The sequence below is a fragment of the Aquarana catesbeiana genome, linkage group LG06 (assembly GCF_042186555.1).
Source record: "Aquarana catesbeiana isolate 2022-GZ linkage group LG06, ASM4218655v1, whole genome shotgun sequence".
Lineage (NCBI taxonomy): Eukaryota > Metazoa > Chordata > Amphibia > Anura > Ranidae > Aquarana > Aquarana catesbeiana.
Genome location: NC_133329.1, coordinates 57,928,327 through 58,000,415, shown reverse-complemented (window position 1 = coordinate 58,000,415; position 72,089 = coordinate 57,928,327). Strand labels below are relative to the sequence as shown.

The 72,089-nt window shown below is 45.5% G+C and overlaps 1 protein-coding gene across 2 annotated transcripts; it reads left to right on the top strand.

Moving 5' to 3' along the window:
- Positions 1-46,368: 46,368 nt before the first annotated feature.
- LOC141148473 (E3 ubiquitin/ISG15 ligase TRIM25-like) lies at positions 46,369-71,632 on the top strand. Of its 2 annotated transcripts, XM_073635974.1 has the most exons (7): positions 52,289-52,470; positions 54,826-55,095; positions 57,466-57,591; positions 63,226-63,364; positions 65,714-65,770; positions 66,896-66,952; positions 69,967-71,632. In XM_073635974.1, the coding sequence occupies exons 1-7, from the start codon at positions 52,426-52,428 to the stop codon at positions 70,227-70,229; spliced, it is 957 nt and encodes a 318-aa protein (XP_073492075.1). In that variant the 5' UTR covers positions 52,289-52,425; the 3' UTR covers positions 70,230-71,632. The 2 variants fall into 2 exon arrangements, with proteins under 2 accessions (XP_073492074.1, XP_073492075.1); XM_073635973.1 differs by lacking the exons at positions 57,466-57,591; positions 63,226-63,364; positions 65,714-65,770; positions 66,896-66,952; positions 69,967-71,632 and adding exons at positions 46,369-46,959; positions 48,534-48,628; positions 51,187-51,242 and having other exon boundaries at positions 52,244-52,470; positions 54,826-54,989.
- The last annotated feature ends 457 nt before the right edge of the window (positions 71,633-72,089 follow it).

Sequence of the window (72,089 nt, the reverse complement as noted above, 5' to 3'; positions counted from 1 at the left end):
ACCTGTGCTACCATAGGAGTCGTTTACTTGGCCCAATGCCGATGTGGCTCGTACTACATCGGCAAAGCCAAGCGACCCTTCCAGGTTCGCATTCGAGACCATATTAAACCTTTATTCAAAAAAACTACCACCACGGCCATAAATAGGCATATTGCCATTCAACACAACTTTGACCCCCAGGTTATTCAATTCCCCGCACTCGAGCATGTTCCCTCAAATGCTAGAGGCGGGAGCATTGATAACACACTACTACAGTTGGAGACCAAATGGATCCATACTTTACAGGCTACTAAATATCCCGGACTTAATGAACATATCAGTTTCAAACCCTTTCTGTGACATGAGACATTCTCTAACCTTCTATTTTTATTTTCCAATTTGTGTTTTTGTTTTAAATGCGCATTCATTTACATAATTGTTGTTTTCTTTTTTCCTTTCTATTCACCCCACCTCCAGTTCTTTTCCCTTTTTCCTTCTTTCCCCTCCCTCTCGTCTTTTTCTTTTCCCTCTCCCCTCTCCCCCCCCCCTTCTTTCCCCCTTCCTTTCTCCCCCCCCATTTCTCTCCCCCTTTTCCTTTTATCCTCTTTTCTTCCTTTTTCTTCTCTTCATGTTCTCTTTTCCCCTCTCTCTGTCATGGTACAATATTGTGTCTTACTTATACAGTCTTAGTCATGTTTTCAATGAGAAAAAACAATCACCTGTGTATTTGTATATTGACATCTGTTATCTATGTTTAATTCAATATTGACTTTTATTTTGTCTGGTTGTATAATTGACACCTACATACTTTGTGGCCCTCTGTTTTTTGGTATATACGAACATATCATATTCATTGGTATATTTCCTATTTGTTTTGTCACATTATGTTTACACTGGGACCATGTTATTCTATATGCACTTTTGCGTCTATGTGGCTGAACCACGTGGGCTGATGCGCAGGGACATCCCCTCCGCCCCTACAGACCTATGGGGCGGCTTGGGAGTTTTGGGTACCAGATCCCCCCTTGCTTGCGCCTCTCCCCACGTCCTGTCTCCCAGGCGGAGGCCTTCATCCCTGGGTCTCGTCATTCCCTGTTTCCCTTTCTTTCCCCGGAGAGGTCAGGCATCGACCCCCTGCAGTGGTGGGCGGGGCTTGCATTGTTGTTGTCTGCACGGACGCCCAGGGCAGTACATTTCATGTCTGCCCCAGATGTCAGCGCACCGCCCGTTCTACCCGGCCTCCTCGTATTCCATACTGCTGAGGGAGCTTTGGGCTGCGCTGCCGGATCACCTCTGATGGCGCCTCCCACCTCCCATTGGCTACACTGGACCTGGGTGTCCGGAGCTTGCGCCTGCGGTGCATCTTGGACCCTGTAGTCCTCGGTGTGCTGCCAAGTTGCGCATGCGCCGACGCCTCTACTCAGCGTCCGCACACCAGATCATCCTTTGATCTGACGTGGGGGGGATATTAAAGCCGGCACGTCCTTGTATCCAGCTGGACATGACCAACGCCTGTACAAGCCTGTACATACTGGCAAGGTAACTTGATTGCTTCTCATTTTTTAGCACCCCCTAATTATTCTCCTCTATATGCTTAACTTAGCTCTCACTTATCCTCTCTCAGGATCCCCAGATATTGACAAGGTCTCATCCATCATTTCTCATATACAATATGAGCAGCAATTCGGCACAGCTATATGCCTTATAATTAACCTACAGGGTAAGCCCCTCTCCATTACTACCTCTCATCCCTCTAGAGAAACGTTGTTTTCCTCTCAGGTCACATAGTTCATTCTCTACTTTCCCTTATTCCATGTATATCTTTTCAAATTAGTATCCATCACCCTGTCAGGCAGTCTAGCTTGTCTCCCAATCTCTCTTCAGGCGATTTGGTCTCACCACACAACCTGTTTTTAAAGCGTAAGTCTTTTTGAGGCCCTGTTGCCCTATACAATTTTTGTACGGTCATTGACCCGACTTATATTCTGGATAATTGTGTGTTTTACACACATTTCTAGCTTGCATAGTCATTATACTCCCCTAATCCATAATATATTTGATTGCCAGGTCTTTTATATGCCCCCTGCAGACATAGATACGGTGCAGCTCTGTCTCTCCTCGGCTGGGGTTCCCCCGTTGGGCCTCCCCTGGGTGTCTGGCTTTCAGGTATGTTCTTGCTCCTGGGGCTCTGTTATAGGCCTCCCTTTGTGAGATATGTTCAGCCGCATGCCTTAATGCATATCATTTTCCATACCAGTTTATATCTGAATGTTCATTTCTCTGTATGTTTACATGATGTTTTTTTGTATTTCTACGCATAGATTCTTATACATATTCTTAGATATCCAAACTAGCTCTCACTATTCCCTGAGGAAGCCAATGCTTTGGCGAAACATGTAGGAAACTGAGCTCTTGCTTTGAAGGCCGTTCACCTTTGGCCCACCCTACTGCACCTTTGGTCATGTATTTTATATATGTGAATCTCAGCCAATGATTTTATCATTTTCTGTATGTATTGAATTTTGAATTTTGCTAAATAAAGTATTTTTGTATTTTTATATATTTGCTATCCTATCCTCCTATTTTTGCTTTCTCTGGCACCGCTATAATCCCTCGTCCTCCCTATTTGATTTACTACTTATGTATTTTGGGATGAGGTGCTGTATCCAATTTAAACTGTCTAGCCACACCCCCATTTTCAATGGGTTTATGTTTGGATAATGGGGGCATTTTGGTTGATTTAATAAGTAAATTGGCCGGACGTGTCAGTTCATACTGATGACAGGGGGTCTCTGTGTTTTAATCAAATTCAGCATTCTCCTGAAGGAGAGAGACTAGGGCATCTAGGGCATCTCTTTCTTACTTATCTGATTGAGTTAACCGGGACTCATCATGTTTTGAGGAGTGCCAATATTTTAAGATCACCTTTCTAAGATAAAGGGAAATATCTTTATAGACCTGGAATTCGTTCATCCCTGATTTAGGTGAGAATGAGAGGCCCCTCTTTAGTAGTGAGAGATAATGTGTATTGAGTGGAAATTGAGTAAGGTTTACCACCTTCATGTCTTGGGGGGAGCTCAGGGGAGTAAGGTTTTATGTAGCAGTGGAATTGTCTATGTTCTGTGTGTTTTGCTCCTCAGTTGTCGCTGGCTCCTGCGGGTTTCCCGTGCCCTTCCCTGACGAGATGGGGACTGATGTGTGGGTTTTTGTCCCTTTATGTTTGGTTTTACTTTCCCTATAGTTGTAGTAGAATTGTCTATAGGGAGTGGATTCTTGTCTAAAAAAGTCACAGAGAGTTCTTTATGTTCACTGTCACTGTCAGTGGATGAATAGTGTTTGCGATTAGTCTTAGGCCTCTTTCACATGGACTGTCCGTTCAGGTCCGCCTGTCAGTTTTTTAGGCGGACCTGAACGGACACTCCATGGAGGTCTATGGAGCGTCAGATGTCAGCGGTGACATGTCCGCTGACATCCGACCCGCTCCGATCCGAAAAAGTCTAACGGAGGAAAAACCTACTTTTCCATCCGTTTTCGGATCGGATCGGGTGACGACGGACTCTACGGTCTGTCATCACCCGATCCCCCATAGGGGAGAGCGGCGCTCTGACAGGTCCGTCGCTGCACAGTGAGCGGACCTGTCATCTTCCTGCTCAGCGGGGATCCACGGAGCGATCCCCGCTGAGCAAGCGGATGTTCACGGGGCGGATCATCACTGATCCGCCCCATGTGAAAGAGCCCTTAGTGTTATTGTTTCTTCCTCTGCTTCTGCGTGATCTACTTCTGCCTGTGTATATCGTGGGGTCGAATAGATCACCACGTTCAAGGTCCAGAAGATTTTGTTTAAACTTATCCTGTTTATGACTTTTCAGATTTTTTTGAGTTTTTTCTACTTCTTTTTTAAGGAGTTCATTATGTTTTTCAAAAGAGGGATCCCTTTTAAAGGGTTCAAGTAACCCGGCACTCACATCTATTTCAGCCTTAATCTCATCCAATTGGGTCTGCTCTTCATCAACAATCATTTGCATGATCTCGAGGCCTCGTTTCACGCAGCTGGCCTTCCACGCCTCAGTGAAGCGGGGGGTATGGAGACGCCCAGCTGGGGTGACTCGTTCTCTTAGGCCTCCTGGTATTATACCATTTTCAATGTGGGATTTCAGAGAAGAAATATTCCATTTTCTGTTCAGGAACTTGATGGTCAATTTTTTATGGTTCCTGAACAGGCTCTGAAGTGAATCTTCACCGCTAATTGGAATCGAATTTTCACAAGAGAATGCAGACTGAATCTCACGATCTATATTGTCATCCAGCAGGTATGCCATATCAAACAAGGACAAAAGTAAAGTAAAAGAATAAGATGGGATGTGCACCCACGGGCTGGCCCGTAAGGTTAAAAATAGGGTGGAGGTACAGATAGGTGTATGTGAAAGCAGAGCCGAGTTCAGGAAGGGAAGTCTAATCCCACAAAAGCATACTAGGAAACTAACACCTGGATAAAATAGAACCAGAGGCTCTGCTAGATAATATAATTACAAAAGGCGAAAGATACAGTGATGTCCAGGCCCGTATAAATTTAGGGACGATTGCTTACACCAATGGCATAAGAGCCGTGGTTTAGGTGCGTTCCTCTGAATTATAAAGGCATATCACAAAAAAGGGGGGGGAGAAAAAAAGATTAATTCATCAAGGAGGAACAGGCAATGGTCAAAAAAATATAAATGCTATTTATTGAAAAAAATCACTTAAACACCAATCAGAAAAATATACTGTTTAAAACAGGTACAACCACCGATATTAAAATTGACAACGTTGTCATTAACAGACACAGATGGCCACCACGCACATATACCATGCACACCTCCTATTATTAAATACAGGATGATATCTATGGCGATTCATCTAACCAAGAGCCGATGGTCATAATAAATTGCAGAGTAACAGCTGGTAATGGGTTAGAGAGGTTGAATGGCAGTGTGACAACCCTGGAAATTACGTCCTCTGTGTGGAAGTGATAGTGGGGGGGAGAGGGGGGAGAGGGGAAAGGCTTGATGAAAACCCAATTACTGCTGGGGCACTGGACACTAATGTCCTTATCTGTAAAGTCCACCCTGAACGTTACGATGCCAAAGGGCACTGATGGCTGGGAAGGAGAGTCCCTGAGTATGAAAGGCGATGAGCCGTGGAGGATTGGATTAAGCTGAGCTGTATTGTGTAGCAGACTTGGGGAGTCACAAGTGCTAAGGAGTGGAATGCAGCTCGCAGATAGGAGTAACAAAGGTAAGATCTCACCCGGTGTAGACACTATGATGCACGTCAGGAAGCCGGTTCTTAGCTCAGGTTACCTCCGGTTAAATGATCAGGCTATCTTCCGTGTACCTGCATGTGATCAGCAGTACAGCCCCAATGGTAGTGTTCAGGGAACATAAGATTGACCCAGAGAAGTGCCGTGATGATGCAGGTTCAAACCGCCTGAGTTGTGGGCTAGGATTCCAGGGCTGGTGGGTGGGTCTCTAGGAATGCTATGGGAAGCGTGATGGTGTCATGCTGACGCGTTTCATCCGTCACTCGGATTTCCTCAGAGCATGCGCCGTAGCCGAGGCTGTCATCTTAAATAGCCTAGACGTGGAGCTACGTAAGTGCATCAACGCCTGGTTGTCTCGGCGACAGCGCAACTAATTGACAGCCATACATATGAACACAATAGAGTACACAGGCAACGGGCCGGTCCGTGGGTGCAAACCTCCACAAAAAAATAAATAAATAAAATGACAAGTAGAAAAACCAAGAAAGAGAAAAGAAGAAAAAACAAAAAACAAAAGTAAGGGAATACAAATGGACAATTGAATGAATATAAAGAAAAATAAAATAACGTAAGATTGTTAATATGACATTAGATGATAGTTACTAACCAGGATAGGGGTCCCTACATAGCCAGCAGGAATTAGGGGGCAAGGAACACAGAGAGATTGCACTCATTGTTTAACCCACGAGGGTGCATACTATTTATATTATATATCCACATTTTCTCTTTCTGGCATAGGATTCTTTCTAAATCACCCCTTCTCGGGACTTACATTCAAGGGTATCTACAGGCTGAACCTCCCCCAAAGAAGGGGTGATTTCAATAGAATCCTATGCCAAATGTGGATATATAATATAAATAGTATGAGTGCTGGGGCACTCAGGAACTCTCCTTCCACGCCATCAGTGCCCTTTGGTATCGTAACATTCAGGGTGGACTTTACAGATAAGGACATTAGTGTCCAGTGCCCCAGCAGTAATTGGGTTTTTGTCAGGCCTTTCCCCTCTCCCCCCACTATCACTTCCACACAGAGGACGTAATTTCCAGGGTTGTCGCACTGCCATTCAACCTCTCCAAGACCATCAGCTCTTGGTTAGATGAATCACCATAGATATCATCCTGTATTTAATAATAGGAGGTGTGCATGGTATATGTGCGTGGTGGCCATCTGTGTCTGTTAATGACAACATTGTCAATTTTAATATCGGTGGTGGTACCTGTTTTAAACAGTATATTTTTCTGATTGGTGTTTAAGTGATTTTTTTCAATAAATAGCATTTATATTATTTTGACCATTGCCTGTTCCTCCTTGATGAATTAATCTTTTTTTTCTCCCCCCCTTTTTTGTGATACACCCTACAGCAGGGACAGCGTCCTGCAGAGAATTACACAGTCGACTTCCGCACATGGGCTACAGACACTTGCTGGAATCAAGCTGCTCTACGATACCAATACCGTCTGGATTTATCTGAATCCCTCAAGGATGAGCTGGCCAGGGTTGCAATCCCGGATACCCTAGAGGGCCTTATCCAGCTAACCATACAACTGGATAGGCGCCTACGAGAACATCGCACTGAAAGATCTTAGAATCCCAAAGACTGCCTGAAACTCCCTTTTTTCTGGCTTCCGGTCCCTCCAGTTTTCTTGTATCTGAAGTCAGACCCAAACGGATTAGTATGTTCCGTCCTGCTCTGTCACCTGAAGAAAAGCTCTACCGCCGACAGGCGAATTGTTGCTTCTACTGTGGAGACAATGGCCATTTCTTGCAAGACAGCCATCATCGACTCGGGGCCTGTAGCTGTTTCTTAGACCTAACCCTGGCCAAGAGACTTGGAATTCCCCTTGTTACCAAGAAGCAGCAGTTAACAGTTCATTTGGCTGATGGTTCTCTACCCAGTTCTGGACTGGTTACCCATGAAACTTTGCCAATTCTTATGACAACCAAGTCCGACCATAAGGAACTGGTACGCTTTTATGTGTTGTGCTCTCCCCTGTTTACGGTCATTTTGGGAGTCCCCTGGCTATGAGCACACAACCCTCACATTGACTGGCTAAAGAATGAAGTTCAGTTTTCATCTGCCTACTGTCAGCAGCATTGCCTTGTCCCTAATCCTAAGGACTTCACCAGCTGCCTGTCCATAAAACCAGTTTCTTGTGCCAATCCTCATGTACCCTCTGGCTATCAAGAATTCCTTGATGTGTTTGATAAGAAAGGAGCAAACTCCCTTCCAACCCACCGTCCCTACGAGTGCCCTATTGAGTTGCTTCCAGGCTCTGAAGTTCCCTTTGGCCGTATTTTCCCGTTATCAGAGACTGAACTTGAAACATTACAAAAATGAATAAAAACCAAGCGCTGATGTGGATAGATATGTGTGATATAAATAAATTGTGCTAAAAAATATATATAAACCAATATAGTTAGTGCTATAATAAAATCAGTAAATTAAAGCTGCTATCAATATAGGGTATAATGAAGTAAAGCAGTGCAGCGCTAAACCCAAAAGTCCAAAAACAGTCCCTTTAAAAAGAGTCAATAGTAGATAAGAAAAGGGGTTCTCCTCCGTGGTGATATAGGTGCTCAAGATATTCTATGCAGTGCTACATATCCGTGATACCACCACCGGCCAACCAAACCGCTCACCTCAGCACATGGACCCCTGAACTGACAGGTAGGTCAAAACAGCATTTACCACACTTGGTGGAGGGGGATGAAGACTTGTCTGGGAAGATGGTCCCACGGTAATGAAGATGGCACTCAAAATTGCAGGTCATGTCACATGTAATAAAAATGAAAATACATAGTGCACACTGCGTGGCTAAAAACAAATTTCGTTTATTAAAAATGAAGGTACTCACAAGCACAGCACTATACCCTAGTGCTGGGATACAGATAAAATGTCATCAAGGATAACGTGGGTTAGAATGTGGCTGCAGTGATGTCCAAAAGCTCCCGCACACGTATCGTCCTCCTCGGGACTTCGTCAGCGTGACCTGCAATTTTGAGTGCCATCTTCATTACCGTGGGACCATCTTCCCAGACAAGTCTTCATCCCCCTCCACCAAGTGTGGTAAATGCTGTTTTGACCTACCTGTCAGTTCAGGGGTCCATGTGCTGAGGTGAGCGGTTTGGTTGGCCGGTGGTGGTATCACGGATATGTAGCACTGCATGGAATATCTTGAGCACCTATATCACCACGGAGGAGAACCCCTTTTCTTATCTACTATTGACTCTTTTTAAAGGGACTGTTTTTGGACTTTTGGGTTTAGCTCTGCACTGCTTTACTTCATTATACGTTCTCTGAGGTTTTATATGTTTACCTTCAGTGCACAGCAGCTTGTTAGATTTTGTGTTAGTTGTATTTTTGCGCTGACTGTATTCCGTTAACATTTATCAATATAGGGTGATCAGATAACCAAACAAATAGTACTAAGTATAAAATTGATGCGCTTGAAATGAATAGTGCACAATATGCTGCTGCGACTAAGCCTAAATGCAGGAATAAAAAATGCATACATGTGAATAAAATAGATAAATAATTATGGTGCTAATACATGTGTTAAAATTGCCAAAATAAATCTTCAAATTGGTGATGTGACAGTGAATATAAATAAAATAATAATGACACTCTGAGTACAATGTCCAGATAGAGATAAGTAGTGGTGGAAAGTAAAAGTAATTAAACAGTTCCTTCCCTTAATCCAGATTGATTGACTCACTGGGTTAGATCGTTTGTATCAGGATATTTAGTTTTTCTTGCATCTCACTTTAGCCATAATACTGCTGATGATTTGGCTCTCAGGATAAAGGTTTTATGCAAAGAAAAAATAGATCATTGTGTAGTGAACTTACTAGATGCACAAGCAAAACAGGGACAAGAGATACACTCACAAACTCCTGGTCTATTAGAAGCATTCAAATATGCAGATTGCAGTCAGCCGCTGTGGACGAGGTTTCCCATAGAGAAACAGCTGCTGTTAACCTTCAGGTGTATTGCAGCACTGAACGTCCTAAGCTCCTCCCACCAGCTTATTTAGATTTATTAAGAACTTTTCTACAGTACCGGTTACCGACTGAGAAGTCGGCCCAGTCCTCCAGGAACCCAAACCCCTCCTTACTACACCAGCTCTTCAGCCACTTGTTTACTTCCCTAATCTCCCACCAGAAAGGAAGATGGAGATTAGGGAAGTAAAAAAGTGGCTGAAGAGCTGGTGTAGTAAGGAGGGGTTTGGGTTTCTGGAGGACTGGGCCGACTTCTCAGTCGGTAACCGGTACTATAGAAGGGACGGACTGCACCTAAATGAGGAGGGTGCAGATCTGCTGGGAAGGAAGATGTCCAAAAAGTTAGAGGGGTTTTTAAACTAGGCGATGGGGGGGAGGGACCAGAGGCAGAGATAGCCAGCGCGGAAGATATTCCAGAGGGTAGTATTGGGGGCATTAGTGGTAGGTTAACCAAAGCACAAAAACACAAGGTGAGTATAGTAGCAAGTCCTAGTTGCAATCTTGAAACACCCAATACAAAGACAATATGCCACCGGTCTAAACTATGTGGCATGTTCACCAATGCCAGGAGCATGGCGGACAAGATGGGTGAACTAGAGATACTGTTGTACGAGGAGGATTTGGATTTTGTGGGAATTTCAGAGACCTGGTTCAACAGCTCTCATGATTGGCTGGCAAACATTCAAGGGTATACCCTATACCGCAAGGATAGAGAGGGTAAAAAAGGGGGAGGGGTATGCCTATATATCAAAAATAATGTACAAGTGAATGTGAGAGATGACATCACTGAGGGAGCTAGAGAGGAGGTGGAATCCTTATGGGTAGAGCTCCAAAGGGATGAAGCTAAGGGGAAAATAATACTGGGAGTATGTTATAGGTCCCCTAACCTGAGGGAGGAAGTGGAGACGGATCTCCTATCACAAATTGGAGTAGCAGCAAGGATGGGAAGTGTTATCATAATGGGGGATTTTAATTATCCAGACATAGACCGGGCGGAGGGAACCGCGCATTCATTTAACGCTCGCCAGTTCCTTAATGTCTTGCAGGACAATTTTATGGGTCAGATGGTAGATGCAAAGGAAGAAAAGCAGCGCCGACCTAAGTGTAGTACTGTAGCATAAACATTTATTACAGGTTAAAATGCACTCACTCAGAGTAAGGTAGATACAGGCACATCAAGTAAAAAATCCATGGGGGGCGTGTCCAAGATGGCGACGGTGTAGGACGCTTGATCAGGGAGCTCTGCAGCCATCGCGGGGAATTTATCCTGTTAACTCATCCTGCCAAGCCTTCTAACCGTCTGAACCCTCTCCCAACCTCCCCCTGCGGATGCGGACACGGAGCCGGCGACGTTTGGATCACCACAAGCCGAGTAAAACCCACAGTAACTCAGGCGGTGCGGCTGTCCACGTGGGGAGAGCGAGCAGCATGGCGACACAGACAGACGGACAGGAGCCTGCTCTCACGGATCAGAGTAACTTCGCGGCTCTAATGCAGGCCATCACGGGCTGCCAATCCTCCTTGTCCACACTAACTACTAAAATTGACACTGTGCAACTTGAAATTGGTCTTATTAGGCAAGACTTTGAGAAGGTGAGGCACCGGGTGACTGAGGTGGAACGCAGAGTGGGCGATACAGAGGATGTGGTCAGAGACCATTCGGCCACCTTGCATACCCTACAGGTGAGGGTGAAACATCTGGAAGCACGGGCCGAAGATTCCGAGAATCGGAACCGCCGAAACAATTTGCGGATCATAGGACTCCCTGAGGGGTCGGAGGGCTCTGATGCATCTGCATATTCTGAGCGGTTGCTTCGATTGCTGTTCCCACAGGCTGCTTTCTCTCCGTTCTTTGCAATTGAGAGGGCTCACAGGATGCCGCCGACCCGGGGCCCCCCTGGATCCCCACCGCGCACCTTTATATTTAGGTTGCTGAACTTTCGAGATCGAGATCTGATACTGCGGGAGGCTCGCAAGATGGCGGAGGTTCGACACGAGGCGGCCCGCCTTATGTTCTTCCCGGACTTCTCGGTGGATACTCAGAAGCAGCGCAAGTCGTTTGATGCGGTGAAGCAGGCCCTCAGAACCAAGGGCTTGCGCTATAGCATGCTATTTCCTGCCCGACTTCGTGTACAGGATGGGGAGAGCGTCAGGTTCTTTACTTCCCCCAACGAGGCCATGCAATGGCTGAACACCCTGGCCCACCGTTAGCAACATCACCAGCCTTGACATCAGCCAAAGCGTGTCAGATTTATTATCTGAGGAAGAGCGGGGAGAACACCTACAATTACCTACCCTGTTAATCGCCAGATACTCAGAAAACTTTTGGGGATTCAGAGTCACTTGCTGGACAGCGAGCCTACTGTACCCTACTTCTCTCCTTTCGGTCACAGACACTCTGATAGTGGGGAATGCTTTCTCCACCGCATGCAAAGGATGAACTCTGCTGACCAAATAGCCCCGATCCTGGTAACGCTTCGGTTTGATGTCGATCGTACCTGACGCCCGGGCAAAAGCTTGCAGCGAGCCTGCTTTGCTCGATTAACCCTATTTTTCTTTCTACAGAGTTTGGAGAGTCCTGTTTTGGGTTTTTTGTTTCTTACTGTTTTTCTTTTTCTCGATCTGAGGCCTGCTTTTGACATGGGACAAGGTGAAGCTTCCATGTATTTACATTTTCTCTATAACAGGTTTTATTTTTCTCTTTTTGGGGGGGAGAGGGGGAGGGGAAGATGGGAACGTAATTTCTAAGTTTGTGCCCCTGGCTTCGGCCAGGTGAAATCTCTGTGACTCCTGCTTGATGGCAGCATCTCCTTCAGATGGAGACTGATACACCTCTTGAGTGGTGGATTTCTACCACGTGTCTCCTAAGTTCATGACCCCGATTGGTCAATGACCATAACCAGTTACTGGGAACAAGCACACTTTGGTTGGGGGGGTGTGCGGGGTGGGGGGAAGGGATTAAGTTTAGGAAAGAAATGTTATGACAGTTATACACAGGAATGTATATTGTACAGATATAGAGGTTTAGGAACAGTGATATTATCTAGATTGCTGATCTCGGATGTGACGTGGGATGGGAGGTGGTTCTGTTCCCCTCGGGGTCCGGGTGCACTCCCCCTTCAGTCTGTTTCACGTTATCTCAAAATCCCATGGCCCCTATCACATTGATCTCTTGGAATGTCCGAGGGATGAACTCTCGCATTAAGAGATCCCTGGTCTTTAACTTTCTTAAACAGCACCGCCCAGATATCTGCATTTTGCAGGAGACCCACCTCACTGGGGGTCGGGTCCTCGGTCTTAAAAAACCGTGGGTAGGACATTACTACAACGCCACCTTCTCCACATACGCTAGAGGAGTGAGCGTCTTGATACGCAAGACTTTATTATTTACATTGTTGGACTTGCACCTGGACCCCGAGGGCAGATATGTAATCTTACACGCAGTTGTCGCAAATGTGCCCATGGTGATAGTGGGACTGTACATACCTCCTCCGGCTTCGTTACCGGTGCTTCACAAAATTATGAAAAGTATAGCAGGCTATCCCACAGACAAGGTACTGTTGGCGGGGGATTTCAATATGCCTCCGTGTCCACATGTAGACAAGCTAGTGCCGGATACGACAACAGAGTCCTCGCTGTCCAGATGGGCCACTACCTTTGGCCTCACAGATGTCTGGCGGTGGAAAAACCCCATACTAAGATCATATACCTGCCAGTCTGCCTCCTATAGGGCTATGTCCCGCATTGACCTGGTATTTGCCACGAGTGCCGTTTTGGCAATGGTACAGGAGGTCTCTCACTTGCCCAGGGGCATATCGGACCACTCTCCGGTCCTGCTCCGTTTAAGGATGACCCCTGCCCCCACCGACTGTCTGTGGCGCTTGTCCCGGTTCTGGATCTCGGATGACCGGGTGGCTGAGGATGCGGAGGTGGCTGTACGGGAGTTCTGGACGAACAATCCGCCTGCCACCACACCCGCAATTAGCTGGGAGATATTTAAATATCATGCCAAAGAACACTATCAGAAGGCCATAGACCTTACCAGGCGTCAAACTGGGGCAGCTCTGCTGCAGGCTGAACAGAGGGCTACAGATTTAGAGGCTCAATATACGGCTAGTGGGGATGAGGCCCATAGAAAAGACCTACAGTGTGCCATGAGGGAGGCTGTGTTGCTCCGAACATCGGCCACAAAAAAACTACTACTACACCAGGAGCAGCGCATATTTGAGCAGGGGGAGCGGACTGGGCGTCTATTGGCGTGGCTATCTAAGGAGCAAGTGGTCTCGGCTAATGTGGCTAACATTAAAGATGCCTCGGGGAGGTTACTTTCGGACCCAAGAGATATTAACACCTGTTTCGCGACGTACTATAGGGACCTGTATACGTCCAGGGTGGGATATTCGGTCGCTGATCTTCAAACATATGTTGGAGCCATTGAGCTACCCTCCCTGTCAGAGGCAGCTCGTCGGCGCCTCGATGCTCCAATAACACTTAAAGAACTCCAAAGTGCTATAGGTTCCCTTCAAGGGGGAAAAACTCCAGGGGATGATGGATTCCCAGTTGAATTCTATAAAGCCCATGCCGAGACCCTTGCTGCTAGGTTACTGGAGGTCCTCTCCGCCTCCTTTGATTCTGATTCTCTGCCCCCTTCCATGTCAAGAGCTGTAATCGTGGTCATACCTAAGCCTGGCAAAGACCCAGAATTATGCTCTTCGTACAGACCCATCTCACTCCTTAATGTGGACGCAAAGATCCTCGCAAAGGTGCTGGCTACCAGACTCAACACAGTCATTCTGTCACTGGTACATGGAGACCAAACAGGCTTCATGCCGGGCAAGGGTACAGACATTAATTTACGGAGACTGTTCACTGTATTAGCGAGACCAACTGCGGAGGGGGGGACGGACATTGTGGCCTCCCTGGACGCAGAAAAAGCCTTTGACTCGGTGGAGTGGGAATACCTGTGGCTAGTACTACAGAGGTTTGGGATGGGACCCAACTTTGTGAAATGGCTACGACTACTTTACTCAGGCCCAACAGCCAGAATTCGCACAAATGGCATCCTCTCCTCTTCTATTCCCCTCCACCGAGGCACCAGGCAAGGCTGTCCGCTCTCGCCGGCACTCTTTGCCCTGGCGATCGAGCCGCTGGCGATATTACTCCGGGCATCCACGGAGATGGGGGGTATTTCATTCCCTCCCCTGATAGAAAAAGTGTCACTCTACGCAGATGACATGCTGCTGTACCTACATGACGCCCAACAATCATTAAAAGCCGCTCTGAACATCATAGACAGATTTGGAAGGTTCTCTGGAGTCAGGGTGAACTGGGAGAAATCCCTCCTGTTCCCCCTGACGGATGCTCCCCCGCCGACTGGCTCACCCCTCCCCCTAAGAAGAGTGACGAAATTCAAATATTTAGGCATTATCATACAGACAGATCCAAAACAATACCTCATAGACAATGTATACCCTATTCTTCAACAGTTTCTCCAGCGTTGTTTGGTCTGGAAAACGTTGCCACTGACCCTGGTCGGGATAGTGAACCTTATCAAAATGTCCTTCCTCCCCAAATTCTTATATGCTTTTCGCCATACTCCAATTCCCATCCCTAACTCGTTTTTTGTAAAGTTAGACCAAGCTATCACTTCTTTCCTCTGGGCGGGGACAACACCTAGAGTTGCCAAACAGACACTACAGCTATCACTTTCAGAGGGTGGCCTCTCCCTCCCAAACTTTAAAAAGTATTACTGGGCGGCGGTATTGGTCTCGGTGAGGTGGTGGTTCACACAGGATAATACCAACCCGGCGGTAAATCTAGAGGCAGCGATTCTTGGCTCATACTCTGAGCTCAGTAATCTGGTTTATAGAGGTCCGCGGTACAGTCCTCAAGTCACATCAAATATGAAAACGACGATTAAGGTATGGCAGCAGGTCTCTTATTACTTTAATGACGGGCGGGCTGTCTCTCCATATACTCCACTGTGGGGCAACCCAACAATGCCGCATCTCCAATCTGTCCCGGATCCTTTGGTCTGGGCCAGATTCGGTATCCGGACATTACGGGATATTTTCAAGGAGGGACAGTTACTTTCGTTTGCTGAGCTGAAGGAGAGGTTCGGCCTCCCCCCGTGGATGTTCTTCCGGTTCCTGCAGCTTAGACATGCGGCCCGGGCACAGTTTCCGGAGGGGGTCGAGCTAGTGGTTCACTCAGTTGAGTCCCTACTGATAGCTAAAGACATAGATCGAACACTGTCCTCTATATATCTTAGGCTTACCTGTAAAACTGCTTCTGGAACACTTACGCTATTTAATAAATGGCATTCAGATATCCCGACTCTGACTGAAGAGGATTGGTCGGAGGGACTGCAGCAGTGCCTCCCGTTTATGATCTCGGCCAGGGATAGACTTGTTCAACTAAAGTTTTTGCACAGGGTATATTATACTCCCCAAAGACTTTCCTCTATATATCCGGGACTGGATGATACTTGCCCTAAATGCAGACAGTCGGTGGGGACCTTTTTCCATGTGGTTTGGTCATGCCCTATAGTGCAGAATTACTGGACTGCAGTGGTGGCGGAGGTTAACGCAGTGGCGGGATTACACCTGGAGGTAGACCCACTTATCTTTCTCCTGGGCATTACCGATAATCTGACCACAACAAAATATAACAAATTATTTGTGTTTTACACAGCATACTATGCCAGGAGAGAGATACTACTACGCTGGAAGTTGGGAGATCCTCCTACGGTGGGGGCATGGAGAGCCCAGGTCAATGCGGTACTGCCACTATATAAACTCACCTATATGGGAAGGAACTGTCCTCTAAAGTTCGACAAGATTTGGGCAGCATGGATTGAAGCGAGACACCTCACCATATAGGGGGTTCAGGAGCCCCCCCCTCCTGGGGGTCATGGGAAGTGGGGGCGGATAGGATGTTTCTGACAAAGGTTGGGGATCTAGGGGGGTTATGAGTTACCAAATCTGCAGATGTGTTGGAGCAACCTTCCCTTTCACACTCTAGGATACCCATCCTACGCGACACCTTTTCTCCATTTCCTGCTTCCCTTGCTATGGAGAGACACTGATGGGAAAGGGTGGATTTAAATGCAAAAGGGAAGTATAAACAAAAAAGTCTACAGTGTACTGAGATGATTGTTACAACTATTTTCAAAAGAAGAATGATAGGTAGATTAATAAGGATGGGAGAAAGTTGCATAGATGAGTTAAGTTCCTATGTCGCATGATTACTTGGCCTCAAATATGTATCACTGTGAGTCTGGTTTTACGGATATTCTTGTACAAGATAATTAATCTGATTTCACAAGTGTACTGTACTTTGTATTTCAATAAACATTACCTGTGTTAAAAAAAAAAAAAAAAAAAAATCCATCCGGGAAGCTGTGTGGTGGGCAACAGGGCTCCACAGGGGGCGATCCTGAATGCTGGAGTGTGTTACACTTGTCTCCTTGTCCCGTCTGACGGCGCAGGTGGTAACCAGTGTCACAGGCTGGGTTGAGACAGGCACAGCGTGGATCGTCTGTTGGCATGCGTGGTAGATGCACCAACTAGAAATAAAACATTACTGGATCTACTGATTACCAACAATACAGACCTGATCACTGATGTGGAAATGCGGGGCAATTTAGGTAACAGCGATCACAGGTCAATTAGTTTCAGTATAAATCACACAAATAGGAAACATAAAGGGAATACAAAGACACTGAATTTCAAAAGAGCCAACTTCCCTAAACTACAAACCTTGCTAAAAGGCATAAACTGGGATAGAATATTAGGAACAAAGAATACGGAGGAGAGATGGGTTTGCTTTAAGAGCATAATAAATAAGGGCATTAGCCAATGTATCCCATTCGGTAATAAATTTTAAAAAGTGAACAAAAGTCCTGGGTGGCTCAACTCCAATGTAAAAATGCATATAAAAGCAAAGGAGAAGGCCTTCAAAAAATACAAGGTTGAGGGATCATCCTCAGCATTCAGACTTTATAAAGAATGCAACAGGAAATGTAAGGGTGCAATTAGGACAGCTAAGATAGAACATGAAAGACACATAGCGGAGGAGAGCAAAAAAAATCTCAAGAAATTCTTTAAGTATGTAAACAGTAAAAAAGGGAGGACAGACCATATTGGCCCCATAAAGAATGAGGAAGGACATCTGGTTACAAAGGATGGGGAGATGGCGAAGGTATTGAATTTATTCTTCTCCTCAGTCTTCACGTGTGAATCGGGGGGCTTCAGTAACCAAAACTGCAGTGTTTATCCTCATGACACAACACAGGAAGCACCTCCATGGTTAACAGAGGACGGAATTAAAATTAGACTTGAGAAACTTAACATTAATAAATCACCGGGACCAGATGGCTTGCATCCGAGGGTACTTAGGGAACTCAGTCAAGTGATTGCCAGACCGTTGTTCCTAATTTTTACAGATAGTCTACTGACTGGAATGGTACCAGCTGATTGGAGAAAAGCCAATGTAGCACCAATATTTAAAAAGGGCCCAAAATACATCCCTGGGAATTACAGACCAGTTAGCCTAACATCAATAGTATGTAAACTCTTGGAGGGGATGATAAGGGACTATATACAGGATTTTAGTAATATGAACGGTATCATTAGCAGTAATCAGCATGGATTCATGAAGAATCGTTCTTGCCAAACCAATCTATTAACCTTCTATGAGGAGGTGAGTTTCCATCTAGATAAAGGAAGGCCCGTAGACGTGGTGTATCTGGATTTTGCAAAAGCATTTGACACAGTTCCCCATAAACGTTTACTGTACAAAATAAGGTGCGTTGGCATGGACCATAGGGTGAGTACATGGATTGAAAACTGGCTACAAGGGCGTGTTCAGAGGGTGGTGATAAATGGGGAGTGCTCAGAATGGTCAGGGGTGGGTAGTGGGGTTCCCCAGGGTTCTGTGCTGGGACCAATCCTATTTAATTTGTTCATAAACGACCTGGAGGATGGGATAAACAGTTTAATCTCTGTATTTGCAGACGATACTAAGCTAAGCAGGGCAATAACTTCTCCGCAGGATGTGGAAATCTTGCAAAAAGACCTGAACAAATTAATGGGGTGGGCGACTACATGGCAAATGAGGTTCAATGTAGAAAAATGTAAAATAATGCATTTGGGTGGCAAAAATATGAATGCAATCTATACACTGGGGGGAGAACCTCTGGGGGAATCTAGGATGGAAAAGGACCTAGGGGTCCTAGTAGATGATAGGCTCAGCAATGGCAGGCAATGCCAAGCTGCTGCTAACAAAGCAAACAGAATATTGGCATGCATTAAAAGGGGGATCAACTCCAGAGATAAAACGATAATTCTCCCGCTCTACAAGACTCTGGTCCGGCCGCACCTAGAGTATGCGGTCCAGTTCTGGGCACCAGTCCTCAGGAAGGATGTACTGGAAATGGAGCGAGTACAAAGAAGGGCAACAAAGCTAATAAAGGGTCTGGAGGATCTTAGTTATGAGGAAAGGTTGCGAGCACTGAACTTATTCTCTCTGGAGAAGAGACGCTTGAGAGGGGATATGATTTCAATTTACAAATACCGGACTGGTGACCCCACAATAGGGATAAAACTTTTTGGCAGAAGAGAGTTTAACAAGACTCGTGGCCACTCATTAAAATTAGAAGAAAACAGGTTTTACCTTAAACTACGTAGAGGGTTCTTTACTGTAAGAGCGGCAAGGATGTGGAATTCCCTTCCACAGGCGGTGGTCTCAGTGGGGAGCATTGATAGCTTCAAGAAACTATTAGATAAGCACCTGAATGACCACAACATACAGGGATATACAATGCAATACTGACACATATTCACACACATAGGTTGGACTTGATGGACCTGTGTCTTTTTTCAACCTCACCTACTATGTAACTATGTAACTATATTTTCAGCCATTATATCTCCCATTACCCAAGTAACCGTTTGCATCCCAGGTTCCAGTGGTCCCCAGAGGCTCAAGCAGCTTTTGACAGACTTAAAAAATGGATTTTTAAAACAGTTTACCTGTAAAATCCTTTTCTTGGAGTACATCACGCGACACAGAGCACCATAATAATGACTATGGGGTTATACGCTTGGGTTATACGCTTACCTTTAGGTGATTGGACACTGGCAACCAATAGTAAGACGGTTCCTCCCATATAACCCCTCCTACACAGGAAGTGCCTCATACTGCACTTTAGTAATTATAAAAAGGGAACTTGAGATAAGAAATGTGTGTCATCGTGTTTTATTTAGGGTGCCCTGAGGATATAATAATCTGAGGTGGACCGTAATGGGTTAAGTCTTTTTATTTTTTTTTTTATTTTTCCAACTATTCAGTTTTAATGTTAATTTTATTATTTTTTTAAATGTTTATACATTTTTTATAAGATGGTTTATAAAGCGGCACTTTATACTTGCAGTATAAAACACACGTGAGTATGATTGGTGATCTGCGCTGTCCATTGGGGGCTCTGCGGGATTACCAATCAGTCTTGGTGTTGCTGTATAGTGTCATATTATAACATTTGCAGTAAATAGAGGATTTCAAAATGTATATTGGCTCTTGTGCACAAAGCAATGTACACGTATGGTGCGAGCGGAGACACGGGTAGTGCGCAGGTGCCGTGTCATCATTGCCGCGCGTCATACGAGAGGGGGGTATTTAAGAAAGATTGCCAGACTGTTTAGCCAATCCTATGAATAAGTCCCTTGTGACGAAACATGTCGGGGCGTGGCTACTAGGCAATCTGACGCGCTTGACGTAGGACGCTGTGACAGGAAGCGCCATACGAGGAAGCGGGGAAGCGGCTCCAGGAGACTCGAGGGAACGGGTGAGAGTGTTACCGAACACCTAGCTGCCTGGGTCTGCCGTGACCACCATATGTCCATTTATCGTTTGGAGAGTGTGTTTTTTTGCTGATGACCAAGTTTGCTGTGCCTCTTTGCTTGATTTAAGTTTATGAAATGTGAGTTCAATGGTGGAGGAGAGTGTTGCTTGTATTAAAGTTTATTACGTTACTGCACTATTGGATCGCTTTTCTTTTTTTCATGTTGAGAGGACGCTTGTATATATACTCTGGATATCCAACAGAGATTGAATGGAGGTTATCACTGTACCCCCTATTGTGTGGGAATAGCCTGTGAGCCGAACACGAGAGTGTAAGGCAAAAGTAGCTGGTGAGTTTGCTCGCTGAAGGGGAGTGGAGATCACATTTCACAGCGGTGTGGTGGAAGATTTTGTCACTGAAGATCTATATCATTATTTTATGAATCATCACTCACATCACTACGTCACTGAATATTGGACTTTTTATGTTTATTAATTCAATATATACTGTATGTTTTTTTTTGATAACACTATTCCGCTCTTAAGTGAGTGGTATTTAATAGTTTGTCACATCTTATATATTTTTTTCAATATATACACATATATATATATATTTTTTAGGTAGTATTTAATTTTAGCGCTGCTATTTGATTTCACTTTAGGTAAGGGCAGGTTATAGTGAATCGTTTATTTTTGCACTGTTTGAATTTTTAAGCGGCAGCTGTCAGTGAGGTTTAGGTCTGTGAGCGCAGTGTCTGGCACATAGGAAGGGGCGGTTATTCTGTGTACCATACCAAGTGATATAGTAGTTGAGTATATTGTAACGCGTGCAGCCATGGAAGTCTTTAATTTTCTTGCCAATAGACAAATGAACCCAGATAATATTTTTTCAGCTAATCAAGAGATGACTGAGAATGATGAGGATGTGTCCGGCATGCTCAAAAGTTTTGAAAGTCTGTTGGAAAAACAGATTAAGACGTGGTGGGATGTCTTTACATTTTCACATTACCAAAAAGAGAAATTAATTTTTAGGAGCTTGAGGTGGGATGTGCCCCCCCAAGATGGTCTTGAAGACCAGTGTTTTATGAATGAATGGTTGGAATTTTTTAACAGAGTGGGGAGGGAGTTACAAGATCTGGTGCTCAGTAGGAAACAGGTGAAATTGGGGAAGCTCAATGAACAAATCAATACCATCCGCAGTAAATTAGAACCAATGAATGAGTCAAACCAGATGAAGGAATTTAATAACAATATGAAAAAGAAACTTGAAAAAGTTGACCGAGACACACAAAGGAAAAAAGTTAGAAAGTATAATAGGGATGCGGCTGATTTTAAGAACAATAAAATCTATGCATGGCAGACCCCCATTGTGGGTAGTAATGAGGTCCCCGTACCAGCTAAAGGAAACGGGAAAGTAACTAGTGCACCAAGAGTGGATCAAAGTAAAAAAGCTGACAATAAGAAGGGGGGAGATAGGTATGAACAGGGTATATCTGGGCATACTAATAGCAATTATCCCCCTGTACAATATAGAGGGAACCAACAGAGTGATTATTATTGTTCACCAAAACCCTCCCAACTGGTGAGAGGGGGACAATACTCAAATTACAATCAGGATGATTGGAATGGCCCCCAAATGGAGAGATCCAATTACGGAGGAGATCAGTACAGACAACAGAACTATGGTAATCACCACCAGTACCAGCCACTGAATTATGGAGATGGGAGAAGTCCTATACCAATCCATAATAGATATCTACCTCTGGATGGGGATTACTATGCACCCCAATATCAACAGCAAGGCCCCCCACCTTTTTTAGGCCAGCGAGGTAGGAGGGGGAGAGGAGGGGGGACACCGAGAGGAAAGAACCATCCAGTAAACAACAGGGAAGGGATGAAGGAACCACAGCAATATATAAACAAGGCAATGGGACCATTTCCAAGAGGCGAAGGGGCTGCCGGGCAGGACGACGGCAACAACCCAAAAAAGAGATTGAGGGATATGTAAATACGGGGATTTATAACCTAAGTGAAGTCACACTGAATGCTAAAGAGATGAATATTTTAAATTTGGGCCTTAAATGTGCTCCGAGGAAAGTGCTAAATAAGTTTGGAGTGTACATTGACACTCATAAATTTATTAGGACTCTCAACATCAAAAAATATTTTCTCAGTCACCCAGTAGTTTCTGCCAATAACGCCACGTCATCTTCTAATAAAGTTGACAGTGGCCTGAGGAACAAATCGGTATTTAATCCCCAAAACTCTAATAATCATTATGTGGAGGTATTTAAAAATCTAGTTTTGAAAGATCTAGACACCACTAAAGTAAAAGAGGAAGTGAATCCGAAGTACATCAATGAAGGAATCAGGTCACTAGAGAAACGGAACAATATTATTGTACGCCCGGCTGACAAGGGAGGGGGGGTAGTTATTTTGGATAAGTCCTTTTACCATGGACAACTTTCAAATATGTTAAATGACCGTTCCACATATGAGAGATTAACCACTGACCCTACTGAGAAATATAGGGAACAATTAAACTCACTGGTTGAGTGGGGTTATGCTATTAATGCCCTGAATCTCAGAGAAAAAAGATACCTGGTCCCTAGTGCTTGTAGGATTCCAGTAATATATACACTTCCTAAAATCCACAAGGATGCTAAACTGCCCCCAGCGCGCCCGATTGTAAACGGGATAGGATCCGTCACGGCAAGGTTGGGAGAGTACCTAGATAAGCTTCTCCAGCCAAGTGTAAAAACCACTAAGGCGTATCTAAGAGATACCACCGACCTTCTCCAAAGACTGGGGGAGGTTTGTTTGAATCCTGCCATTGACATCCATCTAGTGACAGCAGACGTGTCCTCATTATACACGATCATTCAACATGAGGATGCATCTCTGTCATTGAATTGGGCCCTAAGTAAAAGGGAGGACATTCCTGACATGCAGAAGAGATTTGTGGGCCAGGCCCTAAACTTCTGCATGTCACACAATTATTTTTGGCGGAATGGACACTTCTTTTCCCAGCAGGTTGGCGTGGCTATGGGGGCTAAATTTGCCCCTAGCCTCGCCAACCTGTTTATGGCAGAGTGGGAGGACAGGTTCATCTTTAGTAGGTCTTTTCCCCAACTTAAATTCTATCGAAGGTTCATAGATGACCTCCTGTTCATTTGGGAGGGGTCTAGGGACTCTGTCGATGAATTTTTAAAATACCTCAACACCAACAACAATAATATTAAATTGGAGGCCCAGATTAGCGAGACGTGTGTTAATTTTTTGGACGTGACCATTGAAAGGAAGGAACAGTCTCTGGTAACTAGTGTGTACTTTAAACCGACGGACCGGAACAGTTTTTTATCCATCAGGAGTGGTCATCAACCTGTATGGATAAAGAACATCCCGAAGGGCCAATTTTTGAGGGTGCGCCGGAATTGCACTGAACAAGGGAAGTATTACACGCAGGCAAATGTTCTAAAGGAGAGATTCCTTCAGAAAGGGTACTCAGAATAGTCCATGGATGAGGTCATAGAGCGGGTTGCTAACATACCAAGGGAGGACTGTCTGAAGAATAAAGAAAGGACTAGTTCTGAGGGAAAACACCAATGGGGCTTCATATCGAATTATCACAGCCAGTACAGAGAGATAGAGAACATTTTTAAAAAATGTTGGTACATTCTCCGTAGGGACCGACATCTAGGAGAGATGCTACCAGAAATTCCCAAATTTATTTATAGAAGGGCCCCTAACTTTGGAGACAAAGTGGTAAGAAAAATCCTTGACCCTCCAGGCCGACCATCAATTAAAATTAATTTAAAAGGTTTTTCCCCGTGCAATAAGTGCATATGCTGCAGAACAGTGAAAAATAGGAGCAGGAGCATGAAGAGCATCACTAACCGAGTAAGTGAGACATTTGAAATAAAGGAATTCATTACATGTAATTCATCATTTGTGGTTTACTTGATGTGGTGCCCATGCGGCCTGTTCTATGTAGGACGCACGAAAAGATTATTGAGGGTCCGTATTTCTGAGCATCTAACCAATATAAAAAATGGTTTTAAGTATCACAGCGTGTCCCTCCATTTTAAGGAATATCATAATCAGGACCCTAGTTTACTTCAGTTCTGTGGGATAGACATTGTATATCCATCACGGGTAGTGCGCAGGCACCGTGTCATCATTGCCGCGCGTCATACGAGAGGGGGGTATTTAAGAAAGATTGCCAGACTGTGTAGCCAATCCCATGAATAAGTCCCTTGTGACGAAACATGTCGGGGTGTGGCTACTAGGCAATCTGAGGCGCTTGACGTAGGACGCTGTGACAGGAAGCGCCATACGAGGAAGCGGGGAAGCGGCTCCAGGAGACTCGAGGAAACGGGTGAGAGTGTTACCGAACACCTAGCTGCCTGGGTCCGCCGTGACCACCATACGTCCATTTATCGTTTGGAGAGTGTGTTTTTTTGGTGATGACCAAGTTTGCTGTGCCTCTTTGCTTGATTTAAGTTTATGAAATGTGAGTTCAATGGTGGAGGAGAGTGTTGCTTGTATTAAAGTTTATTGCGTTACTGCACTATTGGATCGCTTTTCTTTTTTTCATGTGGAGAGGACGCTTGTATATATACTCTGGATATCCAACAGAGATTGAATGGAGGTTATCACTGTACCCCCTATTGTGTGGGAATAGCCTGTGAGCCGAACACGAGAGTGTAAGGCAAAAGTAGCTGGTGAGTTTGCTCGCTGAAGGGGAGTGGAGATCACATTTCACAGCGGTGTGGTGGAAGATTTTGTCACTGAAGATCTATAACATATTATTTTATGAATCATCACTCACATCACTACGTCACTGAATATTGGACTTTTTTAGGTTTATTAATTCAATATATACTGTATGGTTTTTTTGATAACACTATTCCGCTCTTAAGTGAGTGGTATTTAATAGTTTGTCACATCTTATATATTTTTTTCAATATATACACATATATATATATTTTTTAGGTAGTATTTAATTTTAGCGCTGCTATTTGATTTCACTTTAGGTAAGGGCAGGTTATAGTGAATCATTTATTTTTGCACTGTTTGAATTTTTAAGCGGCAGCTGTCAGTGAGGTTTAGGTCTGTGAGCGCAGCGTCTGGCACATAGGAAGGGGCGGTTATTCTGTGTACCATACCAAGTGATATAGTGCCTCAGTTTTGTATCAAGCAATGACGATCCCAGAAAAAGAGGGGAGGGACCTCTGTGTCCCGTGATGTACTCCAAGAAAAGGATTTTACAGGTAAGCTGTTTTAAAAATCCATTTTTCTTTATCGTACATCACGGGACACAGAGCACCATAATAATGACTATGTGGGATGTCCTAAAGCAATGCATCTGATGGCGGGGGGGGGGACACATCATCCCTAGACCCAATGGATCTGAGATTATAAAGCAGCCTGCAACACACTGTGGCCAAAAACAGTCTCTTTTTGAGACCTCACATCCACCTGGTAAAACCTGGTGAACGTATGAACTGAAGACCAAACGGCTGCTTTGCAAACCTGAGCCATAGACACCTGCTGGCGTACTGCCCATGATGCATCAACCCCTCTAGTGGAGTGTGCTCTTAAATCGCAGGGTGGAACCCTACGCTTTAATCCATACGCCTGGACAATAGTCTGGCAAATTCACCTGGATATAGAAGAACTTGTTGCCGGCTGTCCTCTTCTAGGACCCTCAGGCAAGACAAAAAAGCAGTCAGTTTTCCGAAAAGGAGCTGACATTTCCAAGTAAACCTTTATTGCTCTCACCACATCCAGTGAGTGAAGCGACCTTTCCTCCCTATTTTTATTGTTTGGAAAGAAGGAAGGAAAAATGATATCCTGATTCAAATGAAATTTGGAAACCACTTTTGGTAGAAAATCCAGAGGAGGTCGTCTGACCACTCTGTCCTTATTAAGAACCATAAAAGGTTCCTTGCATGAAAGGGCGGCTAATTCTGACACCCTTCTAGCCGATGTTATAGCCATTATTAAAACTAATTTCCTGGTCAATAGGACAAAAAGGGATATGCCTAATAGGTTCAAAAGGCTGACTCTAAGGCTGACAGTACCAAATTTAGGTCCCAAGGACATAAAGGTGGTTTAAGCGGTGGTCTCAGGTGTGTTACTCCCTTGACAAAGGTTCGCACCAAAGAATGGGAAGCAATTGGTCTTTTGAAAAAAACGAATAAGGCCGAAATCTGTCCCTTGATTGTCCCTAAAGCAAGCTGCAAGTCTACTCCTGTTTGGAGAAAGGCGAGCACCCTTCCAATCGTATACCTACGAGGGTTCCATTTCCTTTTTTCACACCAAGAAATGTAAGACTTCCAGACTCTATAATAGATGGCTCTAGAAACTGACTTTCTAGCGTTTATCAAAGTAAACAAGACTGAACCCATAATACCACGGTCTTTCAGTAGTCTGGTCTCAATAGCCAGGCCATCAAATTCAGCAACCGTAAAGAAGGATGGAATATGGGCCCTTGAGACAACAGGTCTGGGCGGCAAGGAAGGACCAACGGGTCTCCTACTGCCAATCTCACAATTTCTGAGTACCATGATCTCCTGGGCCACGCTGGGGCCACTAAGATCACCGACTTCCGTTCCTCCCGTTTACTGCGTAGTAAGTGCGGCAGAATTTGGATCGGAGGGAAAGCATATATCAGAGAATACTGATCCCAAGGAACTGCTAACGCGTCTATCCCGACAGCAAGCGGATCGTTGGTCCTGGACACAAACCTATCCAGTTTGGCATTGAATCTGGATGCCAGCAGATCCACATCTGGGGTCCCCCAGTATTGGCAGATCTGTAGAAAAACCTCGGAATGCAGGGACCATTCCCCTGGTAACAATTTCTGGCGACTCAGGAAATCCGCCTGCCAATTGTCCACCCCCGGGATAAACACTGCCGACAGAAACGACACATGTTTTTCTGCCCAGGTTAGTATATGATTTACTTCTCTTTGGGTTGCCCGACTCCTGGTATCTCCTTCGTGGTTGATATACGCAACTACTGTGGAGTAGTCGGACTGAACTCTGACCGGAAACCCCCGCAATCTGGACGTCCAGAATCGCAGGGCCAGACGAGCTGTCCGAATCTCCAGTAGATTGATGGGCAGAGTCTTTTCTGTCTGGGACCATACTCCCTGGACAGACGCTTCCTCTAGGACTGCTCCCCAGCCGAGAAGACTGGCGTCTGTAGTCACCACCTTCCAGGCTACTGGTGGGAAAGATTTCCCTCTTTGTAAGTTGCTGGTTCTTAACCACCAAGAGAGGTTCCATAGAACCTGTGGAGATAGAACCATTGGTTGATCCAAGGTTCGAGCAGACTTGTCCCAGGCTTTCAGGATACTGTTCTGGAACACTCTGGAGTGGAACTGTGCATATGGCACTGCGCTGAAAGATGACACCATCTTGCCCAATAACCTCATGCACAGCCGGACAGAAGGTGTTGGTTCTTTTTTCACCTTCTGTACAAGTTCCACTATGGAGGCGACCTTTAAGGCGGAAGAAACAACTTTTCTTGGGCAGTGTCCAAGACCAGACCCAAATACACTAAGGTTTGGGTTGGACAAAGAGCTGACTTGTCCAAATTTAGTACCCAACCTAGGCGTTGTAAGACCCGCACCGTACTTGACACATTTAGAACCAGTGTAGGGCGAGAGCAATCCCTTAGAAGTAGATCGTCCAGGTATCCTATTATGGAGACTCCTTGAGATCTTAGGGAAGCCAATACTGGGGCCAAAACCTTTGTAAAGACCCTGGGGGCCGTGGCTAGACCCAAAGGTAGTGCCACAAACTGTAAATGACTGCCCTCTACAGCGAAACGTAAGAACCTTTGGTGTGGACCGAAAATCGGCACATGAAGGTAAGCATCCTTGATATCTATGGATTCCAAATAGTCTCCCTTTCTCAGGGACCTTATTACTGAATGAACCGACTCCATGCGGAAGGATCGGACGTCTACAAAGAAGTTGAGAGCCTTGAGGTCTAAAATGGGCCTTACTTCCCCATTTTGTTTCCGCACGGTGAACAGGTTTGAGTAAAACCCCTTGAATCTTTCTTCGTGCGGGACCTTTACAAGTACCCCCTGCATCAGCAAATGGTGTAAAGCTAGGAGTAAGCAACTTCTTTTCTCTGGATCCGCCGGGAACCTTGAGTGTAGAAAGCGGTTTGGGGGAACCTCCCGGAACTCTATTCTGTAACCGCTTTACAGTGGAAATGACCCATCTGTCTTGAACCAGTTCCTCCCAGGCCTCCCCAAACAGCCGAAGCCTGCCCCCCACCCGTGAGAGCGTGGGCGCCCCTTCACAAGGTAGACTTGGAGTTAGGCTTGGGTGGCTTTTGGGTCCAGGGTTTTTTCTGACCCTGTAGTGTTTTAAACCCAGACGGTTGAGGCCATCTATACCGTTTAGGGGAAGAGGCACCAGGCCCTGGGGCATTAGGAATTTTATAAGAGGGCTGCTTCCCCTCCTTTTTAATAGGAAGCAGAGCGCTCTTTCCTCCAGAGATCTTTTGGATATATTTATCCAGATCATCGCCAAACAGGCGTTCTCCGTGAAATGGAAAGGCAGCAAGTAGCCTTTTTTTTTTTTTTTTTTTAATTGTTTATTTATATGTAGAACCCGGTCCCAATGGACCAACAAGTTACACAGAACCACATTTATATCACATATCGGTACAGAGTGATATAAAAGAAACAAACATACATTGCGCATTGCGGTTTCACATCTCCAGCAATCCCTCCATCAATACCGTATATAACAAGTTAGAGACCGCTACTATAAAGGATATGCACTCTTTGTTACTCAGTTGGTTTTATAGAGTATTACTGTCCACTGGTTAGGTTCTCTTTTCTTTAAAAAAGGAATTAAGAGGAAGCCTATAGGAAAGAATAAGAAAATAGCAGAAAAGAGAAAAGGGGGGGGGGAGAGATGGTGGAGAGATATAAGGGGTTGAAGGTAGAAGGGGTTAAAACCCACGAACATGGGGCATCATGTGTTCTAAGTTTTCCTGGGGCTGACATTTCAGCTGGAGGGTATCAGTAGTGTGTTGTGAGTTTTGCGGTCATGGGGCATTATCAGTCCTTCTCAGTGCTTGGCCCGCAGACGAGTATATAAACATGGTCCACAATTGCCAAGTCTTAGAGAACGTTTCTTCTCTATGTTGTGCTGTCAAAATGAGGTCTTCCATTTTTCTTATTTCCTCCACTTTCCCTAACCACATGTCAATAGTCGGCGGGAGGGGAGATTTCCAACAAAGCGGGATGCGGGCCTTAGCTGCGTCCAGTAGGTGGCGTATCACCGATTTCTTGTAAATTCTGTCGGGAGTGTCTGTAGCGTTCAATAAAAAGAATGCAGGGTCATCGGTTATTGTCCTGTCAGTAAAAATTTGTACTGTTTCTCGCACCACTTTCCAGAAGTGTGCCAAGTCCAGAAAATGTGTAAGAGAGTTCCCTTTTCCCTCTGACACCTCCAGCACCTATCCGATGTTGCAGGGAAAAATTTGTGCAGTAATGCTGGGGTTCTGTACCATCGGGAAAGTATTTTGTAATTTGTTTCTTGGATCTTGGCGCAAATAGAAGATTTGTGCGTGAATCCAAGAATACGTTGCCTCTTTGTGGTGTTAAACCTACAGTCTAATTCTAATTCCCATTTCAACAGTCCTGGGGGTACAAAGTCCGTGGGGGAGTATTTATGAGATTGTAGGCCAACGATAACGTGTGTGGCAAAGCTCCCTTCTCTGTAAGGAGTGCCTCCAGAGTTGTAGGGATTCGGTTGTTCTCCTCGGGTGGGGGCGGAATAGAGTTGAGGAAATGCCACAACTGGAGTGTTCGCATAAAGTCTAATCGGAATAGGCCGCTGGGGTCAGAGAGTTCTCTATGTGTTCTCCAACGTCCCCCAGTGCTATAGTGGGATGCTAGGTGTAACCCTACCTCACCTAGTTTCCGGAAGATTCCATCTTCTAATCCCGGTTTGAACAAAGGGTTGCCTATTACAGGATATAGAGGTGAATTTTGGGATGTGAGAGTCTTCTGAGGAATTAGTTGTGAACATATTCGTGCCGTGTTACCGATCAGCGGGTGGCGTTTAAGATCTGTTGGTATGCCCTGATAACACCATGGAGTGCCCCCCAATGGAATAGTGGTGTGGGATTGTTCTATATGAGTCCACATCTTGGTCTCTTGGTGGCGGCACCAGTCTATAAGCCTTCCTAAGTGTACCGCGTGATAATAAGCACGAATGTTCGGTAGTGCAAGACCCCCGGATTTTTTGGGGAGTACAAGTAATTTGTTAGAGAGCCTGGGTCTCCTCTTTGCCCAAACAAAATCTGTAAAGGCTGATTGTACCTGCTTAAAAAAGATGGATGGGAGGGATGTGTATGGGAAGGGCCTGCATGAGATATAAAATTTTTGGCAATATGGACATCTTCAAGATATTGCATCGGCCTAGCCATGAATGAAGACCAGTTTACCAGTTGGATAGTAATGTTTTGATTTTTGCTAACAGTGGTGGGAAGTTGAGTTCATATAATTTGGAAAATGTTGTAGGGATATATGTACCTAAATATTTTAGGGCTTTATTTGTCCATTTCAGCTTAAAACTAGATTGGAAATTTGCAAGTTGTGCAGGTGGGATCCCCACCCCCCATCGCCTCCGATTTCGCTAAGTTGATTTTCAGGTTGGAGAGGGTGCCGTAAACGGTAAATTCTTTTAATAAGTTTGTGAGTGAGATTTATCGGATTTGATAGCGAAAACATCAAGTCATCCGCATAGGCGGAGACTTTATGTTGAGATTGGTTAATGTACACTCCAGTTATGTCCGGGTTTAGTCTGACGTGGCACAGGAAGGGTTCTAATGAGAGCGCAAATAGTAGGGGTGAAAGTGGGCATCCCTGGCGCGTACCGTTCGTTATTGTGAAGGCATTTGATGTTACCCCATTAACCCTGACTCTTGCTGACAGCTCAGTATAAAATTGCTGAGATCCAGTTTAGCATATTACTTCTCAGGCCTACAGGGCCGGACTGGCCTACCGGGATACCGGGAAATATCCCGGTAGGCTGCCTGCCTTGGGGCTGCTTTGAGCTTCGGCTGCAGCTGCAGCCCTCGGCTCCCTCAATCTCTCCTGTGTATAAGAGCTGGGTATGTGTTCGGCGGCCGCGCTATTACAAGGCCCCGCCCCCCTAGACCGGCTCGTGTGATAGTGGATTGAATGTTCCACCTATCACACGTGCCGATCTAGGGGGCGGGGCCTTGTAACAGCGCGGCCGCCGAACACATACCCAGCTCCGTGATACAACGTGGGAGATGTGTCTGTGTGTCCTACAATGGTGAGCCTGCAATGGTGGGCGCAGTGAGGCTGAATGCACGGGCATAGGCTGAATGCATGGACATAGGCTGAAATGGTGGGCACAGTGAGGATGCAATGCTGGGAAAAGTGAGGCTGAATTCACGGGCACAGGCTGCAATGGTGGGCACAGTGAGGCTGAAGGCACGGGCATAGGCTGCAATGGTGGGCACAGTGAGGATGCAATGTTGGGCACAGTGATGCTGAATTCCCGGGCACAGGCTGCAATGGTGGGCACAGTGAGGCTGAATGCAAGGGCACAGGCTGCAATGGTGGGCACAGTGAGGCTGCAATGGTGGGCACAGTGAGGCTGCAATGGTGGACACAGTGAGAATGAATTCACAGGCACAGGCTGCAATGATGGGCACAGTGAGGCTGCAATGGTGGGCACAGTGAGGCTAAATGCACGGGCACAGGCTGCAATGATGGGCACAGTGAGGCTGAATTCATGGGCACAAGCTGAATGCACGGGCACAGTGAGGCTGCAATGGTGGGCACAGTGATGCTGCATTCACGGGCACAGTGAGGATGCAATGGTGGGCACAGTGAGGCTGAATTCACGGGCACAAGCTGAATGCACGGGCACAGTGAGGCTGCAATGGTGGGAACAGTGAGGCTGCAATGCTGGGAAAAGTGAGGCTGAATTCACGGGCACAGGCTGCAATGGTGGGCACAGTGAGGCTGAAGGCATGGGCATAGGCTGCAATGGTGGGCACAGTGAGGATGCAATGCTGGGAAAAGTGAGGCTGAATTCACGGGCACAGGCTGCAATGGTGGGCACAGTGAGGCTGAAGGCACAGGCATAGGCTGCAATGGTGGGCACAGTGAGGATGCAATGGTGGGCACAGTGAGGCTGAATTCCCGGGCACAGGCTGCAATGGTGGGCACAGTGAGGCTGAATGCAGGGGCACAGGCTGCAATGGTGGGCACAGTGAGGCTGCAATGGTGGGCACAGTGAGGCTGCAATGGTGGGCACAGTGAGGCTGCAATGGTGGGCACAGTGAGGATGAATTCACAGGCACAGGCTGCAATGGTGGGCACAGTGAGGCTGCAATGGTGGGCACAGTGAGGCTGAATGCACGGGCACAGGCTGCAATGATGGGCACAGTGAGGCTGAATTTACGAGCACAAGCTGAATGCACGGCACAGTGAGGCTGCAATGGTGGGCACAGTGATGCTGCATTCACTGGCACAGTGAGGATGCAATGGTGGGCACAGTGAGACTGCATTCATGGGCACAGTGAGGATGCAATGGTGGGCACAGTGAGGCTGAATTCACAGGTACAGGCTGCAATGGTGGGCACAGTGAGGCTGCAATGGTGGGCACAGTGATGCTGCATTCATGGGCACAGTGAGGCTGCAATGGTGGGCACAGTAATGCTGCACTGACAGGCACAGTGAGGCTGAATTCACGGGCAAAGTGAGGCTGCAATGTTGGGCACAGTTAGGCTGCGTTCACAGGCACAGTGAGGATGCAATGGTGGGAACAGTGAGGCTGAATTCATGGGCACAGTAAAGCTGCATTTGATGGGCACAGTGATGCTGCATTGATGGGCAGTGAGGCTGCAATGATGGGCACAGTGAGGCTGAATTCACAGGCACAGTGAGGCTGCAATTGATGAGCACAGTGAGGCTGCATTGATGGGCACAATAAGGCTGCATTTGATGGGCACAATAAGGCTGCATTTGATGGGCACAGTGAGGCTGCATTTGTTCAGAACTGGTGAGGCTGCATTATTCTCCTGTATTATGTCTGCAGTCTCTGACCATCTCTTGTAGCATGTCTGCATTCTCTTACCATCTTTGGTATCATGTCCTCAGTCTCTAACCATCTCTTGTATCATGTCCGCAACCTCTGACATCTCCTGTATCATGTCTGCAGTCTCTGAGGGAGTCTGGAGAGAAGTCAAGAATGGGAGCAGGATGGGGGTCGTGTGTGGACTGTGGTGAGGAGACTAAAGAATAAAACCAGAGCCACCGAGCTGGAGCCGACTGACTGAGCCCTGCATGGTGCACCTAAGAGGAGGTCAGTGACAGAACTGCCAGGCCAGTCTGAGAGGGGTCACTGATGTAAGTTGGGCGTGAATACGATAATGTAAGGGGGCACTGATCTGATATAAAGGTTTCCCCCTTATATCAGTAACCCCCCCCCTTACCTTAATGTATTCTTTCTGCAGAAGGTGGTCTCTGGTCAACAGTCCCAACCCCCCCCCCCCACGTTTTCGAGTTCATGGTGTCCCCCTTGATGATTGACCACTTTCAACTGGAATTTGCTTTTATATATATATATATATATATATAAAGCCCTATGTGGTTTTATATCTGCCCTATGTGTTTTAAACTACATGGTTTTCCCTTTCATGAACAAGAAAGTTATGCTGTTGGGCTGGTATAATAATGCTATGAGGCTTGTATGAAATTTTTTCCAGGGCTGGTTTTTATGCCCAGTCCGGCCCTGCAGGCCTATATGTCGTGTGGCAAACATGAATGACCAGTTAAACCGGTCAAACGCCTTCTCGGCATCTGTACTAAGGAAGACCGTCGGTGTGTTAGTTGTGGTGGCTTTATAGAGTAGGTTCAGGACTTTGGTAGTGTTGTCTCTTGCTTCCCTAGATGGAACAAAGCCTACTTGGTCGAGATGTATCAGACTAGTTATCTGTTGTTGTATTCTGGTGGCTAGTATTTTAGTAAATAGTTTTAGGTCTGTGTTCAAGAGGGATATTGGACGGTAACTCCCGCACTGCGTCGGATCTTTATCTTCTTTAGGTATCACTGCTATTTGGGCCTGTAATGTGTCATGATGTAGCGTCCTACCCTTACCTAAGTCATTGAAAAGTTTAAGTAAGTGTTGTCCTAGTGACGGGAGTAGGGTTTTATAATATTGAATGGTCAGTCCGTCCGGTCCTGAAGATTTTCCTTTTTTAGCATTTTTTATCGCCAATTGTATTTCTGATAACGTTATGGGTTCGTCAAGAAGGTCCCTCGTCGTGGTCGGCAAAGTTGGCATGTGGGAATTTGTTATATAGTCCGTTATGCGCTCGGTGGGTGGTGTTGTCATTTGTAGGTTGTATAGTGTCTTGTAGTAAGACATAAATTCATGTGTAATCTGCTGGGGTAAAGTCTTCTTCTGTCCCGTAGGATTGTAGACGTGTGGTATATATGACGCCGTTTTCTGTGCTTTTAGCGATTGTGCAAGTAATCTACCGCATTTATTGCCCGATTCGTATTTCCTCTTTCGGGAGATTTGGAGTGCCGCCTTCGCTTTATAGTGGAGGAGGTCTGTTATCTGTGTGCGTATTGTGTCTGTAGAGGTGTAGAGGTGTCCTCTGTGGGAAGTAGGGGGATGTTGAAATCACCTCCAATGATGAGTTGGCCCTCCGTAAAGTTTTGGAGTAAGTCTAATTGTCTCTTCACAAAAGAGTCCTGGTGGACGTTTGGGACAAAGAAGTTAGCGATGGTCACTTTAGCACCACCTATGAGGCCCTTTAAAAATAGGAACCTCCCCATCGTGTCCTCCTTCATGTCTGTCAAGGTCCATGGAACTTTTGCTGAAATCTGAACAGAGACCCCCCTAGATTTGGCTGCTAAGTGAGTGGAGTGGTATACTGTTGGGTAATGCCTGTTTTTAAGTATCGGGAGATTGTTTTCCTTAAAGTGTGTCTCCTGTAGCAGCACAATGTCTGCTTGCATTCGCTTCATATCATTTAGTAGCATACGTCTCTTCTCAGGGACATTAAGAGTGATCACATTTAGTACCTCCATGTTCGCAGGCGGATAAGGGGGGTAGGGGAGAGAGTAGGGTGGGAGAGAGTGAAATAAAGAAAGAGAAAATAGTTAGAAGGGTAAAGAGAGGTAGTAGTTTGGTGTGGCTTGAGGGTATCGCCCTCAGACAGCACCAGTCAACGAAAGTTGAGGCGAAGAGTTTTAGCAAATTATTGCTTCAACGCCCACCAGGGGAACCCAGGTGGAAGCGTATGCCTATGTGGAGGTGAGTCTAGCAGGAGCCAAGAGTGGAGGTCCCTGCCATCCCCCAACCCCCACAAACCTATAATTGCGTATGAGTATGTGAACAAACATATAGTACTTGTATATACCGGGTTAACATGTGAATATCAAGTGATACAGGTATTTAGTAACCCTCGCTTATGACTAGCATGAACGATAACAACATAGGAACATTTACAGTAAATATTTCAACCATATTTTCTGGCATTTACATCAACTGATTCTGTTTGCCCCTCTTGAAGCCAATAGTAACGCCCTTTCCTGCCTGTCCAAGACTGGTATGTCTAGGGGTGTGTTTTTAGACCGCTCCGCCCTGAGGCAGTGCATAGGGCCCCAGTAGCGATGTCCGGGGAGACCACGCATGGAGGAAGCGTAACACCGCCCTACCATCCATCGCCTAGATAGGCTTCCGCCACCACCCTCAAGACCCCCACGGTCCCACACCACTACAATGCAATAACCTCCCCAGCTCCCCCCTCCCCTGCAGCATAAACACATCCCAATTAACTACCAGGTTGCCATCAATCACTTCAGCACTTCCCGTCACTCCCCCCTCCCCCATACACATCCATCTAATGATCCGCACGGCCCTCCGAGGAGGTCCTGAGCGTGTACCGGATAATAAGTCAGGAGAGTGTCACTCACGGCCCCGGCCAGAATCTCTGTCGTCCAGATTGTGACAGTCAGCAACTAGTCAGGCAACCTGATCTCCGACAGCTTCATGCATCTCCGTTGAGAGTCTCCGGGGGTTGTTGTTCATGGGTTGGAGCGCCAGAGGGAACAAAGCTCCCTCTCCTCTCGGGCATATATATTTTCGAGCAGGCGGGGGCGGGGGGGGGTCACCAGGGGGAAGGGGGAAGGACAGTCACAGGATCACCGCCGATCCTCACCGCCCGATGTATTCTCCACGGCGCATTAATATCGCCAGTTCCAGACAGTGTGGAGGGGGCAGGACACGGTGAATCGCTGGCAAAACGAGGGCACAAGCAAACGTCCATTGCGGGGCAAGGGGGGGAGCCACATCCCATACGGGCTGACAGGGTTGGATTGTGCAGGATCACTCATTTAGGGCTGTCTTTGGGACAATTCAAGTGTTCGCCAGAACAAGGAGAAAAAACAAAACTTAAACCAAAGAATAAAGAGGACAAAAAGTGCAACATTGTGGTCTCCCATTTTACTGTTAAAACTCACGGGTGTTGTTTCCAGGCCTAATGCGTGAGCGACCCCTGGAACGTTGGATGCGTGCAGGTGGGTTAGATCTTCCCATAGCCGGGCCAGGGTGACCGGTAGGTCGAGGAATTTTCTGCAGCCAGTTCGGCACCGGGATCGGCTCTGCCTCCATAAAGGCAAAGAGAGCTGGGAGATCTGCTGGAGAGCGCAGCGTGAAAGATGCTCGCTCCGTCCGGAAGGTGACCGCCAACGGGTAGCCCCACCTGTACGTGCATCCTTGTCTTCTCGCCACCTCCAGCACCGGTTTCAGCATGGCTTGGCGCTGTAACGTGGCTCTGGAGAGGTCCGGGAGGATTTGGATGTGCACGCCGTCAAATTCGATATCTCCCCGGTCCCAGGCTTTCCGCAGGAGGGTCTCGTATCGATGAAGACGGCATAGTACATCGCGGGGTCTGGTCGGATCCGTAGATTTGGGTCCCAGGGTGCGATGTATCCGATCAATTTCCAGGTTGGGGGGTGGGTCTTCCAGGAGTCTGTGGAAGATTGCCGTCACTGTTTCGGCTAAGTCTTCAGGACTGGGGATCCCACGTAGACGTAAGTTATTTCGGCGGCTACGGTCCTCCATTTCCTCCAGGGGAAGTTGCATCTCCTGAGCTTCGAGTGTGTGGACTTGTTGTGATTGCTCCAGAGCTTGCACTTTATCTTCCAGAGCAGAAAGTCTGTTCTCTCCGGAGGAGACTCGATTCTCCACGTTGTGTAGATCCGCTCTTACCTCCTGAATGTCCTTACTATGTGCCTCCTCTATTCTCAGGATTAAGGCCTCTATGTCCGCTCTTGTAGGGAGGGCTCTGAGCATGCTGCGGAGATCTTCCTCCATGGGGGCCTGGGACGGCGGAGAACCTTCCATGTCTGAGCCGAATATCGCCGGCGTCCCCGTGAGGGAGATAGGCGCCTGTGTGTGAGCTAGAGGGAGTCTCTGCGATCCGACAGATGTGGTAGCCATGGAAGTTCCACATGGTGCGGCCACTATGGCGCCCGGAGATAAGACTGTTTTGCCGTTGAAAAAGTGCGGTATCCCTGGTTGTATAGTCCGGTGGTTAGTTCCACGGGTAGCTGATCTTGTCCTGTATCGTTTGGCGCTGTACATGCCTTGTTCACATGCGTTTAGAGGTGCTTTTCGGTCCATGCAGGCAGGTTCGGGCAGGGAGCTCCAGCAATACACGTCTTACTCGGCCATTGCTAAGCCATGCCCCCCCCCAGCAAGTAGCCTTTTACATGGTGTCTCAGCAGACCAGTTCTTTAGCCACAATACTCGGCGCATATGAACTGATAATAACGCAAAACAAGACATCTGTTGAATTGAGTCCTTTAAAGCGTCCACTGCAAAACGCAAGGCATGAGGGATCTCTGATAGCTCTTCAGCAGATTCCCCCTGGCAAGGAATGCTCTTTACTATCCTCTTAAAGCGATCTTTTAGGGATTGACAAATCCCAATAGCTGCAATAGCAGGCTGCACTGCTGCACTGGCAACCGAGAAGGAAGCCTTCAATAAGGACTCTAGCTTTTTATCAGCCGGATCCTTGAAAACCTGGGCATTATCCACTGGACAGGTTAAGTTTTTATTCACGGAAGATATGGCAGCGTCTACCAAAGGTCTGCTCCATTTCTTCCTAAACTTTTCCTCCATAGGGTACAAAACAGAAAACCTTTGGGAGGTAAGTATATCCTGTCAGGATGCTCCCAGTCAGTCCGCATAAATCACCTGCTCCAGTAATGGATGCAAGGGAAAGGCTTGGGAAATTTGCTTATGTCGCAAAGATCCCAGAGTGGAACAAGCGAGTGCAGACTCCTGAACCGGGGGTAACTTAAACCCAAATCGTACCATCTCCATTAGAGATTGGATAAACAATTGCTGGCAATGGGAGGCTGAAATTGGCTCCTCAGCCGAGGAATCTTCAGCCTCTCCTACCTCCTGGTCCTTCATGACCACCTCCTCTGGATCTTCTTCCCATTCTGGTTCCAGGTTACCTGGACCCATCTGGCTAAAAGAATCCTGGGGCTCTAGTGACTCACCACTTGGCCCGGGAACGGGGAAGGGAGATCTATTACGCTTCCTTCCCCCCTGTGTTACAGAAGCAATCATGCCAGCTATCTTTCCTTCAAGACCCGCTAAGGCAGATGCCAAATCATCCTTTGTAACATAAGCCGAGGCAGGTACATTGGTAGTGGCATCTATGCCTGACAAGTGCAATGGCTCAGCCAGGTCAGAAGCCGCAGGTCCCTCAGAAAAAACTGAGGCTGTATCAGCATGGGGTTGGTCTCCTGTTATTTGTGGAGGGACTCTTACCCCTGTGCTTGCCTTGTTCCCTGCTCCTCGTTTTTTGGAAGACATTGCTCACACACACGAGGAAACTAAACAGGCAGTACTCCCCACAAACTATAACTAGTTTTAAACCTGTCACCGCTGTGTCCAAGACCACCAGGCTCACGTGCCCACCGTTCGCTCTGCTTCCTCCATGCGCATGCCAGAGCTCCCCGCTTTAAAAGTACTAGCATGAGAGTGAGCGCACGCATCAGCGATTGGCGACCCACCTACCGCATGGCGCATGCGCCCTGACGCGCACCTGTGACGTGGATAGCGGCGGGGCACGCCGGCGACGCGCGCGATGCGCATTCGCACGCAAAAAATTTAAAAATGCGCACCAAACCGGCCTCTGTAATCCTAGCACAGGCTCAAGGTTATACTAGCAGTTTTACAAGGGGAAATACATATTCACATGTATATACAAAAAAGCCCCAAAGGGAGTACTCACCATCCCAAGCAGCAGGGGCCTGTCTTGCCAGGCCCAATCTTCCCCCATCACGGCGGCAGCGCCTCTAGGGACCTTCAGGGACCGGGTCCCCCATATTGGGGTCCACACCCCTGGACCTGTAAAGCACCCTTTATGGTTTCCTTGGGCAAGTTTGACCAGGAATACCAATTTTTAACAAGGGTCCAGCGCCTAAAAAGGCCACATTACAAGCAACACCTCGTTCTTGAGCCGAGGTTCGGGTACCATCCACTTTAGCTATAGTAAGCCATCCGAATGGATCCGATTATAACATCCTCAGTGGGACATTTCTTTGAAGAAACTTGAAGAGCTTAAACAGCCATGACCATCACCTTCAAGACACAGGCGAAAAAACTGAGGCACTTCCTGTGTAGGAGGGGTTATATGGCAGGAACCGTCTTACTATTGGTTGCCAGTTTCCAATCACCTAAAGGTAAGCGTATAACCCACATAGTCATTATTATGGTGCTCTGTGTCCCTGTGTATGGCACCAATTGATTTTTGTTTAAATGCAATTGAGTTGATGTTTTTTTTTAATGTGTTGCGTTGATGTGTGTGTGTTTTTTTTTTTTTTTTTTTTAACAGCAGAACTCAAAATCCTTTATTTTCTTTTTCTGAGCGCTGGTTCACACTATTTACAGTGTGGAAAACGTACATTTCCGCACACATTTCCCACACCACACAGAAATGTGCAGACCTCTGCAGACATGCACAGGTGCCAATAATACTTGACAGCATCCTCACACATCTGACAAATGTGGGTGTCTTTGTGGCCACCAAAATACATGGTTCCGCAAATTAGTGTGACGCAATTTTAAAAATCATGCCTGCCTTACTTTTTGTGTGTTCCAGTGCACCACATGTGAACATGAAAAAACACACCCTTTATGGTGTGAACCAGCCCTTAAAGTGATTGTAAGGGTACGTTTTTTACCTATTTTTTTAAAATAACAAACATATCATACTTACCTCCACTGTGCAGTTCATTTTTGCACAGAGTGGCCCTAAATATCCTCTTCTGGGGTCCCTCGGCGGCTCTCGCAACTCCTCCCCCCATCAGCGCTTCCCCGAGGTGGTTACCTTGCAGGCACGCTCCCGAGTCCAGAATTTGCATCTATAGACACAGAATGCTGGACTCGGCCCCGCCCCTCCGGTGCCCGCGTCATTGGATTTGATTGACAGCAGCGGGAACCAATGGCTGCGCTGCTATCAATCTATCCAATCAAGAGCCAGGAGCCCGTGGAGAGAGAGAGACAGCGTGTCCCCGCCGACTGAATTAAGGGGTTTAGGTAAGTAAAACGGGGGGGCTAGGGGGCCGGTGACTGCCAGGTGTTTTTTCACCTTAATGCATAGGAAAACATGAACCTTTACAACCCCTTTAAGGCGAAAGGAATTCCTCCATCCACCTCATTTTTTTTGTTTTCAGGCCACTTGCTGAATGAGAGAAAACTACTTGTGTAAGGCCATCTTAAAGTCCTGCACTATATAGTACATTACACATTACTCCTCACCAAAGTGGTCATTGTCTTAAGAGTTGCTGGTTGCTAAGCAGTCGGTAACTTTTCTAGTGAAGGTCTTCTTTGAGGTCGGTTCAAACAAAGCGTTAGCTTTCTGACTATTTTCAGTGTATGCAAAATCATACGTAATGAGTTTTATTTTTATTTTTTAATGATTGTGCTGGGTATTGTACATGTCTGTGAGACTCTTACTTGTGGCACAGCAATCTAAGACTGTTTTATGGGTACAAGAATGCTTTTGTTTTATTTAACCACGCTCCTTTAAGCTCCTCCCACTGCTAACGCAATTTGGCCACATCCACCGTTCGCCAAAGCGCGTTACACATGCCGCATTACTACTCTCCTTGGGGCACCCAAAGGTGTCCCAGGTATTTTACAATCCTATAGTATTTACTACCAAAAAAAAAAAAAAATTGCCGTGCATCGCTAAAGTGTTCGGGTTTGCCTTGAAGAAAAGGTGGCAACCCTACCCTACATGCTAGAAGTCGATGCATCTGAAGTGCCCACGGGAGCTATCCTTTCTCAACGGCAAGGCCCTAAATCATTATTACATCCTGTAGCTTTTTCCTCTCGAAAATGATGCAACCAGAGAAGAATTATGATGTTGGAGATTGGGAGCTTTTGGCCATTAAAACAGCCCTGGAGGAATGGAGATACTTACTTGAAGGTGAAGCACATCCCATCATGATTTTCACCGATCATAAGAGCCTAGAGTACCTTAGGACTGCCAGACGTTTAAGACCGCGCCAAGCACGGTGGGCGTTATTCTTTTTGAGGTTTAAGTTTCACATTTCTTATTGTCCCAGATCAAAAAATGGAAAGGCGGATGCTCTGTCTCGGATGTTCCCAGATACTCCTGAAGAAACCACTTTCTTCTTATTCAGCCTGACCTAAGAGCATCTATTGTTCAAGCCTCTCTCTAGTGTACAGAGCCAGGAAGTACAACAACTAAGGAGACACGAAGGGTTCTTGTGGCATCAGGACAAAGTTTTTGTTCCCTTAGGAAGTCAGACTACAGGCTTTAAAAAGATTTCATGACCATCAGTCATTCTCGCATCTGACACCCCCCATCACATCAGTGCTCCCTTTATCCCATCAGAGCCCCTCCATCACATCAGAGCCTACCCCCCCCCCCATAACATCAGAGCCCCCATTACACATAAGAGCCCCCCCCCCATTCACATCAGAGTTCCCTCCATCACACCAGAGCCCCATTTCATATCAGAGCTCCCTCCATCACATCAGAGCCCCCCATCACATCAGAGCCCCCTCCATCACATCAGATCCTCCTCCATCACACCAGAGCCCCCCCCCCAGTCACATCAGAGCCCCCTCCCTCATCACATCACAGCCCCCATTTCACACCAGAGCCCCCTCCCTCATCACATCAGAGCCCCCCCATCAAAGAGCCCCCTCCATCACACCAGAGCCTCCATTTCACACCAGAGCCCCCCCATCACATCAGAGCCCCCTCCCTAATCACATCAGAGCCCCCCCATCAAAGAGCCCCCTCCATCACACCAGAGCCCCCCTCCATCACACCAGAGCCCCCTCCATCACACCAGAGCCCCCTCCATCACATCAGAGCCCCCTCCATCAGGTCAGAGCCCCCTTCATCACGTCAGAGCCCCCTCCATCACGTCAGAGCCTCCTCCATCACATCAGAGCCCCCCCCCATCACACCAGAGCCCCCTCCATCACATCAGAGCCTCCTCCATCACATCAGAGCCCCCTCCATCACATCAGAGCCCCCTCCATCACATCAGAGCCTCCTCCATCACATCAGAGCCCCCCCCCATCACACCAGAGCCTCCTCCATCACATCAGAGCCTCCTCCATCACGTCAGAGCCTCCTCCATCACATCAGAGCCCCCCCCCATCACATCAGAGCCTCCTCCATCACATCAGCGCCCCCTCCATCACATCAGAGCCCCCCCCCATCACATCAGAGCCTCCTCCATCACATCAGAGCCTCCTCCATCACATCAGAGCCCCCTCCATCACGTCAGAGCCTCCTCCATCACATCAGAGCCCCCCCCCCATCACACCAGAGCCCCCTCCATCACATCAGAGCCCCCTCATCACATCAGAGCCCCCTCCATCACACCAGAGCCCCCACCATCACACCAGAGCTCCCCATCACACCAGAGCCCCCCATCACACCAGAGCCCCCCCCCATCACACCAGAGCCCCCCCCCCATCACATCAGAGCCTCTTCCATCACATCAGAGCCCCCATTTCAGCTTTTTGGGGGGAGGCCCTCAGGAGGTGTTAGGATCATTTTTCATTACAAAACTTTTCTTACTGTCTGTGAGTCTGTGTTGTGTCTGTGCTGGAAGACCAGATGCAGTGTCAGTGTGCCTGTTCTAATCTGTGCCCACATGAGAGAACTCTCCTGCACAGCAGTGTGTCTCTGACCGCAGAAGCTCCTGTCCTCCTGGGCTGCCAATCCTCTGAACTGAAAGTGAAGACTTCTCTCCTCCAGCCAATGAGAGCAGTGGAGGGGTGTGGTCTGGGGAGAAGGCAAACTAGAAGTTCTGGACTGGATTACAGAGCTCAGTTGGGGTCCTGGTCCTGACACAAGGCGGATCGGACCTGGATTCTGTTTCTAGGATTTTGTGATTGAAAAATCTAGCGTGTCCAATGAGAGTAGGGAGCCACGGGCCCCTGGAGCTAAATACAGGGCCACTATGGTGACTCCTGCACCCCTTTATGCTATGCCCATGGTATTAATACAACACCCCCCTTTCTCCACTGAACTGTCTGTACCAAAGATATGTAGAAGAATATATATCGGCCCAAACTAATGCCGCGTACACACGGTCGGACTTTTCGTCTACAAAAGTCCGACAGCCTGTCCGACAGACTTCCGGCGGACTTCCGGCGGACTTTCGGCGGACTTGCAGCAGACTTTCTAACGAACGGACTTGCCTACACACGACCACACAAAAGTCCGACGGATTCGTACGTGATGACGTACACCGGACTAAAATAAGGAAGTTCATAGCCAGTAGCCAATAGCTGCCCTAGCATGGGTTTTTGTCCGTCGGACTAGCATACAGACGAGCGGATTTCGGGGTCCATCGTAGTTACGACGTAAAGATTTGAAGCATGTTTCAAATCTAAAGTCCGTCGGATTTGAGGCTGAAAAAGTCTGCTGAAAGTCCGGAGAAGCCCACACACGATCGGATTACCAGCCAGCTTTAGTCCGTCGGCGTCCGTTGGACTTTTGTAGACGAAAAGTCCGACCGTGTGTACGCCGCATTATGAATACATTTGTTTTTTTTGGGGATATGTATTATAGCAAAAAGTAAAAAAAAATAATGTATTTTTCAAAATTGTCGCTCTTGTTTCACATCAGAGCCCCCCTCCATCTATCACATCAGAGCCCCCCCCCTCCATCTATCCCATCAGAGCCCCCTCCATCTGTCACTTTAGAGCCCCCCTCCATCTATCCCATCAGAGCCCCCCTCCATCTGTCACTTTAGAGCCCCCCTCCATCTGTCACTTTAGAGCCCCCCTCCATCTATCCCATCAGAGTCCCCCTCCATCTGTCACATCAGAGTCCCCCTCCATCTGTCACATCAGAGCCCCCCTCCATCTATCACATCAGAGCCCCCCTCCATCTATCCCATCAGAGCTCCCCTCCATCTATCACATCAGAGCCCCCCTCCATCTATCCCATCAGAGCTCCCCTCCATCTATCCCATCAGAGCTCCCCTCCATCTATCACATCAGAGCCCCCCTCCATCTATCCCATCAGAGCCCCCCTCCATCTATCACATCAGAGCCCCCCTCCATCTGTCACATCAGAGCCCCCCTCCATCTGTCACATCAGAGCCCCCCTCCATCTATCACATCAGAGCCCCCCTCCATCTATCCCATCAGAGCTCCCCTCCATCTATCCCATCAGAGCTCCCCTCCATCTATCACATCAGAGCCCCCCTCCATCTATCCCATCAGAGCCCCCCTCCATCTATCACATCAGAGCCCCCCTCCATCTGTCACATCAGAGCCCCCCTCCATCTATCACATCAGAGCCCCCCTCCATCTATCCCATCAGAGCTCCCCTCCATCTATTACATCAGAGCCCCCCTCCATCTATCCCATCAGAGCCCCCCTCCATCTGTCACATCAGAGCCCCCCTCCATCTGTCACATCAGAGCCCCCCTCCATCTATCACATCAGAGCCCCCCTCCATCTATCACATCAGAGCCCCCCTCCATCTATCCCATCAGAGCCCCCCTCCATCTATCCCATCAGAGCCCCCCTCCATCTATCCCATCAGAGCTCCCCTCCATCTATCCCATCAGAGCCCCCCTCCATCTATCCCATCAGAGCCCCCCTCCATCTATCCCATCAGAGCCCCCCTCCATCTGTCACTTTAGAGCCCCCCTCCATCTATCACATCAGAGCCCCCCTCCATCTATCCCATCAGAGCCCCCTCCATCTATCCCATCAGAGCCCCCCTCCATCTGTCACTTTAGAGCCCCCCTCCATCTATCACATCAGAGCCCCCCTCTATCTATCCCATCAGAGCCCCCCTCCATCTGTCACTTTAGAGCCCCCCTCCATCTATCACATCAGAGCCCCCCTCTATCTATCCCATCAGAGCCCCCCTCCATGTATCCCATCAGAGCCCCCCTCCATGTATCCCATCAGAGCCCCCCTCCATCTGTCACATCAGAGCCCCCCTCCATCTGTCACATCAGAGCCCCCCTCCATCTATCCCATCAGAGCCCCCCTCCATCTGTCACATCAGAGCCCCCCTCCATCTGTCACATCAGAGCCCCCCTCCATCTGTCACATCAGAGCCCCCCTCCATCTGTCACATCAGAGCCCCCCTCCATCTATTACATCAGAGCCCCCCTCCATCTGTCACATCAGAGCCCCCCTCCATCTATTACATCAGAGCCCCCCTCCATCTGTCACATCAGAGCCCCCCTCCATCTATTACATCAGAGCCCCCCTCCATCTGTCACATCAGAGCCCCCCCCATCTATTACATCAGAGCCCCCCTCCATCACATCAGAGCCCCCTATCACAGCAGAAAATAAAAACCACAGAGGTGATCAAATATCACCAAAAGAAAGCTCTATTTGTGGAGAAAAAAAAGGGACGCCAATTTTGTTTGGGTACAACGTCGCACGACCGCGCAACTGTCAGTTAAAGTGACACGCAGTGCCGCATCGCCAAAAATTACCTGGTCATTAAGGGGGCAAATCCTTCCGGGGCTGAAGTGGTTAATCGACCAGAAGAGAGAATATAATAGAAATTCATTGTTTTTAGGAATGACATACTGCCATACGATTACGGAAGTGTTACATGTCACTCAACTGTAGCTTTAAGAGTTCTTGAGTAATGCACACATTTTCGCGCCAGATTCTCAATCCTCCCCCATGGCGTCTGCAGAGCTGAACGCTGAGCTATGCTGCTCTCTCTGCCAAAACATTTACACCGATCCCGTCACTCTGAGATGTGGACACAACTTCTGCCGGGGCTGTATGGAGATAGAGCTGAAGGATCAAGATGAAGTTGGATCTTATACATGTCCTACATGCGGGAAAAAGTTTTCTTCAAGACCTTCTCTACAGGAGAACCGAGAGCTCAGCAACAGGGTGGAGCGTGAGCAGTCTGCGCGGGAAAACTCTACAGTGCTTTGTATGAACTGTTCAGCACCAGCTGTTAAAACATGTGTGCAGTGTTTTGGATCTGTGTGTGGCAAACACCTGTCAGAGCACAAGTCACACCGTTTAATCGACCCTACTTCTCTGGAAGATAAAAAATGCCGTGCACATTTAAGACTCCGAGATTATTATTGTACGGAGGATAGTACGTGTATCTGTTCTCACTGTTTCGTGGTTGGGGACCACAAAGGACACAGCGTTGAGCCATTGGAAGAGGCTTCTAAGAAGGAAAAAGAAACGCCCAGCAGAACGGAGGAACAGAGGAGGGGTAAGCATGGAGAACACTCGAGCTGTCCCGCAGCTCACCGCCGTCACCCGCTGCCTGACCCGCCACTAAGATGGAGTAAGTGCCGGACAGACAGCGGGCGGGTGAGGATCACAGTGGCTGCAATTGATAGGCACAAGTGGCTGCATTTGATGGGGCACAAGTGTCTGCATATGATGGGACGCAAGTGGCTGCATATAATGGGCACAAATGGCTGCATTTGATGGGGCACAAGTGGCTGCATATAATGGGCACAAGTGGCTGCAATTGATAGGCACAAGTGGCTGCATTTGATGGGGCACAAGTGGCTGCATATGATGGGGCGCAAGTGGCTGCATTTGATGGGGCACAAGTGGCTGCATTTGATGGGGCACAAGTGGCTGCATATGATGGGGCACAAGTGGCTGCATATAATGGGCACAAGTGGCTGCATATGATGGGGCACAAGTGACTGCATATGATGGGCACAAGTGGCTGCATATGATGGGGCACAAGTGGCTGCATATGATGGGGCACAAGTGGCTGCATATAATGGGCACAAGTGGCTGCATATAATGGGCACAAGTGGCTGCATTTGATGGGGCACAAGTGACTGCATATGATGGGGCACAAGTGACTGCATATGATGGGGCACAAGTGGCTGCATATGATGGGGCACAAGTGGCTGCATTTGATGGGGCACAGTGGCTGCATATAATGGGCACAAATGGCTGCATTTGATGGGGCACAAATGGCTGCATTTGATGGGGCACAAGTGGCTGCATATGATGGGGCACAGTGGCTGCATATGATGGGGGCACAAGTGGCTGCAATTGATGGGCACAGTGGCTGCATATGATGGGGCACAGTGGCTGCATATAATGGGCACAAGTGGTTGCATTTGACAGGCACATTGGCTGCAATTGATGGGGCACAAGTGGCTGCATATGATGGGCATAAGTGGCTGCAAGTGATGGGGCACAAGTGGCTGCATATGAGGGGCACAAGTGGCTGCATATAATGGGCACAAGTGGCTACATATAATGGGCACAAGTGGCAGCATTTGATGAGGCACAAGTGGCAGCATTTGATGGGTTTTTTTTCTGTATTTTTCAGTTATTTGCACCCCCACAAAAATTTTGAGCACCAGCCGCCACTGGTGAACTCTGTCAGTTGGCATAATGTGGGCAGTAATGAATGTTTTTTTAATTATGCCTGCCTCCTCTCTACTATATAAGCCTCCTTTCCCATCAGCCTCTTGTTGGTATATGTTGGAGTAGATAGGGACAACTTACAGTGATTTCAGGGGGCGATAGCTATAACTGTTGTACAGTGCTACCAAGGATAAACAGTGCTATAAACAGTGCTTTATTCAGTGTTGCATAGTGCCACTGCTGCAATACATTGCAGTGTGGTGGAGCGTACCCCCCTGGTATTCACTGTGTTGTGTTCCATTACTTAGAATTGCATGAATATTTGTGCAAACTAATAGTTCTAACTTTGTTCTAATTAATTATATTCGATTTATTCATAACCTGTTATAAAAAAAAAAACCTTTTAAATCAAAAATTTCATTTTTTTTTCATACTATATTTTAGACTTAAATGGTCATTCTGTTCAAGATGATGTTTCAGAGGATAAACCCTGTAATGGACACACTGACCAGACAGATGTAAAGGATGCTGTGCATAAGGTAATAGTGGAAATGTAACCCTTGTGAATATTTTTTTTTGTATTTTGTATGTAACCAAAGGGTTTTATTACATCCTCACAAGACCAGACCAGACCCTGTGCCCGATTACATCGCCCACCCAAAGCTGACATTGTTAAATGTGTGGTACAGGGGGGGTTGCTAGGATTGTAAAAAACCTGGGACATCTAGGGAGAACAATGATGCAACATGCATAGTACACTGGAGTGACGCTCTGCGCTGGCAGTAAGAGGAGCTTAAAGTGGCATAATTGAATAGTACCTGTGCCTGCTTGCTTTATACATGGCACAAATATGCCACAGTACCTGTACTCAGAAAATATGTTTTTAATTACTGTAAAAGTCTCAGACACACATAAACCTCAGCACAATCATAAAAAAAATGAAACTTCCATTATATCCTTTTTTGCTTGCAAAATACAGAATCACTTGGAGGTCATAGAAGCACAGCTTTTAAGGGGAGGATGATTTCTTATCAAATATACGGTATAACACTAAAGGAGAAGTAGGGCCAGAGCTCTTTTGACCCTACTTCTCCTGCGGGTCACAGGAGTGCGCTTAGTTCCGACACTGTCGGCTGACTTTTTTCAGCCGGTCCAAACTCTGGAGGAAACCTGACTTTAATGTTGGGATCCACCCAAATGCCTGAGCGGCATCTGGCTTAGCCTCTCAGTGTGCCGCTGAGAGCTTAAGCCATCCCCTCCACAGCCAAGCAATCCAGTGAGCGTTGGAGGGGCAGACCAGAGAGTCACTGACTGACAGTCACCGGCTCTCTGCTCATTGATTGATCAGCGTTGTTTGATCAGTTCTCAGTCTTATGCCCCGTACACACGGTCGGACTTTGTTCGGACATTCCGACAACAAAATCCTAGGATTTTTTCCGACGGATGTTGGCTCAAACTTGTCTTGCATACACACGGTCACACAAAGTTGTCGGAAAATCCGATCGTTCTAAACACAGTGACGTAAAACACGTACGTCGGGACTATAAACGGGGCAGTGGCCAATAGCTTTCATCTCTTTATTTATTCTGAGCGTGCGTGGCACTTTTTCCGTCGGATTTGTGTACACATGATCGGAATTTCCGACAACGGATTTTGTTGTCGGAAAATTTTATATCCTGCTCTCCAACTTTGTGTGTCAGAAAATCCGATGGAAAATGTCCGATGGAGCCCACACACGGTCGGAATTTCCAACAACAAGGTCCTATCACACATTTTCCGTCGGAAAATCCGACCGTGTGTACGGGGCATTAGAGGTGATGGGGGACAGATGCAGCATTAGACCGACTCTGCATCCACCCAGGCAAGTATGATTGTTTGCTTTTTTCAATCCCACATTTCTCTTTTAGGGTTCCATACCAAACATCAGATTGTACACAGTATGGCATGACTGCGGAGGCGCAATGGGCTTAGGTCCCACTTAACGTAACACCAAGGGATAAAATCCCCCACCACCCTTGCCCTTCACTCCATTAATTAAGACACTTACAACCATTAGGTTGGAAAGGGCAAGGCCACAGCTTTATTAAATTCCAACACATAACATGTGAACATATTTAACCAGTACCAGTCACAGTCGTACTGTGAGAACTTAACCAAAAGAGGGAAGCGGTGAACATATTTAACCAGTACCTGTCACAGTCGTACTGTGAGCAACCAAAAGAGGGAAGTGGGGCCTGTCGTTACCATAAGTGCTGGATAGACAGCCTATTTCCAATTTTCCATCAAGGGCATAGCCCAATACAGCAACTTTAACTGCTGGCAAGGTCAAGAAAACCGCAGCAAGCTGAGACATACCATAACATAGGAAAAAGGGGTGGGAGGGTGGGCAGCTCTTGCAACGACTCCTCCGAAAGACCCAGAATTCCCCGGGGCACACAATTTCCTGAGCTCAGGCCCATTCCATCCCCATGTCCCAACCAATCGTTCCCCTTGACACACACCTAGCCATGCCCCCATCAGTCAAGGCTCTCTTTCCCTAGGGGGCTCAAGAGGCCTTCAGTCAGGACTATGAAAAGTACACCGTATATTCCATAATCCTGACCACTGTACCCTGTATGCTATAACTAATATTGCACACTTCTTACCACTGCACTCTGTAGGCTGAGCTATATATTACACAATCCTGACCACTGCACTCTTTATGCTAAGCTGTATGTTACATACTCCTAAACCTCTGCATTCTGTGCCATCCATTAAAATTTTATAACAACTGAACTCTGTGTGCTGCGCTTTTGCACACTTCTGACTGCTGTGTTGTATTAACCCCCTCCACACTGGAAGATCATGGTGGCGTGGGGTGGAGGGCGCAGACAGGGACAGAGGATCTCAACTGATAGAATAGGAATCAGCACAAGGGACGCATCCTACTGACTTGTAAGTTATGTCCCTAGTGCTGATTTTTCATTTTTTTTCTTTTAGCTGCACTTGGGCTTTACGGTTTAAAAATATATTATCTCATTCATCAAATATTAGACATATCAGTTAAATTCATTTTCTTGGTGTTAACACGCATTTTCCTTTTCTCCCTTGCCTGAAGCATCAAGATTCTACAGTAGTGAAAATGGACCCTGTCATAACTGAAGGGACTTACAGGTAAGGATAATGATCACAAAGCGTTTAGATCTTTTAGGCTTTTGAGGACATCCATTCATGTGCGTTATCTGACCATCCCCATAGCTATCTGCTACATGCTGCTAAGCAGTCTATACTGTAACCTAGTAAGATTTCTGACCTTCTTACTTGGTCAATAGTGAAAGGAAAAGCAGGTGACCGTGGAGGAAGAGGCTTAGCAAGACAAGCTTTTCTAACCTGTCTTGAGTTACTATTCAGCTGGGAGTTGTTATTGGGAAATGTCTGGATGGCTGCCTGTATCTCCTCTTTCATTATACCTGCAAAGAAATGTTTTATATAGGACGATTCTATCCACATTGCTTTGAATTTGAAAATTAGCACATTTTCAATTCATTACAGGCATAGGGGTTGATTTACTAAAGGCAAATAGACTGTGCGCATTGCAAAGTGAAGTTGCCCCAGAGATAAGTAAATGAGCGGAAGCTCTGCTGACTTCCATCATCCAATCATATGCAAACAAAAATGCTGTTTATTACTTTTTTAATTTCCTTGCACGTGATTGGGTATTCTTTGCAAAGTGAAGCTTTATCTCATTTACTAAGCTCTGGAGCAACTGCACTTGCAGGGTTCAACTGCACTTTACAAAGTGCACATTCTGGGGGTTATTTAACAAAGATGAAGAGTGCAAAATCTGGTGCAGCTCTGCATAGAAACCAATCAGCTTCCAGGTTTTATTGTCAAAGCTTTATTGAACAAGCTGAGGTTAGACGCCGATTGGCTACCACGCACAGCTGCAACAGATTCTGAATGCACCAGCTTTATTAAATCTCCCCCTCTATTTGCTTTTAGTAAATCAACCCCATAGTGCAGATAGAAACTGATGGAACTCGGATGCTGTCTAAAATATTCTGCATACATGTATAATGATAATAACTGTGACCTGAGCTATTCATAACTTAATGAAGATACAAAAAGTTGGGGGGCCTTAACCAATGTTCCATGGCATTTTTTTCTTTCGCTAGGTTGGATGCAAAATCTGCTGGTCTATTACAGTGCAGCAAGAGCAAACTTCAATTGTTGGTGAACTCTCCACTGGTCATTGACTTTACAATGGTTAAGAATTGGGATAATCTTATGCCGGATACTTACAAAAATAAATATGAGATTAGAAGCCCTCTGTTCAACATAAATACATCAGCACCTCATGAAATATCAGCAGTGTACCTACCTCATTCCTTGTGTCCCAAAGGTAAGTTAGAATTATAATTTGCTAAACATAGGCGTGCGCACAGGGTGTGCTGGGTGTGCCCAGGCACACCCTAATCACCCTGTGCACATTAGTGTTATCGCTCTGTGTAGCAGCAGAAACAGGGGAAACATCTCCCTCATACCGGCTCTGCCATAAGAGAAGTGTTTATGCTCTTCTCTATCACTGTGCCGGCAGGGAGATCAATGTGCCGGGGTCATATATATGTAGACACCCGCACACGCATGTGTGTTTGAGCTTAAGGGTGCACACCCTGATGCAATAGGCTGCGCACACCTATGTTGCTAAACATGATAAATGAGTAAGTTGTAGCGATAGAGACTTTGACCTACTGCCATGGCTGCCCACAAGATGCCTCCACATTCATCCAGTTCCTGTCATAAGTTTTACAACTTTATCATTTCAATACAGAATTTAACACTTTGCCCTATTTATCCTATTTTTCAAACTTACTTTTTTTACTGCATGTCAATATTCTATGCATAGTACATCCTTTTCCCTGAAAGGGAATCCAAGACTGTCCAGTTGTAGGTAAAGACCCATCACATTGTTACAGTACGTTATCGCTCTAGTTTATCTATGGTCATACACAGATTGAATCCTCATGTGACAGACTGAAATCTACAAAGAAAAGACAGTGCAAGACGGCCCTAGCGTAATACCGGTTTAATGCTAAAAATGCGAAGTCAAATCAAAAGAGGGTTACACTCACAAACATGGAACAGAAAGTCGCATGTACAGCAGGATAAAGGTCTCCCTTCCCTTGGCCTGTATAGATGGGTTGGTTCCCAAAGGCGAGCGATATGGATGTGGGAAGTTATTGCGAGCTCCGCTTCCTCATTGTGTCAGGCTGTGTTTGCTGCAAAGCACGCGCACGGTCCAGCCGGCGCTGCGTGACGTCACTCGTGGCCGTGAAGGAAAGACCCAGTGAGTAAACTAAGTAGAAGAGGAGTTACTTTACTCACATTGAACACTAGGTCAAAACTGATGCTCTTGAGCAGTTGGGGGGATAGTGTCACGCTTACCCCTAACACAGATGGTCAGACACTATAGATGGCTTCTGTGTTCTTCACTTATAGCAGCCCCCTTTCCCATAAGGCAAGCAGGCCTACCGGTACTCAGTTGCCCCCAGGACTTATACACAATGCTATAGTGTCTGGCTACCACGCCGGGACAGGTGTGAACTGAGCAAAGCAAACAGGTACTTGCAGTTGGCAGACAGGCAGAGTGGTTCAATGACAGTCCAGGCACAACGCAGGCAATGTTCAGAACAGTCAGGGTCAATCCCGTAGTCACAAGGCAGGCAGAGTTCAGAGAGTAGTCGATATCCGATCCAAAGTCATCAATGAGGGAATCCAAACAGCAGAGCAGGCCAGACAAACAGAGGGCTTGGAACACATGTTACAAATGCAATATCACAAGCATGAGACTGCAGGCTTGGCTGGATTAAATCAGGTTTGGTCCCCACCCAGAGACCGGCCACATCAATCACCTTGCAGGTGGACAGAGAGACAGGGATGCATCATAGCCAAAACCAGGAAGCTGAAACCAGCAGCTATGATGGAGCAGGAACGCTACAAGCCACTGACAGAAAGGGAATTAAGCTACCTGAGTGAGCTGTCCTAGTTGCCTGTTTAGTTTTTGTGCACCTATCATCTTTCTTCTGGAAATGGCAGCATATCCTACTTGTATCTGGTTGGTGATGCTGAACCTTTTTGACGGAAAGAACTGAAATACAATGAAAGAAAGGGGTGGCCCAGGGACAGCCAGGCTGGGGGGGGGGTTGGGGGGGGGGGGAGGGATAGATGATGGATGTCCTCCAGCCAGGAAATGCATTGGGCTGTATCTGAATATATCTGCATCTGTTTATAAATTGCCAAATTGTTTACGCCTTCTCTCTGGCTTTACTCCTGGATTAGGGTGGCTTTCCTTTCTATTTCTTCTGCAGCAGCTTGAGCAGAGAAACTGAATAGTCCAGTGTAAAATGAAGAGACAAAGATACACTGTGACGAGTTGCCCAGGAGGCAGAGAAACAGCAGTACACTAATCTTCCCAGTGAAGAGTTGAGCAGGCAGGTTATAGAACGCAAAGAAGAAAACTGACCATGCTGGGATGGATGTGCTGTCATGTCTAGTGTGGTCAGTTTGAAATAGGAATATAGGGGGACTGGCAGGTTCACTGGGTATTTCACACAAAGGAACCTATACAAAGAGAACAGGATACTTTTTAGTACAAGTTCATGGTAACACAGGCACACCTTTTTTACTCCTGATAATTATCTGCATTAATGGATGATCTAATAAAGTTTATTTACTGTCATTCCTCAATCATGTACAGAGTTTAAAAATAAACAAGCCATACCTTAAATGCGCCCATTTTGAAGATGGAATCTGCAACTTGGTATCACCGAGTGAAGTGGAATCATCCCATGTGGTCCTTAAAGGCGCTACCTATACATCAGTTGGAGTCCTTATAGAAAATTCCCAGACGCGTAGAAGGAAGCAAGCTCAATCACGTGGAACTGTTCTGATATACTGCAAACAAGTTACAAATGGTTTCTTGATCCATGTCTACTTGGTGCCCATGTCTAAAAGTCAAGTGATTAAGGTAAGCCTGCTACAAAATTAAATTTCAATGGTTGTTGCCCGGATCACATGCTCTAAATTGGCCCAGGTGCACTGCAGTAGAGTAGTTCAAATACCGATATGGATCTGTTTTAGATGGAGAAAGATGAAGGGACGTGAAAAAATGATTGCATTATGAATTTGTGACACAGTAAATAGCAGCTGGCACTCATATGTTGTTGGATCTTCTGTAAGAATAAGTGGATCTATTTGGGTTAGATTCGCCAAGCGCCCCTGCTTAAATTTGGCCAATACAAACTGATTGAAATCCATTATCGCAGAAACGCAAGAAAGGCTAGGCATTGCTATGGGGGACACGTACCATAGCCAAAAATGTAGGGGGGTCCTTTTGATGGGGCTTTGAGGGCAACATGGAAAAAACACTGAACTTTAAAATTTACAGGCTTAGGGGTATGACTTAAAGCGGAGTTCCACCCAAAAGTGGAACTTCCGCTTTAAGGCCTCCTCCCCAGCTCCTGTTTGTGAAACTGAGCTTTTGGGGAGGGGTGGGGGGCAGGTGTCCGAATTTAAAGCAGCAAGCCGTCACACTCGGGTGCCCATAGTAGAGATGTCGGCGGCACCGAGGGAGGACAAGGGAACACTACAGCGTGGGTGAGTGCACCGCTGGACCGTGGGACAGGTGAGTGGCTGTCTATTAACCGGTTCCCGACCAGCGGTCGCAGTCATACTGCGGCAGGATGGCTCCCCTGGGCGAGCCGTCGTAGCTGTACGTTGGCTCTTTAAGACACTGTAGGAGGCGGGCGCGCCAGCAGCGTGTCCCCAGAGCCGATGCGGGCGCGATGACCGCCGGGCACCTGCGGTCGCTCGTGACAGAGGGAGAATCGGGATCTGTGTGTGTAAATGCACAAATCCCGGTTCTGTCAGGGGAGAGGAGACCGATCGTGTGTTCATACTAAGGTTGAACACCGATCGGTCTCCTCCGCTAGTCAGTCCCATCCCCGCCACAGTTAGAACACACCTAGGGAACACGGTTAACCCCTTGATCGCCTCCCTAGTGTTAACCCCTTCCCTACCAGTGACATTTATAAAGTAATCAGTGCATTTTTATAGCACTGATCGCTGTATAAATGTCACTGGTCCCAAAAATGTGTCAAAAGTGTCCGATTTGTCGGCCGCAATATCGCAGTTAATCTAAAAAAAAAATCACAGATCGCGCCATTACTAGTAAAAAAAATATAAAACTAATAATAATAATCTATCCACTATTTTGTAGATGCTATAACTTTTGCGCAAACCAATCAATACGGAATTTACGTGAACAGATTTTGTTGTCGGAAAATTTGAGAACCAGATCTCAAATTTTGTGCGACGGAAATTCCGATGGGAACTGTCCGATTGAGCCTACACACGGTCAGAATTTCCGACAAAAGGCTCCCATCGAACATTTTCCGTCGGAAAATCCGACTGTGTGTACGGGGGGGGGCATAAGATGTGACCCAAACGATGATTGCATAGTATTGTATTTATTAAAGCATATTTTATGGGTAAAGGGACTGTGGCGTATGTGTGCTGAGTATGGGGGGGGAGTAGACCCCTTTAAGCATCCTCCACTGTCAATGCAATTAGACCACACCCAAGATTTGGGGTTAGGGGGGCGGGGGGCAAAAAAAAAATAGCGGGCATCCGGGTGCCAGATAGGATGGGTATGCCACTGGGCATGGATAATTTAAATAAAAGATTTGGCTTATTTGAATAATTAATTTAATTTCTGTGGTTCATTTTGTTTGACATATGAAGAAATAAATATTGTTTAACTAATGTGGTAGAAGACATTAGAGAGATGCTGGGTCCTTGTATGTCCTATAGCAGTGCTGCCTGTGTCTAATTTAGATTTATATAGAGAAATAGATGTTCTTTTTTTTTTATGGGGGCTAATATTCTTTTTTTGGTTTACAACTTTTTATTAAAGTATATAAAATACTATATTAACATGACAGTATACAAAAAGGAGTATATGTCGAAAAATTTTTTAAACCATAAAACAAACAATTCAGAAGCATACAGAAAATCTCTGGGGCATATGAATCGACAGTTGTACAGATACATGTATATTGAGGGTCAAAAACATACCCAATGGCATTGATCCTTCAACTCATAGTGACACAAGCAAGTACTATATCAATTCAGGGATATGCCTATGGGTCTTCCAAGCCTCCCGCTTGCGATTAAACAGGTGCATCTTATCTTGACTTGAAGGGTATATAGGATCCTTTCCATCAACTATGGGGGCCAATATTCTACTCTTAAGTGTCTTTAAGGGATAATAATTAGATTTACGATATAACTATGCTTTCCTAAATTGATAAATAATCCTTGTTGTACTCTCAACCAGGTTATTAAGACAAAGGAAACTCGATTGGGATTTCGGTGGATTGACAAATCTCCATACATCAAGTTTGTTAATAAGGACATCACATACACTATAAGAGGATCGGAAGGAGTAACATTAGAAAGCGAGGTAAAATGCTAACCAGCGTGGTTTCATATATGTGTAGCACTGACCCCCGAAGGAGCTGCTGATATTTGATTGGGCCTGTACTCTGCTATCTTTACCCCCTACAAATTTTATCTACTAGACATGTGCACAGCCAAGAAATTTGTTCATTTTCGTTTCATTCATTTATTATTTTTTTCGTTTTGCGGGTCATTCGTTATGATCGCGATTCGTAAATTCGTTCATTCGTAAATTCGTAAATGCGTTCATTCGTAAAATCGAACATTCATTCATTCGTACATTTTTACATTTGTACATTCTTAAATTCGTACATTCGTAAATTCGTAAAATCGTACATTTGTAAATTAGAAAATTCGGAAATTTGTAAATTCAACGTTTTAAAATCCAAAAACACGAAAATTCTAAAATCTGAAATAGTAACTAACTATTAAATTATAGGTACTGTAATTTCCTTTCAAATTTGACTGTCAGTGAATGTAACAAATACGAATTTAACCGAAGTTACGAATTATCCAAAACGAATGCTGCATCTAAACGAATGGAACGGAACAAATTAATAATAAATAATAATAATAAAACGTTGTTATAATTATTATTGTTATTTATTATTATTATTAATTCATTACGTTCCATTCCGTTTTTTCGGATCATTCATAACTTCGGATAAATTTGTATGTGTTATGTTCACTAACAGCCAAATTTGAAAGGAAATTACAATACCTATAACTTAAAAGTTACTAGTAATTACTAACAGTTAAGTTATTATTAGGGTTATTATTAGGGAATTTTCGAATTTACAAATTTACGAATTCACTAATTTACTAATGTACGAATGTACAGTCGTAAATTGCGAATGTACGAATGCCCGAATTTACGAATGTCCAATTTTATCGAATTTACGAATATTCGGAAAAAATTCGTTAAACGGGTTTTCATTCATTCGGATATTCCCGAACCAACGAATTTGACGAAATTTGTTAAAAAACGAATTCGTAACGAAACGAATTGCACATGCCTATTATCTACCCGCTTGACACAGCTGTGGTGCAGTGTTTGTGTGAAGCTTAACACTTAAGGACACTCCCACAATATACAATACACAACAATGTACCTTTTACCATTACCTGGGTATCCGTAGCTTCACCTGTAGAATAATTAACAACACATTTACACATTTAAATTAACCAGAATATAATTTTACTGAGACTGGTATGAACAGTAAATACAATAACTGCACTGCCACACAAACGTAATGTGACAATGCGCTGAACTTTCACAACTTATTAGTGCCGGTTCACACAGGGGCGACTTGTCAGGCGACCTAGCCGCCTGACAAGTCGCCTCCCGTTCTGTACAATGGAACCGTTCTAATAGGAGCGACGCAAGTCGCTCCGACTTAGAAAAAGGTTCCTGTACTACTTTGGGGGCGACTTGAGGCGACTTGCATAGACTTCTATACAGAAGTCGTTTTGCAAGTTGCCGTGGAAGTCGTGTGCAGGTCGCCTCGGTGAGGTGACCTGCAAGTCGTGCCGCCCCTGTGTGAACCGGGGCTTAAGGTATAAAGATTTCTTGGATAATCCCCTGCAGGTGCATCTCCAAGTGGGACTAGTGCTCAGAGGGAATAATGGCTTTACACTGGGCACCTTCCCATTTCCAGCATGCTGTACTAAACACAGTAATGCAGAATCATCAACACAGCATAATACAATTGCTAATAAGCTCCTCCTGCTGTATGATACAGTCCTTTGTCACTGTGACTGAACACAAGGCCTTACAATGAAAGATGCAGTCTTTAATCTTCTGTCTTCTGCTAGCTTTTATACTGCAGTGATTGTAATCCGGGGGTTTATCAAGCAAAGCAATAGCGTAGAATATTAATTGAAACCGTTCTTGCTGTATAACACACTTGTAACTGCCTCCAATACAGTTGTCTCTGTATAACACAGTGTTGGTGTCTCAATGAAGTATAGGCTTGAGGCCTGCTTGAAGTGAAGTCTACTTGAGTGAGACCCCTGTGTGGGACTACAGGGCTCAGCAATACTGTGGTATGAGTCTAAGTGTGTAAGGTGCGGTAAAGAACGTTGGGCGACAGCCCTCTCACCACACCAGGCCTGGAAAGTTAGATGCCTCAGCTACCACACGATCTCAGTCTGTTTGATGCGACCACGCCGTCACACTGCTCCATTCCGCAAGATGACCGGAAGTCCTCAGTTACCTCCGTCAGGTGTCTCTGGATCCTCCCTGATTCCACCACACTGCTGTTCCAGCACGCTGTGATGTAAGAGTCAGTGTTCGTTTCGCTCCACAGGATGTAGACCTTGACTCTCTGGGCACCTCCTCACAGATCCTTGCAGGCAGGCCACGCGTCTCCAAGAGAGAGAAAATGGCCGCGCTCTGCCTTTTTATATCCTACCCAGCATGCAGTTCAGCCACTCGGTGTTCATGGGTAGGTGAGTGGGCATTCTGGGTAGGTAAATCCTTTCACAAGGTAAACATTAAGTCACTTCCTGTGTGGTTTTAGGTGAAAGATTAACAAGTCTATTCATGAGTATACCAGTAGAGGGAGCCAAATACTAATTTTTATAACATTGTCCATCGTTTAGCATTACATGGCATTAGAAGGCAAAAATACCAGCGCTACATATGTATAAACAGTATATTCATAATTCCTAACCTTGGTTGAAAATCAGCAAACCCGACCTTAGAAGGGAATGCCATTGAAGTCTATGGAAGGAGAATCTAGTTGCTATGTTCTGGCCAGGGCTAATAGGCAAACTACTGTCAAGAAAAGCATTGGAAGTTGGGCACTGCTTGAAGGACATGTTTTAAAGCAAAAAAAAAAAAAGTACCCTACAGTGAAGAGAGGGGCTTCGAGCGCAACATTAAATATACACAAATCCTTTAAACAACATGCTTGGGGTATGCTATAAAACTGTACATGGTGTTACATAACATTATGATTTTCAAAGACAGATTCACAGATACCAAGGACAGACGGCAGCCCAATCTGATTTACAGTGCCTTGCAAAAGTATTCACCCCCTTGGCCTTTTTTCATGTTTTGTTGCTTCACAACCTGGTATTAACATGGATTGTTTGAGGATTTGCATCATTTAATTTACAGAACATGCCCACAACTTTGAAGATGTTTGTTTTTTTTTTATTGTGAAGCAAACAAAAAATAGGACAAAATAACAGAAAAAGTCAATGTGCATAACTATTTACCCCCCTAAAGTCAATGCTTTGTAGAGCCACTTTTTGCGGCTATCACAGCTCCAAGATACTTTGGATAAGTCTCTATGAGCTTTCCACATCTTACCACTGGGATTTTTGCCCATTCCTCCTTGCAAAACTGCTTCAGCTCCTTCAAGTTGGATGGTTTGCACTTGTGAACAGCAATCTTTAAGTCTGACCACAGATTTTCTATTGGATTGAGGTCTGGGCTTTGACTAGGCCATTCCAACACATTTACGTTTCCCCTTAAACCACTCAAGTGTTGCTTTAGCAGTGTGTCCTGCTGGAAGGTGAACCTCCGTCCTAGCCTCAAATCACACACAGAGTGGTACAGGTTTTGCTCAAGAATATCCCTGTATTTAGCACCATCCATCTTTCCCTCAACTCTGACCAGTTTCCGAGTTGATGGCCAAAAAGTTCAATTTTAGTCTCAGACCAGAGCACCTCCCTCCATACATTTTGGGAGTCTCCCACATGCCTTTTCGCAAACTCAAAACGTTGCCATTTTGTTTTTTGCTGAAGGTAATGGCTTTCTTCTGGCCACTCTGCCATAAAGTCCAACTCTATGGAGCGTACGGCTTATTGTCGTCCTATGTACAGATACTCCAGTCTCTGCTGTGGAACTCTGCAGCTCCTCCAGGGTTACCTTAGGTCTCTGTCCTAACTCTGATTAATGCCCTCCTTGCCCGGTCCGTGAGTTTTGGTGTGCGGCCGTCTCTTGGCAGGTTTGCTGTTGTGCCACGTTCTTTCTATTTGGTTATGATAGATTTATTTGATGGTACTCCTAGGGATCATCAAAGATTTGGATATTTTTTTATAACCTAACCCTGACTTGTACTTCCCAACAACATTGTCCCTTACTTGTTTGGAGAGTTCCTTGGTCTTCATGGCAGTGTTTGGTTAGTGGTGTCTCTTGCTTAGGTGTTGCAGCCTCTGGGGCCTTTCAAAAAGGTGTGTATATGTAATGACAGATCATGTGACACTTAGATTGCACACAGGTGGACATCATTTCACTAATTATGTGACTTCTGAAGGTAATTGGTTGCACCAGAGCTTTTTGTGGGCTTCATAACAAAGGGGGTGAATACATACGCACATGCCAGTTATCAGTTTTTTATTTCTGAAAAATTGTTTTATGTATATATTTTTCAAATTTTACTTCACCAACTTAGACTATTGTGTTCTGATCCATCACATATAATCCAGATTAAAAAATATTGAACCAAAGGCTGTAATGTAACAACATATGTAAAAAACAAAGGGGGGTGAATACTTTTGCAAGGCACTGTATTTCAGTTTGAAAAATAAGGCTTTTTTTCCCGGTAGATTTAGCAGTGACACATGCAGGTTTTGTTTTTTTAATTTTTTTTGTCAAATGGTAGAATAGACCCACTTTGAGCGGCAGATAGACAAAGGCCAGTAGTTCATTAAAGTGGTTTAAAACCTCAGACATGAAATATGTACAAAGCATATCCCTGTATAGTGTGTACTCAGTTAAGAGCACTAAATGTAAATTCTGTCTGCTGCCACCTTCCTCTGCTATCAGCATGAATCACTTCTGACAAGTTTTCCTGACACCAAGAGAAAAATGATGACAGCAGGGGGACCTCCAGCTCATTGACAGCTTCAGCTCTGCCCATGTGTGCTGTCTGTGAAGGGGGGATGTCCCTTCCCTCCAATCAGCTCTCAGAGCTCTCCTCACTGAGCTATACACAGTGTAACTTCAGCTCTCTGCCCCCTTTTTCTGACATCTCAGACAAGCTTTATAAATTCTACACATTGAATGGCTGTAGAGAAGAAAGTGCAACAGATAAACAGGTACCACTTACGCAAGCAGATTTGCTTCATCTCTGTGTATCACCCGAGGCCATTAACTTCACTGGGTACATGTAAGGATTTACAACCACTTTAGTTCTGTCCCTGTTCAAACTGGTGCAAAACTATCCTGCCATTGGCCAATTTCTATCAAACTCTTAAAGGATTAGGAACTCACCGATGACACCACAGTGTAAATTTGGCCAGCAGCAGGACCATTTTAATGAGTGAGAATTGGTTGCAGTGTACCAGAGAAAATTAGAACAGGCAAGTGTTTTACTACAAGAATGAATAGACCGCAAATAACACAGCAGTGTAAAATTGACCAGCAGCAGGATAATTTCAATGAGCAAGGCTAGGCCCAAATTCACTAAAGATAAAGAGGCTGGGGCTTCACTACAAGAATTAAAAGACTGCATTAAGCAGTGCCAAATTAGCCAGCAGCAGGACAGTTTTAATAAGGGATAATATATTTTTTGCTGCTTGTAGGAATCCTGTATGACGTCTACCTTTTTATTGTGCTTTACAATAGACAGCAGTCTATCATTATACTGTATTATGTATAATTTGAACATCCTCATAATTTCAGGAACTGCACTGCCTGTACTCAGTCACAGAACATTATCCGTATGCTACAGTCCGCGTACCTGAAAAGTGCACTACAGTAAAGTTGCATATCTCAGAAAAGGCTGAAAAAGAAGATATCTGGAGCTGTGTGTTGAATGAAGGTAAGACTAATTCTTATATTTGTAGCAAGGTCCCAGGCCTCCTTCCGTCTAATGAGAACTTCTAGGGCCTGAGACAGCTGATATCCTTCTGTATATGGTGGGTTCTGAGGCATGGTGGGTGCAAGGTAGCTAAAGTTATTGAAAGCCAGACACTTCTTGAATGCAAAAGAGTTTATTTCTGTTAACAAAACTTTTGGGGGAGAGAGGGTTTGGGCCAGGACACCCATAGGCAGTTGCAAGTTCAATTGGCAGACTCCGAGACTTTAACAGGAGATCAGCCATGCAGGGAAAGGCATCTAGCAAGACGCCATATCTGCACGTGCAGGAATACTGTCTCCTATGGCAACAATTTTTAACAGTTCCTAACACAAAGCGTAACAGTTCTTTCACTTCCACTACAATCACTCCTTGTAGTTCTTCAGCCCACTGAGCTCCCAGTCTCTCTCACTAGACTAGACAGTTCACTGCCACTGAATCCCTTGAGCTCCTCTAATCTTCATGGTGGTATCTTCCTCTTCTGGGTCCCTAGCTTGGCACTCAAGATACTTCTCAAGCTTCACCCCACTGGCCTGCTTGGTCCCTGGCTTGACACACAAGGCTGCTCTGAAAGCCTCGCCTCCGCTGGCTGGGTACTTGGCTTGATTCCCACTGAAGTTTCCCGATTCTTCACTGTTCCCGATTGGTGAGAATACTGCCCCGGTACCTGCTTCAGTTACTCACTGTGGTCCCTGATAATAAGGTGGTTGGTCCCTTACTGGCGACAGCTTCCCCTCTACCTCTGACCATGACAGGTTCTCCGGCCGGCAGAACCGTCACTTCTGGTTGGACTTCAAGCCGCAATCCCAACCCTGCGCTGCTCTCTTGCTTCTGGATAGGCCCTCAGACAGCCTAGCAGCCAGATGTGCCTGGGATAGGCCCAATCTCCGATCTAGCAGCCCGGAAGTACATCACACGTCCACCCAGACAGCTGTCCAGGTGACACAGAACACCGATCACCTGACTCCACCCAAATATATAGGTTCTCCCAGCAAGCCAAGGGATTCAAGAAAACCCCTGCCCCATATACCCATATTCTGACCTTGCATCGCCCTTCTTGTATCTAGTACCACCAGATACCCGGCCACCTAGTGGTAGAAGAGAAAAGTGCAACAAGGCCAAACTTAGGGAGAAATCAAATGATCCCTAACAATTAGCCAAGATGACTATTCCTGGCAAGTAAATTTTTAGGAGCAACCCTGCCTAAACTCCAGGGTGCTACATATTAATTACAGCGAGAACTATAATAAAATGACATGATAGTGAAACTGTATGTAAAATGGTTATGTTGTAGGAGTGTAGAACAGACTTTTTTAAAACCAAAAAATGTATTTGCATTGTCGGTGCTTCCAAATCCCCAAATTCATGCACGTTATTTGTTTATGCTCTTTGTTAACTGTGGATTTATAACTCATGAAATATAGCACAGACACTGCCTTATATTATCGAGCCATTTATTCCAAACTGCATACACTTTTTTAAATATATTGGCCATCGTCAGGCAAGCATATGGAGACCATGACTCCTGTGGCATTGGTTTGAAAAAAATGAGACCGTATACTCAGTCAGGACATGGTGAGGCCCCTCTGCAGTGGTCAGACACTCGCCCCCCAGCAATTTTTGTTTCCTCTAAGACATTTTGGTCCCAGTTTCTTTTTCACCTCTCCTCTCTGTAGGCCAGTGTTTTTTAACTGGGATTTAGTGGAACCTAGGGTTCCTCCTGAGGGTGTTAGGAGTTCCATGAACAGTAAACAATGGTTGATTGCTGTTTCATCTACACTGACCATCAATGCAAGGGGGCAATTTTCCACTAACCACCAATGTAAAGGGTTATTTCTGCATTGACGTCTAATGTTAGAGGTCACCACAATTTTTACTCTCTGCCTTTCTTTTTTTGTTATCATTTGTTTCAAGAATATTGAGGAAAATATTGGGGACCTTCGTTGTCAAATATGCTAGGTACACCAGATAACTTATTCTTTTATTTAAAACCATCTTCAACTTCAACTTGATTGATCACACTAACATTACCATGAGCTGTAGGCATAATCAATTATGGTAAGGAACCTAAAAATTATTTTGAGGGTCCCTTAGGGTTAAAAAGGTTGAGAAAGGCTGCCGTAGGCACAAAATATGCAAGTTCACCCAAAGACAATCATGATTGTATAAAAATCGTTCATAAGAGCTAGTTTGGTGGCTCAATTGTGCGCAGATAGATAGAAATTATATCTAGAAAAGAAAGTATTGCGAGCAGACATTTTACCATTCTGTCAGATTATAAAATATGATTTTTTTTTTCAAATCAATTTTTAGAAGATCTATATGGAGTGGTTGGGACTCCATCAACCAGCAGTTCTCCATCTGATTCAGGTATGTTGCATTTGGTAAAGCCTTTAATCTACGGAAAGGCAAAACTTTTTTTCTTGGACAAAGCAGTGAAGGGTTAGACCCTCTGCCAATTTGTTATTGCTGTCTGTTATTGTTGTCAATGATTCACCCCTCTATTTTCCCTGGTGACTATTGTCACTGAGAAAAAAAGAAAGGGAAATTCCAAATTTTAGAGTTGTGACCAGAATAAGAGGAAAGGGTAAATCTTCCAATGTGACACCTGTCTAAGAGGAGTATTCCCTTCACTTTGCTAGGTGGCAGCTACCATCTAGTGTCTGTAAACTTTACACCAGTAGTCTCCAAACTGTGGCCCAGGGGCCAAATGCGGCCCTTTGCTTGCTGTTATCCATCCCTTTGGGCATTATCCCCCCCACTGTCAGCAACATTGGGGCATAGTTCCTGCCACTGACACTGACAACGGAGCACTTTTCCTCCCACTGACACAAATGATGGGGCACTATTCCTTCCACTGACACCAATTATGGGTCACTATTCATTCAACTGACACCAATGATGGGGCATTATTCCTTCCACTGATACCAATCATGGGGCAATATTCCTTCCACTGACACCAATGAAGGGGCACAATTCCTTCCACTGACACCAATGATGGAGCACAATTCCTTCCACTGACACCAATGATGGGTCACTATTCCTTCCGTTGACACCAATAATGGGTCACTATTCCTTCCACTAACACCAATGATGGGGAACTATTCCTCCCACTGACACCAATGATGGGGCACTATTCCTTCCACTAATACTAATGATAGGGCACGATTCCTTCCACTGACACCAATTATGGCTTACTATTCCTTCCGCTGAAACCAAAGAGGAGATACTGTTTACTTCCAGTGACTCCAAGATATTTTCTACTCCCACTGGGCACAATTCAGCCCCCCTAAAGCCTGAAGGACAGTAAACTGGCCCTTTGATTGGAAAGTTTGGAGATCCCTGATTAAATAGATAGATAGATAGATAGATAGATAGATAGATAGATAGATAGATAGATAGATAGATAGATGACATATAGAGAAGAAAATATTGTAAGCAGACATTTCACAATTCTGTTGAATTAAAAATATATATATTTCTAATCAATTTTAGAAGATCCAAAAGCAATGAACGGCACTCCTTCAACCAGCAGCTCTCCATCTGAGTCAGGCAAGTTTAATTTACTAAAGTCTTAAAAAGTGTATATAAGGCAAAACATTTCTCTTGAACAGAGTAGTGAAAGGTTGTGAAGATGTTACTGCTGTCTGTATCCCCACTGGGGACATTCACTCCTCTATTTTTCCTAATGAGCATTATCACTAAGAAAAAAAAAGGGAAGGGAAATGCAAGATTTCCCACCAGAACAAGAGAGGGTAAATCTTCCAATGTGACATATTTCTAAATAGGTATATTCTCTTCACTTTAGGAGATTTTCTTCCAGTAAGCTGGACAGGGGTTTTCACACTTTTGCAGACTTAAGCCGACCATAGACGGATTGAAATTTGGCCGGTTCAGCAGGAACTGGCACAATTATGATCCATCTATGGTCAGGCTGGTTGTATTGAATTCAATCTATCGATCGATTTCAGTACAAGAAGGCCTGTTGGGTTTTTTATGTCATATGATCATTGCCAGCGACTGTCAGAGTACAATAGGGAGTAGGAAGGGTTCCCCCCATTAACACTCACTGTGTTGATGGGGGAATTAGGCAATTTTCTTTTCTTCAACCCATGGTCGAAGGAAAGAAAATTGCATGATCTATGGCCAGCCTTATTCTCTACACAATAAATATTATTGCCTCCTATACAGGTTAAGAGATACAGTAGAACTTTACAGCCAGCATTTAACACTGATAGTGTTTGGCTTGTATTGAACACATGCAGAGACAGGACCTATCAATATACAGTAGATATTTAATGTGCACACACATGCAAAATTCATGTTTTGTTGAATCTATAGTCCTCTACTATGAACCGTAGAACAGACAGAAATAATCACATTCAGCAAGAGCAGTGGTCTTCAAACTGCAGCCCGGTGCACTATTTTCATCCACTGATATCAACAATGGGGCATAATTCCCCACACTGACACCAATAAAGAGATAGAATACCTTCCAATGACACCAATGATGGGGTACAATCCCTCCCACTGACATCAAGGATGGGGCACTATTCCTCCCACTTCCAATGCAATATTCCCAACGCACAAATTTCTGTAGAAATGGCTGTAATTACAATTGAGTGCTGAAGCGACCACCACCTGGAACCGTAAATAGTCATAGAGCGTAATGTCACCAGCACACCAGGATCTCCAAAAATGGGTCTAAAACTTTAATCAGCGATCACATAATTACAGCAGAAGGCAACGTTTTTTAGCCACGCAGGACCCCTTCATCAGGCATGTGACCTGTCACGTGTCACATTGCTGATGAAGTGGTCCTGCATGGCTCCGAAACCCCGAAACCTTGCCTTCTGCTGTAATTATGTGGTTACTGATTAAAGTTTTGGACCCATTTTTGGAGATCCTGGTGTGCTGGTGACATTACTCTCTATGACTAGAGACTTGCAGAGCTTTTGCTGTGGACTCACTACTGCAACTTTGCTCTTGCTAGAGACCTGCCACGGAAATTTGCTACATATTGGAAAAGCGTCAACTAGAACTTGTGCTTCAAGTGCTGTACAACTTGCTAGTGAAAATGTGCAGCAAGTTAACAGATTTACAATTCCACACTGCCACAAATTTGTGGCAAGTTATCCTTGCTATCAGGGTACACTCACTCACTCTGCAGCGCCTGAGTAAGAACTCCTTTTTTCCAGGCATTAATATTTTCTTGTGGCAGGTCTAGTCCATGAATGCATTTTCAAACTCTTTATCATAGAATTTGAAGGGCCTTAGGCTTTTAAGTAGGACTTTTTTCATAAGAACACCTTATCTCCAGGCTTTATCATTTAATTGTGGCAGGTTCAGTCCATGAATGCATTGCTAAACCCTTTATTGTAGAGTTTGAAGATAATGGACAAGAAAGTGTAATGCCCAACATGATTCAGTGCTCCTACAGATTTTCTGGGTAGCAGTTGCTGGTCTCATAATTTAGGGTAAACAGCTTCCAAAACTGGAACAATGCAGCTATGCCGCAATGCAGCCCAAGAGCTTCCCAACAGGTACACAGCAGGCCTATTCTCAGAGGACATCTTCCCAAAGGGGAAGACTGCCATGTAGGATCCCTCAAAATTGGTGTTCCTTGCCACAGCATGGTATAGCCCACAAACTCATCAGGGATTGGTCAGCTTACCAGACAGAACCACATCATGTCACAGAACTCAGAAACTTTCTCAAATAAGTTTGGCAGATAAGGTCATACAGATTCCACAAGAGTCTTCACAAAAATAACCAAACAACCACATCAAGGCTGTTAGGGAATAGTTCTCTACATTAGCATTGCTAAAATGGTCTAAAATAAAATAACCCAATAAAAAAAGAGTGGATTACCAGACATATCACCAACTTTAGTGTAGCTAGAATTTTTCCATCCCTGTTCATGGTATTACCAAGGCAAGTGCATTCAAGTAAACATATTCAACGACTTGTTTAGGTGTTTGAGTACATCCGGCATACAGGATCAATACAATGGGTACCAAGTGATTTCTCTTTTAAATGACATGCCTTTTTGGAAAAATGTAAAAGTTGGGTTCAGCTTGTAAGAACAAGCATAACACTTAATTGCTCTCTAAGTGATTAAACAAATCCTTTCCCTGAAGATATCTGATCAAAATCTGGCAGGGCTTTTAATTATCCCCTACACTATTTAAAATGAACAACAAATATTAAAACATGGAGGTCCCAACTTTGTATAAATAAATTAAAAAACAATTTTTACCTGTGATTTTCATCCTCATTGGGGATATTTCTTCCCAATTCCTATGCTGGGGGAAGGAATCACTTTTTTCTGTAAAGAGGGGAAGGATTAGATCCTGTTTTTTTCCCTCTCTTCATTTTTGCTGGCATCAGTTCCATCCAGACAACAGTAAAATCCTAACAAAGATTCTAATCCTTCCCCGCTCTATCCAGAACTACCGGAATAGAATTGAGTGCTTTGTGACCTCTTTATGTCTTGCATCTACAACAATAAATGTATACTCAAGCTTTAGTAATGTTGTAATCTGTGTACACATTTTTTTTTCTAGGAAGAGCCAGGACTTTTCTACAAAAAAACAAAGAAAAGCTCTGCCATAGATTGGGACTTCTTGAGCCTATACTGTTGTCTCTTAATGAAAAACGGATTATTACGGACCACGAAGAGCAGTCAATTAAAAGTCACAACATGAAATTACAACAAAACAGAGCTTTGCTAGATATGGTCAAATCAAAGGAAGCAGAGGAAGAATTCTACAAAATTCTGAAGAAAACAGACCCATGTCTTGTTCAGTCCTTGGAACAACCAATCTAGGAAGACTAAAAAAACAGTTGTTAGAAAAATATATCTGAAAAAAATATAGTTCACCAAGCTATTACAATTGTTACTTGCCAAAATGATGATTTTCAGCAGTGAGAGCCACCAAGAGCTGGAAAGAACAGTGTTTACATCAAACAATGCATGCAATGTAGCTTGGTGAATGGAGTCTAATGTGAATAAATAACAAGGTGTTTACTACTGCTAACTCAGGGACAAATCTTATACTGTAGATCTCTCCAGATAATTCCACCCACTGCACTTATTGGGGTGGACCTCTGTCCTAGAGACCTTTCCATGAAAGGGCGAACTTCATACAACCCAACAGACTGCACTTTGACCTTGACCCACTGGTGTCTTAAAGGCCCACTATATCAAAAAATATTGCATTATGAAGGCTGTCTGTGGTAAATACGTATGATTCTATACTGTAGCAATGGGCAAAGTACACACCATGCATTTTTATATTAAGAAAAGGAGCTTTTTTCAATTATGCATTTATCGAATATACAGGTTCTCATTGACCTCTGTAGCTGCAATCATGGTTGAGAAATTCAACTTGAAAGTTTACAAAGGATCCAGTGAAGTTGTTTTAGAGATGACAAGATCAAAAGGCTGCCAAGCCTTTGCAATCCTGGTTGTCATTATAATTAACATTGTAAAGCGCTGCGCAAACTGTTGGTGCAATATAAATCCTGTATATATATATATATATATATATATATATATATATATAATACAAATAATAATAATCACGGGTATTTATATAGCACCAACAATTTACACAGCACTTAGGACAGAGAGCATCAGTGACAGGTCTTTATTACAGGAAGCTTCTGCATAGAGGCAAAGTCTCACACTGGATTACTGCACAGATCTGAAGGACCAGTGTCCGTGCTGGTGGCCATAGGGACAAGGTGGTGTATAGGACTAGGACTTCCTTTTTCTCAAGGTAGTACCCGGAAATTGCCATGTTTGCTTCACCAGGCCAGGGATGGCCTTTCTAGGAGGAATTGAAGAAGGTAGGCAAGCCTATGGCCATAGGATTCTAAGCCTACAGTATATGTTTGATGCTGCCTGCCCTTCCCCCAGTATCATGGAACGGCGAGCAGCCTTTATACTTTTGCAGAGGGGCAGTAAGGTTTAGGCCTAGGACTTCCTTTTTTATTTAAACGTAGTACACAGTTTGCAGTGTCATCCCTGCCACCCTACAAACACAAAGACAGCATTACATGGAAAAACAATTAAAAATGTAAATAAAAATGTAAATATGTACCTTTTTAAATATGAAAATATGTAAATAATCTAATGTTTATAATATTCGAAGAAATGTCTTACTTTGTATTTATCTATCATGAATAAGTCTACATTATAAAATATTGATATGAAAACAGCCATCAGATGTTTGTCTCATTTCACCGATACAGGTATATTGCTACCTTTTGTGTTCATAGAAATAACAGAAGTAGAAAAAAAAACAATTGTAGTTTTCTGCACACCTGTCTGCCAGAAAATACTTCAGTTCGAGAATTGCTGTTATTTGATGTTCCAAAAGTTTGGCCAGCACCCAACCCTCTTCTTCCTCACTTCCAGCACCTAAGCACTACTGCTCCTAACTGCCAGTACCTCAACCTTCTTCCTCCTTACAGCCAGCACCTCAACACTCATCCTCTTCACAACTAGACCTCCAACCCTCATCCTCCTCAATGACAGAAACCCAACAATCACCACCACCAGCACGCCAACACTCTTCCTCCCCAACACCAGCACCACAACCCTCCTCCACAACCAGCACCCCAATCCTCCTTCTTCCCACTGCTAACACCCCAACACTTCTCCTCCCAAGTGCTGGCACCA

Coding starts and splice junctions, on each gene's coding strand:
- LOC141148473 (XM_073635973.1), top strand. CDS start 46,404: ATGGCGTCTGCAGAGCTGAACGCTGAGCTATGCTGCTCTCTCTGCCAA. Junction 48,629..51,186: donor TAAAGGATGCTGTGCATAAG/GTAATAGTGGAA, acceptor CCTTGCCTGAAG/CATCAAGATTCTACAGTAGT. Junction 52,471..54,825: donor TCATTCCTTGTGTCCCAAAG/GTAAGTTAGAAT, acceptor AATCATGTACAG/AGTTTAAAAATAAACAAGCC.